The sequence below is a fragment of the Loxodonta africana genome, chromosome 18 (genome assembly GCF_030014295.1).
Source record: "Loxodonta africana isolate mLoxAfr1 chromosome 18, mLoxAfr1.hap2, whole genome shotgun sequence".
Lineage (NCBI taxonomy): Eukaryota > Metazoa > Chordata > Mammalia > Proboscidea > Elephantidae > Loxodonta > Loxodonta africana.
The window spans coordinates 33,608,983-33,676,892 of NC_087359.1; the positions used below are offsets into that span (position 1 = coordinate 33,608,983).

The 67,910-nt window shown below is 47.1% G+C and overlaps 5 protein-coding genes across 11 annotated transcripts; 2 read left to right on the forward strand and 3 right to left on the reverse strand.

Annotated features, from left to right (window-relative positions):
• The first annotated feature begins 6,842 nt into the window (after positions 1-6,842).
• On the forward strand, positions 6,843-17,289 carry BECN1 (beclin 1). 5 transcript variants are annotated; one of them, XM_003414259.4, is made up of 12 exons: positions 6,843-6,933; positions 7,275-7,403; positions 9,558-9,625; positions 10,534-10,592; positions 11,250-11,340; positions 11,437-11,573; positions 11,735-11,929; positions 12,845-12,991; positions 14,267-14,416; positions 15,090-15,150; positions 15,632-15,774; positions 16,494-17,289. In XM_003414259.4, exons 1-12 carry the CDS (start codon positions 6,921-6,923, stop codon positions 16,660-16,662), a joined length of 1,362 nt encoding a protein of 453 aa, XP_003414307.2. In that variant the 5' UTR covers positions 6,843-6,920; the 3' UTR covers positions 16,663-17,289. The 5 variants fall into 5 exon arrangements, with proteins under 5 accessions (XP_003414307.2, XP_010592783.1, XP_010592781.1 ...); XM_010594479.3 differs by having other exon boundaries at positions 6,876-7,101; XM_010594478.3 differs by having other exon boundaries at positions 6,876-7,014.
• Positions 17,290-17,819: 530 nt separating this feature from the next.
• Positions 17,820-25,558, reverse strand: CNTD1 (cyclin N-terminal domain containing 1). The gene is made up of 7 exons (XM_003414258.4): positions 24,970-25,558; positions 21,412-21,487; positions 21,026-21,197; positions 20,034-20,196; positions 19,395-19,539; positions 18,725-18,821; positions 17,820-18,131 (listed from the first exon to the last, which is right to left on the reverse strand). The coding sequence occupies exons 1-7, from the start codon at positions 25,136-25,138 to the stop codon at positions 17,961-17,963; spliced, it is 993 nt and encodes a 330-aa protein (XP_003414306.1). The 5' UTR covers positions 25,139-25,558; the 3' UTR covers positions 17,820-17,960.
• On the forward strand, positions 25,470-26,645 carry LOC100674533 (cytochrome c oxidase assembly factor 3 homolog, mitochondrial). The gene is made up of 2 exons (XM_003414257.4): positions 25,470-25,718; positions 26,134-26,645. The coding sequence occupies exons 1-2, from the start codon at positions 25,505-25,507 to the stop codon at positions 26,238-26,240; spliced, it is 321 nt and encodes a 106-aa protein (XP_003414305.1). The 5' UTR covers positions 25,470-25,504; the 3' UTR covers positions 26,241-26,645.
• Positions 26,638-41,260, reverse strand: WNK4 (WNK lysine deficient protein kinase 4). 2 transcript variants are annotated; one of them, XM_023553723.2, is made up of 18 exons: positions 40,649-41,260; positions 39,098-39,270; positions 38,023-38,243; positions 37,601-37,758; positions 37,021-37,109; positions 36,734-36,950; positions 34,730-34,994; positions 34,371-34,492; positions 34,101-34,159; positions 33,890-34,007; positions 33,509-33,625; positions 30,208-30,345; positions 29,570-29,624; positions 28,842-29,455; positions 28,703-28,763; positions 28,187-28,598; positions 27,906-28,105; positions 26,638-27,740 (listed from the first exon to the last, which is right to left on the reverse strand). In XM_023553723.2, the coding sequence occupies exons 1-18, from the start codon at positions 41,258-41,260 to the stop codon at positions 27,601-27,603; spliced, it is 3,771 nt and encodes a 1,256-aa protein (XP_023409491.2). In that variant the 3' UTR covers positions 26,638-27,600. The 2 variants fall into 2 exon arrangements, with proteins under 2 accessions (XP_023409491.2, XP_064126370.1); XM_064270300.1 differs by lacking the exons at positions 37,021-37,109; positions 39,098-39,270; positions 40,649-41,260 and having other exon boundaries at positions 38,023-38,201.
• A 1,114-nt stretch (positions 41,261-42,374) lies between these two features.
• Positions 42,375-52,933, reverse strand: LOC100674250 (vacuolar protein-sorting-associated protein 25). Of its 2 annotated transcripts, XM_003414256.4 has the most exons (9): positions 52,782-52,903; positions 52,261-52,326; positions 51,743-51,851; positions 46,822-47,028; positions 46,471-46,616; positions 45,702-45,755; positions 45,244-45,332; positions 44,395-44,470; positions 42,375-43,009 (listed from the first exon to the last, which is right to left on the reverse strand). In XM_003414256.4, the coding sequence occupies exons 1-9, from the start codon at positions 52,879-52,881 to the stop codon at positions 42,897-42,899; spliced, it is 960 nt and encodes a 319-aa protein (XP_003414304.2). In that variant the 5' UTR covers positions 52,882-52,903; the 3' UTR covers positions 42,375-42,896. The 2 variants fall into 2 exon arrangements, with proteins under 2 accessions (XP_003414304.2, XP_003414303.1); XM_003414255.4 differs by lacking the exons at positions 42,375-43,009; positions 44,395-44,470; positions 45,244-45,332; ... (1 more) ...; positions 46,471-46,616; positions 46,822-47,028 and adding an exon at positions 51,114-51,602 and having other exon boundaries at positions 52,782-52,933.
• Positions 52,934-67,910: the final 14,977 nt, after the last annotated feature.

The following is a 67,910-nucleotide window of genomic DNA, read 5'->3' on the forward strand; positions in this document are numbered from 1 at the left end:
AACGTACACTTAAAACGAGTGGATTTTATGGTATGTAAGTTATACCTCAATAAACTTGTTAAAAACAAACTAACAACAAAGTCAGTCAGATCATGTCACTCTGCTGAAAACCCTGGCTTCCTATCTCACTCAGAGTAAAAGCCAGAGCTCAGCAATCACCCATAAACCCTCAGGGTCCACACCCAACCCCCTATTACCTCCCTGATATATAGCCTATCACTCTTTTACTTGCTTCTCCTCTAACCACACCAGTCTCTTTGCAATTCCTCGAGCAGGCACCCACTGATCTCAGGGCCTTTGCTTTGCTATTCCCTTGGTGTAGAATACTGTTTCCTCAGACATATGCAGGACTCCCCTCCTCACCTTCAAGTCTCTATCCAAATATCCCTTTCTTAGTAAGACCTTCCATGACCACCTTTCTAAAATTACACTCTCCACCCTCTAACTCACACACATGTTTAAGTATCCTTTCCTTTATTTTTCTCCTTAGTAGTTATCAGTATGTTTTTGTTGTTATTAAATATACTTACCTGTCGCCTGGCTTTCCCACTAGAATAAAGTTCCATGGGAGTATAGATAGTTGTCTGGTATTTTTGTTGTTATTCTATTGTATCCCCAGTGCCTAGAACAATCCTCGACACATAGTAAGCTCTCAATAAATGTGTTAAATAAATCAGTGAACAATATTTCATAGATTTCTTTCCATATATGTTTACTTCATTCTTTTTAATGGGTGAATATTATTCCACTGAATGAACAATACCTTCATTTATTTAAACAATTCTCTATTATTGAAAGAAAATTAGCAGTGAACTTCTTGTATATATGTATTTGGACACTCATGTATCAGAAAAATTCCTAGAAAGGAAATTTATGAGCCAAAGAATATGAAAATATTAAATTTTGATAAATATTCCCAAATTGCCCTCCAAAAAGATTATACTAATTTATACTCCTAGCCAACAGTATTTGAGAGTTCCCCAAACCCTCATCAACAATGAATATTATTAACTGGTTCATCTTTACCAATCCCGTAAGTGAAAAATGCTATCTCATGGCAGTTTAATTTCTTAATTATGAGTGAAATGAAACATCTTTTCATTTCCTTATCAACTATTTGTATTTGTTTTTCTATGACTGCTTTTTCATATTCTTTGGCCATTTTATTACCGGCCTGTTGATATTTTTATTGCTTGAATGGAGTTCTGTATATTAAGGAAATTTGCCTTCTGTCTTATGAGCTGCAGCTATTTCCAAATTGTTTCTTTTTTTTAAGGAATTCAGAGCTTTAAAATAGTCTAGAAAGTATACCAAGTATGTTTTTAAGTATAGCCTCATGATGTTAACTGAATCACAGAAACAGAATAAGAATGCCTTGCTTTCTTTCTTTTTTAAAAATAATTTCATTTTTTGTTGCCTTTGAGAATGTACACAGCAAAAACATACACCAATTCAAGTTTCTACAGTACAATTCAGTGACATTGATTACATTTTTCGGGTTGAACAACCGTTCTCACCCTCCTTTTCTGAGTTGTTCGTCTTCCGTTAACATAAACTTACTGCCCCCTAAGGTTCCTACCTTCATGTGCCTGTTAGTTTGTCATACTATGGAGGCTTGCGTATTGCTGTGATGCTGGAAATTATGCCACCTGTATTCAAATACCAGCAGGGTCATCCACGGTGGACAGGCTTCAGCTGAGCTTCCAGACGAAGACAGACTAGGAAGAAGGACCCGGTGGTCTACTTCTGAAAAGAAATAGCCAGTGAAAACCTTATGAAAAGAAGCAGGGCATTGTTCGTTATAGTGCCAGAAGATGAGCCCCTCGGGTTGGAAGGCACCCAGAATATGACTGGGGAAGAGCTGCCTCCTCAAAATGTAGTCAGCCTTAATGACGTGGATGGAGTCAAGTTCTCAGGGCCTTCATTTGCTCATGCGGCACAACTCAAAGTGAGAAGAAATAGCTGCAAACATTCATTAATGATTGGAACATGGAATGTACGAAGTATGAATCTAGGAAAACTGGAAATCGTCAAAAATGAAATGGAACCCATAAACATCAATATCTTAGGCTTTAGTGAGCTGAAATGGACTGGTATTGGCCATTTTAAATGGGACAATCATATGGTCTATGCTGGGAATGACAACTTGAAGAGGAATGGTGTTGCATTCATCACCAAAAAGAACATTTCAAGACTTATCCTGAAGTACAATGCTGTCTGTGATAGGATAACATTCATACACCTACAAGGAAGACCACCTAATACGACAATTATTCAAATTTACGCACCAACCACTAAGGCCAAAGATGAAGAAATTGAAGATTTTTACCAACTTCTGCAGTCTGAAATTGATTGAACATGCAATCAGGATGCATCGATAATTACTGGTGATTGGAATGCAAAAGCTGGAAACAAAGAAGAAGGGTGGGTAGTTGGAAAACATGGCCTTGATGATAGAAACGATGCCAGAGGTCGAATGATAGAATTTTGTAAGACCGACGACTTCTTCATTACAAATACCTTTCTTCAACAACGTAAGTGGTGACTATACACATGGACCTCGCCAGATGGAATACACAGGAATCAAATCAACTTCATCTGTGGAAAGAGACGATGAAAAAGTTCAGTATCATCAGTCAGAACAAGGCCAGGGGCCAACTTCGGAAAAGACCATCAATTGCTCATAGGCAAGTTTAACTTGAAGCTGAAGAAAACTAGAACAAGTTGATGACAGCCAAAGTATGACCTTGAGTATATCCCACCTGAATTTAGAGACCATCTCAACAATAGATTTGACGTGTTGAACACTAATGACCGAAGACCAGAGAAGTTGTGGAATGACATCAAGGACATCATACGTGAAGAAAGCAAAAAGTCATTAAAAAGACAAGAAAGAAAAGACCAAAATGGATATCAGAAGAGACTCTGAAACTTGCTCTTGAATGTTGAGTAGCTAAAGGGAAAGGAAGAAATGACTAAGAGAGGAACAGATGATTTCAAAGGGCACCTCAAGAAGGCAAAGTAAATTATTATGACATGTGCAAAAACCTGGAGAAAGAAAACTAAAAGGCAGGAACATGTTCAACATTTCTCAAGCTGAAAAAACTGAAGAAAAAGTTCGAGCCTTGAGTTGCAATACTGAAGGATTCTACGGGGAAAATATGAAATGATGCAGGAAACATAAAAAGAAGATGGAAGGAATACACAGAATCACTATACCAAAAAAAAAAAAATTGGTCAATGTTCAACCATTTCAGGAGATAGCATATGATTAAGAACCAACAGTACTCAAGAAGTCCAAGCTGCACTGAAGGGATTGGTGAAAAACAAGGCTCCAGGAATTGATGGAATACCAACTGGGATGTTTCAACAAATGGATGCAGTGCTGGAAGTGCTCACTTGTCTATACCAAGAAATGAGGAAGACAGCTACCTGGCCAGCCAACTGATTGAGATCCATATTTATGCCTATTCCCAAGAAAGGTGATCCAACCGAAAGCAGAAATTATCGAACGATATAATTAATATCACACACAAGTAAAATTTTGCTGAAGATCATTCAAAAGAGGCTGCAGCAGTATATCGATAGGAAACTGCCAGAAATTCAAGCCAGATTCAGAAGAGGACATGGAACCAGAGATATTATTGCTGATGTCAGATGGATCCTGGCTGAAAGCAGAGAATACCAGAAAAAATGTTTACCTGTGTTTTATTTGACTATGCAAAGGCATTCAACTGTGTGGATCATAATAAATTATGGATAATATTGTGAAGAATGGGAATTCCAGAACACTTAATTGTGCTCATGAGGAACCTATATGTGAATCAAGAGGTAGTAGTTCAAATAGAACAAGGGGATACTGTGTGGTTTAAAGTCAAGAAAGGTGTGAGTCAGAGTTGTATCCTTTCACCGTACTGATTCAATCTGTATGCAGAGTGAATAATCTTAGAAACTGGACTATATGAAGAAGAATGAGGCATCAGGATACTAGGAAAACTCATTTACAACCTGTGTTATACAGATGACACAAACTTGCTTCCTTAGAGTGAAGAGGATTTGAAGCACTTACTAATGAAGATCAAAGACCACAGCCTTCAGTGTGGATTACACCTCAATATTAAGAAAACAAAAATCCTCACAACTGGACCAATAAGCAACATCATGATAAATAGAGAAAAGATTGAAGTTGTCAAGAATTTCATTTTACTTGGATCCACAATCAATACTCATGGAAGCAGCAGTCAAGAAATCAAAAGATGCATTGCATTGGGCAAATCTGCTGCAAAAGACCTCTTTAAAATGTTAAAAAGCAAAGATTTCACCTTGAAGACTAAGGTGGTCCTGACCCAAACCACAGTGTTTTCAATCACCCCATATGCATGTGAAAGCTGGACGATGAATAAGAAAGACTGAAGAAGAATTGAAGCCTTTGAATTGTGGTGTTGGTGAAGAATAGTGACTGTACCATGGACTGCCAAAAGAAAGAACAAATCTGTCCTGGAAGAAGCACAACCAGAATACTCCTTAGAAGCAAAGATGGCGCCCACACACATACTTTGGACATGTTGTCAGGAGAGATCAGTCTCTGGAGAAGGACATCATGCTTGGTAAAATCAAGGGTTAGTGAAAAAGAGGAAGACCCTCAATGAAATGGATTGACACAATGGCTGCAACAAGGGGCTCGAGCATAACAGCACGTGACCAGGCAGTGTTTCATTCTGTTGTACATAGGGTCACTATGAGTCGGAACAACTTGATGACTCCTAACAATAACAACAAGGTTCCTATCTAATCTTTCAAGTTGCTGTTGTCAATTTGATCCCATATAAATAGTTCTTAAAAGAGCACAATGCTCAAGGCAGACACTCCTTACTAATTAAGCTAAACTGTTGTTTGGTTTAAAGACTTCAAGGAGTATTTTTGGTTTAAGGTTTAAAGATTATCTCAGGGCAATAGCTTCAGGGGTTCATCCAGGCTCCATGGCTCCTGAAAGCCTGAGAATTTGAAATTCTGTTCTGCATTTTCTTCCTTTTGATCAAGGATTCTTCTACAAAATCTTTCATCAAAATGTTCAGTAATGGTAACTGGGCACTGTCCAGTTCTTCTTGTCTCATGGCAAGGGTGGTAGTTGTTCATGGAGGCAATTAGCTACACATTTCATTTTCCCCTCCTATTCCTGAGTTTCCTTCTTCCTCTGTTGCTCCAGGTGGATAGGGAGCAATTGTGCTTTGAAGGACCACTTGCAAGCTTTTAATATCCCAGGCGCTACACAACAAACTAGGAGGTGGGACAGAAGCGCTAACACATTATTGGGCCAATTAACTGAGGTGTCCCATGAAACCATGACCCTAAACCTCCAAACCAAGGAACCAAATCCCATGAGGTTTTTGGTTATACTTAAGCAGCCTCAGTAGCTACTGTCTCTCCCTCTCTCTCTCTCTTTTTTTTTTTTTTTTTTGATTATGGTTGTAAATACTCTCTCACACAACTTTTGCCAACTTTTTACAGGTGTACAACTTATTGACAGCAATCACATTAGTCAGCTGTGCAACCCTACCCTTAATCAATGCAATTTTTCCATTACCACAAACCAAAGCTCAATACTCCATAAACAATAACCCATCTCCACATTTTTCTTCCTAATTTTTTTTTTACAGTGTCTTTGATAGTTCAGAAAATTATAATTTTTAAGGAGTGGAATTCATCAATATTTTCCTTTTTGGCTTTATGCTCATTTCATGCTTAGACGGACCTTCCACACTCCAGGATTATAAAAAATATTCAGTCATGCTTTCATCTAGTATCTTTAGTTATTGTATTTGTGATGCTTAAATCTGTGACCAACTTGGAATCTCTTTTGGTGTAAAAAAGTAAAAGATGCAGCTCACTGCTGTCTACATGACTTTGTGGGCCTCTCATCATTTTTTAAATAGTTCATTTCCTGAATGAAATAAAATACATTTATCACATATGGTACTAAATTCCTCTATGTACTTGGTCTATTTCTTAACTGTATTATGTTCCATTGAGCTATTCCTGAACCAGGTCAAAAATGTTTTAGTTTTATAACTTTATTTTTAAATATTGAGTATACCATGGACTACCAGAAGGAGGAACAAGTCTGTCTTGGAAGAAGTTCAGCCAGAATGCTCATTAGAAGCAAGGATGGGGAGACTCCTCTCACGTACTTTGGACATATTATCAGGGGGGTCCAGTCCCTGGAGAAGGACATCTTGCTTGGTAGAGAGTCAGTGAAAAAGAGTAAGACCCTCAATGAGATGAATTGACACAGTGGCTGCAACAATGGGCTCAAGCATAACAATTGTTAGGATGGCGCAGCGCCGGGCAGTGTTTCCCTCTGCTGTACATACGGCCGCTATGAGTCAGAACCGATTGGATGGCACCTAACACAACAGCAACACAATATGTTAAATATGTGGGAGTCCTCAACCTTTCCTAATTAATAACTGAACTGTTAAAACCAGAACACAATAAACCTTCTCTCTTCACCCTCCCTCCCACTGCGTTCACCACTCCCTCAAGGGCGTTTGAAAGAGTTCGGCTCTCCTAAAGAGAATTTTTAAAAATTGATTCTGCAGGTAGAATTAAAGTTGCTCCATTCAGGAGTGACAAATCTTGAGAACGGACATCGAATTACAGAGCAGTGAAGCCTACTCCTTCTCCCCCGACTCGTCCCTTCCACTTCCCCTCTCAACCTTCGCGCTTCGGCGTGGGCGGGGGCGGGGCGGGGGGGGGAGCAGGCCGATGCCTGCTGCACTTCCCCAGTTTGGCCTTTGGGGGCCGCTGTGGGCCCGGATGCCCGCGGACCAGGTCGGACCGATGCAGCCGTCTTCCCGTCACGTCCTATCTTGGGCGGAAGTTCTCCGCTGAAGGACCGGGAAGCAGCTGAAGTCTGTGCGATGGCGGTTCTGGGTGCTTTATTCAGGGGGAGGCCCGAGGCTACGGTGCCACCGCGGTAGACTGGACCTGGGTGGCGGGCTCCGGGGCCCCGAGGTGAAGAGCATCAAGGGCTGAACTCAGACCTTAGAAGGGAACCTGGGAATTGTGACGGCTCCTCTTGCGCCCACTCTCTCACCCCAGGTTCTAAACTGCTTTTAGCCAGGCTGCCCGGAAGCAGGGCGGCCTAGTGTACCGCTCCTGGAGGGGACGGAGCGGGCGGGGATTTTCCCCTTCACCACTACCAGCAAGGCAGGTGGGAGCCCTGGGTCGGGGGTTCACGGGCCGACTTCATGGGCTCCTCTCCACCGCCACAGGAATGGAGGGGTCTAAGACATCCAGCAGCACCATGCAGGTAAGCTTCGTGTGCCAGCGCTGCAGCCAGCCCCTGAAACTGGACACGAGCTTCAAGATCCTGGACCGTGTCACCATCCAGGAGCTCACAGGTCAGCGAGACCCTTGGAATGAGGGTGGTCACGATCATGGCAAGTGGGCAGCTTTGGAGATACAGGCCTTAAGTTGGCTATCTGTGTAGTCTGCCACATACCCGCTATGGGAACCTAGGACTTAGGAATGGCTTTTCACTTCTCTGACTCCCTATATTCTCATCAGGAAGATAAAGGAGCTCTAACATTCTGTGCTTCTGGGGGCTTTCTCTAGCAAAGAAAGGTCCTTTTTTTCTCTGCTGCTTTCTCAGAATAAGGAGCATAACAAACGGCATTTGTTGACCTACCATATACCAATGTGTTACATGTATTATTTCATTTAGTCCCTGCAACAACTCCTCTGGAGTAGTACTATCATTATTATAATTTTACAGATTAGAAATTGAGGTTCAGAGAGGTTAAGTGATTTATCCAATGTCCAACAGCTGCTAAGTGGAAGAGCAGGTCTCAAATCTATTAACAGCTGATTCCAAGAATTAGGATGAAGTTGGGGGTGGGTGGGAGTAAAGAAGAGAAGGCTGAATAGGCAGCTTAAATAAGCTCCTGGGTCTGGAGTCAGCCTGCTTGGGTTTAAATCCTGGCTCTGTCATTTACAGCTGAATGACTTTTTGGAAGTTACTTAATCTCCCTAAAGCTTTGGTTTCTTTATCTGTAAAATGGAATTGATAACCTACATTGTAAGATAGTTGTAAGGATCAAATATGACAAAGCACATAAATACTTGGGAATATGCTTGGCATATCGTTGTTAGTTGCCATTGAGTCTGCTCTGACTCGTGGGGACCCCATGTACAACAGAACAAAACATTGCCCAGTCCTGCACCATCTTCATGGTCTTTGGTATGCTTGAATCCACTGTTCTGGCTACTGTGTATTTTGAGTGTCTTCCAACCTAGGGGGCTTATCTTCCAGCATTATAACAGAAGACATTCTGTTGTGATCTATAGGGTTTTCATTGCCTAATTTTGGGAAGTAGATTGCCAGGCCTTCTTAGTCTGTCTCAGTCTGGAAGCTCTGCTGAAACCTGTCTACAATGGGTGACCCTGCTGGTATTTAAAATACCAATGGTGTGGTTTCCAGCATCATAGCAACACGCAAGCCCCTGCTGTACAACAAACGGATGAGCGGTGGACTTGGCAAACAGTGCTCAATAAATGTTAGCTATTATTATCTGGTTCCTCTTTTTTGAAAGAAATTAACTCCTTTTAATATATATAAGTTTTTATAAAAACAAATTTAAACGTATACAAAGTCAAGAGAATAACATAATGAACTCTCTTGTATCCATTGTCCAGCTTCAACAGTTAGCAATGTTCTGCCATTCTAGTATTATCTATACCTCCACTCATTTTCCATTCCCCGCTTGATTATTATTTTTATAAGGTAAATTGCCATGCATTGAAATTTACAAATCTTGGCTGTACATTTCGACAAACAGATACAGCCGTTAATCCACGTCATGATGACATAGAACAGTCTCATTTCCCCAGAGTTGGCTGCCTTCCCAGCCATTCCAGGGGAAAGGGGACATTAACTTTTATTATCAAACATGTCAAAGAAGATAATGAACTCCCAGGTATACCCATCACCTAGCTTCAACAATTATCAGCACATATCAAATCATGTTTCATCTACATCCCTATCTATTCCCCCCACCCCAAATTATTTTGAAGAAAATAAGAAACATAAATACTATAAATATTTCAGTATCTTTGAAAGATAAGGACTTAAAAAAAAAAAATGACACCATTATCCTGCTGTAAAGAAATTTAACAATTCCTTAATCTGATTTAACAAGGTAGGAGAGGAGAAGATGAGAGATCCTTCTTTATGTAAATGGTACTTTAAGAAGAAGTTGGAGGTGGGAAGGATGATGAGGATGTTGCATTCTTTTCCTATACTGTCGTAAGCCCTCCTGTTTTGAGATAACGGTTGATGGTGCAGTGGTTAAAGAGATCGACTGCTAACCAAAAGGTCAGTGGTTCAAAACCACCAGCCACTCTGCAGAAAAAAGATGTGGCAATCTGCTTCCATAGAGACTTACAGCCCTGGAAGCCCTATGGGGTCACTATGAGTCAGAATTGACTCAATGGCAGTGGGTTTGTTTTTTTTGTTTGTTTGTTTGTTTCTAACATGGTATTTTCCTTCACTTTAGCTCCATTACTTGCCACAGCCCAGGTGAAACCAGGAGAGACCCAGGGGGAAGAGGCCAACTCAGGAGAGGTAATAGAAGTGCCTTCTCCCATTCAACAAATATTGTAAGTGGGAGATTTGATATGAAAACAGGAATACAAGCTGGGTTTTTTCAGGGTATTTGCTTCTTCTAGAGCCCCAGACGTTGGGGTCTCTGATTAACAAGAGACTTTTGACATGATTAGGCCATTATAGTTCATTAAAGGTAGAGAAGTGAACCTGAGGTTAGAGTTACTGAATGAAGCATCCATGCAAAAATGTGAACAGAGGCTCTTCATTTGAAGCAGAATTACAGGCCAGAACTATTGGTCATTATAGATTGGAGGTGAGGTGACCTATGTGTCCAGGTCTCCCCAGAGCGTTCTTAGGTTACTTCTATTATTCTCAAAAGCATCTTGATTTGGCCAATGAGTTACATGATTACCCTAGTCAGAAGGGATTGTCAGTATAAGAGAACATGTAATTTTTAAACTGCGTATGAACTGATAACGTCAGTGATAATTTTCTCTGTCAGAGATATATGTCATATGATTTAGATCACAAACTTATAAATTATCTACTTTGTCCTATACTATAGCAATCTTCATTGCAGTCTGATATGGCTTTTTCCTTGCATTGTAATTTAGGACATTCTTTCCCTAATCCCTGATGAGTGAGTGTTGACAAAAAATGCAAATATAAACATAATAGAATATAACATAGGTAAGAAATGCTGTTCCTACAGAAAATCAAGTGAGACTTGAGGTTTGTCTGTTCACGGATCCTTTCACAGTGCGTATATCCAAGGCTTGACTAGATAATACCCAGTTAGAAAGTGTCTGTGGTTTATCAAGTCTTGTGGTTATCAAGGGTAAAGCTGAATCATTCTGGGGCTGTTTGAGAAACAGACTCCACTTCTAAGCTGTCAGAACTCTAATGCCATCTTATTTCTTTCTTAGGAGCCATTTATAGAAACTCGCCAGGATGGTGTCTCTCGCAGATTCATCCCCCCAGCCAGGTGCCTACTATTCCTCAGCCCCCTGTTGCTTACCAAATGCCAGTAGAATTTTAGTTGAACCCAGGAGTTGATACCTGGAGCCAGGTGATAGCAGTGAATTATCCTAGCCTTCTGGCTCTTCCAGAAAAGATGTGCTCCCCCATACCTGCCCCATCACTATCCAGTACTGATTTTCCCTTTAGCCATTCACACCGTGGGAAGGGACAATAGCTCTAATGATGAAAAATGGAGAAAATGATGAAGACGTGAGGGAGTAATAATAAAAGAGATGCCTCTTGAGAAGAATTTTAAAATGGTGCATGCTGTTAGGTGTTCCCTTAGTTCTCATTGATGGAGATAGAGTTGACAAGGTATATAATATTAAAAAATGGTCTTTCTTGATTCTCCTTCCTTTTTTACTGTAGACACACATCAGTTTTTGATATCCCTCTCCCTTAGTCCATCCAGGCCAACCTTTGTGCTTCACGCCCCTGTGGAAGACCAGCATGGCCTTCCCTTGGGAGTGAGGTACCCTTGGGAGGTCAGCCAGGCTAGGAGTGGGTATGTTCTTTGAGGCCCCTCAGCCGGTTCTTGAGAGTCTCTGCCACTGGCACCTCAGTAGGTGGAGGAGGCCTCTCTGCTCCCTCACGTGGCCCGTGGGCGGGGGGCTGTCTGCAGGATGATGTCTACAGAAAGTGCCAACAGCTTCACTCTGATCGGGGAGGCATCTGATGGCGGCACCATGGAGAACCTCAGCCGAAGACTGAAGGCAAGTCTGCCTCATTCCAGTGTGAAGCAGTGGGCCTGGAGGGGGTGGTTGGGCAGGTAGCATAGAGGCCTCACCCTGACTCTCCCATCCTTCCAGGTCACTGGGGACCTTTTTGACATCATGTCAGGCCAGACCGATGTGGATCACCCACTGTGTGAGGAATGCACAGATACTCTTTTAGACCAGCTGGACACCCAGCTCAACGTCACTGAAAATGAGTGTCAGAACTACAAGTGAGTGCCTCCAGAGCCAGGGCCCAGAAACTGAGGTCTAGCTCTTGGAGCTGTTACTGCTCAGAGACTGCTTGGCTCTTAACCCAGGAGCTGTGCTCCACTCGGGCAAACGGAAGATCAGTTTCTCTCTGGTAAGTATGGCCTACCTGTGTCCTTGGCAGACGCTGTTTGGAAATCTTAGAACAAATGAATGAGGATGACAGTGAACAGCTACAGATGGAGCTGAAAGAGCTGGCACTGGAGGAGGAGAGGCTGATCCAGGAGCTGGAAGATGTGGAAAAGAACCGCAAGATAGTGGCAGAAAATCTCGAGAAGGTCCAGGCAGAGGCTGAGAGACTGGATCAGGAGGAAGCTCAGTGAGTGACCATCGTATTCTCCTGTCTACCCTCCCTTGAGGCTCCAGGAGAGGAAATAGCTGCCAGCTGAATGTGTCTGATTAGGCTGTAAGCTACAGTCAGCCATCAGTCAGCAGCATGTCTGCTCTGGATCCTGCCCATTGTTTCTAAGCTCTGTTTCTGGAGGTTTATTGGGAGGGTTATGTATGAAGAATCAGCATGTTAAGTGAAAAAGGGTGTTGATTAGACAGAGTGAAGAAACCAGGGCTCTAGTCATGGCTCTGTCCTTTAGGGGACTGGGCTCATTTGGGTAGGTCAGCCTCAGAACCCAGTGTCCTCATCTGAAAAGGTGAGGATTTAGCTTACAGTAGTTCCCATCCAGCTCAAAGTTTCATTGATGGTGGTGACTTGAGAGAACTGTCTGTCTTGTGGAGAAGACACAGTATCCATCCTTTAGTTGGACACTAACTGAGGTTGGGGAAGTAAAGGACAGAGAAGAAAAGTGAATTTTTTCAGAGTAGTGTAACAAGTTTAATTGGGTGGTGTATATGAACTACTTAAAGGACAGTGAGCATATAGGAGAGAAGTTATAGAAACTCAGTTATGGCCGATTCATGGAAGAAGCCACTCTTAGCCCACCTACCTCACTTTTGGAAAAGATTAGAAATACAAGAGGTACTTTGTTCTGGTTTGAGAGAGTCCTGTTTTCCTCCATCTTTTTGCATATGGGCAGCTGGAATTTGAGACATTTTTGTCCCTCCCAAGCAAAACGACCCAGGGCCTGTGTGTTCCTCTGATTAAGATCTATGCCAAATACAAAAGATGCTGTGACTAGGTGTAACTATCATCACTAGAATAAATCATTCCGAGTGCTGGTGAGAGGGAAACTTTAGCTCTAAAACTAATACCCTCAATGGCCACCTTCACTGCTTGCAGATATCAGAGGGAATACAGTGAATTTAAACGCCAGCAGCTGGAGTTGGATGATGAGCTGAAGAGTGTAGAAAACCAGATGCGTTATGCCCAGATGCAGCTGGACAAACTGAAGAAAACCAACGTCTTTAATGCAACCTTTCATATCTGGTAATGAGGGCTAGAGGGTGAGCAGCATCTGGGAGGTGCTGCTTATCTAGATGTTAACTGTTGACCCCTGAGCCAGGGCGCCCACTTCCCCACAAATAGGGACTGCATGTCATCTCTACCCTATCTAGGTTTCTTTATTCTTTGTGATAGGATAAGCGCTGTTAGGGATTAGAAGTCTAGAGCTTGGTAATATCTACCCCTCCAAAGAAAGCAGACCAAGCTACATGAAAACTTGGTTATGTGCCTGGTGCTGATTTTGTGTGCCCAAGGTCATTCATGTATTCATTCATTCAGTGTTTTATCCACTCAACTAACATCTGTGAGCTTCTGCTATGTAGTAGACACTACTGAGCACCAGGAGGGCAACATCAAACAGTATATAGTCTACCTTCTAATTGCTTATAATCTTGTGGAAGAGATGGATAAATAATAGGCAAGTGTAATACTGTGTGATAATGGTAAACTCAGGGCACTGTGGGAACACTTTAGGGCATTTTACCCAATTTGGGGAGGCCACATGGAAAGTTTCCCACAGAGGAGACTGATGTGTAAGCTGAAATCTGAAGAAGAAGTTGGTGGCAGAGGGGGTTGTTCCCAGCAGAGAGAACATCATGTTTAGAGAAACAAAGGAAAGAGGGAATGGCAAATTCAGAGAACTGAAAGGAGCTTATTATGACTGGAGATTGAGTGCAGAGGGGAGAGGGACAGAATATGAAACTGGAGAGTTACCAGTTTCTGAAGGATCTCGTAGACCTCATTAAGGGTGTTGGATTTCATCCAGATGGCTGTGGGAGCCATTGAAGCATTTTGGGCAGGGAAGTGACATAATTATGTTTGCATTTATGAATGATGGTTTTACCTGCAATGCGGGAAATGGGTTGGGGAATCAGAATGGTGCTGTTGGTAAGGAGACTTGTTAGCAGGAATCTAAACAGGAAAAGATGGGGTAGTGGCATTGATTGAATTTGGAGAGAAGTGGGCAGGTTTAAGAGATTTAAGAGGTAGAATCAACAGAGCTTAGTGGGTTTTGGAGGGAGCGGTCAGAGAGGAAAGATTCAAGGATGACACCCAGGTTTCTGCTTTGGCATCTGAGTGGTAGGGGGAAACATGACTTAAGTTTTGGACATGTGTTTGAAGTGCCAAGCAGAGCTTAGATATATGAGTCTGAAGATAAAGAGAGGTTTGTTAGGTTTGGGTTGAAAGTAGGAAATCGCAAAAGTTGCTAAGTGTTAAGTTCTCCCTGTATTTTTCCCTGCCCTCTGTCTTCCTCTGCAGGCACAGTGGACAATTTGGCACAATCAATAACTTCAGACTGGGTCGCCTGCCCAGTGTTCCTGTGGAATGGAATGAGATTAATGCTGCTTGGGGCCAGACGGTGTTGCTGCTCCATGCCCTGGCCAATAAGATGGGTCTGAAATTTCAGAGGTAGGAAATGTAGCTCTTTCCTGGGGTGTGGTGTGTCATTGGTATAATCTGCCTCCAACCTGGTCCTACTCTCCTCTATAACAGGACCCCTTGCTTCTAACAGGCTTGGAGTTGCCTGTGAGTGGAGTCTCTGCTTGTGGTTTTCCCCTTACCACAGGGCTCTTTCCACAGATGGAGCAATCAGTGAGCTACATGAACATAGCAGTGGTTCCCAATCTCGAGTTTCCAGAACCTTAGTGTTCCTCAAGCTATTTTCAGTTTCAGTCTAATCCGATTACATTTGTCCATGAAAGGCCCCAGGCAATTATATAATGAATGTAGTTTGGTAAACAAAATCTTTTAAAACATGATGCATATGGGGAGGTGGAGAGAAGGGTTAAAAAAACCAAACGCATTGCCGTCAAGTCAATTCTAACTCATAGCAATCTTGTAGGACAGAGTAGAACTACCCCATAAAATTTCCAAGGAGCTGCTGGTGGATTCGAACTGCTGACCTTTTGCTTAGCAACCAAACACTTAACCACTGCTCCACAAGGGCTCCAGGGAGAGAGGGGTAGAAATAATAAAAGAGGCCCCTGGGTAAGATGAAGATTGAAAGTCACTGGATTATAACTTTCCAATAATCACTTCAGGAGGACTCCTGCATCCATTTCTGTCTGCTTTTCCATTTTAGGTATCGACTTGTTCCCTATGGAAACCACTCATACCTGGAGTCTCTGACAGACAAATCTAAGGTACTCTGGGATGCTCCATTTTCAGTGATAGAGTTCTTATACCTACTAACGAAATGGCTGGTTTAGTTTTGATACTGGCATTATTCAGTTTATTTCTTAGACTGTGGTGACTCCCAAAGAGCCAATGGGTGTGGTAAGTTCAGGAGTAGGTCTATGAGGCCTCTATAGAAAAATTAGGTTTTTATAGTCTGTTGAAAAAGGATATGGTCATTACATGGGAGGATTTGTGTGCCAACATGGGGAGGGAGTGACCGTGAGGTTGATATTTTGTACATCTCCATTGACCAGGAAATAGTCCTGAGTGCACTGTTATTTGCCCAAGGTTATTGCAGTTGTTTGAGATTATAGAAAATATAATCCAACCACAGTTTTTGTTTCTAGTGGAATACAGTCAGAGCATGCCTTGATCGATAGAACTGGAACAGTCTCTGGTAGTTTGTCTTGGTGCCATGTGCATAGCCTTTTCTTTCTTCTTGGGCAGGAGCTGCCGTTATACTGTTCGGGGGGGTTGCGGTTTTTCTGGGACAACAAGTTTGACCATGCAATGGTGGCTTTCCTGGACTGTGTGCAGCAGTTCAAAGAAGAGGTTGAGAAAGGCGAGACACGTTTTTGTCTTCCTTATAGGTCAGTATTTTCCAAAGCTGCATGAGCCTTCAGTAGGGCCAAACTGAACAGAATTGAAGGGATAGTAAGAATGGGAGCAAAACATAGCATAGGTGGCAGGAAAGCAGAAAATGATGCAAAATCACACAACACTGATGGGCAAAGACCAATCCAACAACTGCGAGCAGGATGGAATGTGATAACCTGGCCCTGAAGAGAAAGAATGTTGTCTAAGATGGCTACAGGAGTTTTCTTGGCACAGAACTCAAGTTCAGGAAGGTTTTTCCCAAAACCTCTGGAAATACACAGGAATGCTTATTTTTTCAAATCTTGTAGGAGCTCAGTGATAGATAGAAATCTTAGTTCAAGGAATAAGACTGCCTGTTTCTATCACCCCAAACAAAGCATTTCCTTTCTTCTGTCTCCCTTCTCTCCCCATGAGTTCAGGGATGCACAGGAAAACAGTGAGGAGTACTGTAACCCTCACTCACCCCTAGCTCCTGGCTTCTCATCTGTTTGGGTGTGTGTTCTGTCCCTGTACTCCACAATGACAATGAGGCTCTTGTGACAGCCTTCTTGATTTTTGGCTTTCAAGCAAATCCAAAATACACTACCGTTCCTTGCCAAGAGTTCTTTAATAGAAAAAATGACGTGAATGGTCCCATGATCAAGTCCCTACCCCTTTGCCTGAGCTGACTTAGATCTCAGTTACTAATGAGCTCTGCTGTGTCCATCTGCAGGATGGATGTGGAGAAAGGCAAGATTGAAGACACAGGAGGCAGCGGCGGCTCCTATTCCATCAAAACCCAGTTTAACTCTGAGGAACAGTGGACAAAAGCTCTCAAATTCATGTTGACGAATCTTAAATGGGGTCTTGCTTGGGTGTCCTCACAGTTTTATAACAAATGACCCTTTTTTTTTTTTTAGGAGGATGTTTGCCTTAAAGGCTTTAATTTTTGTTTGCAAAAAAATGTTTTAAATTAAATTTGGATAATACTGAACAGCAAATGTTTACAATACCAAAAAAAAAAAAAATCATGAAAGCCACTTTATATATTTTAGAATATCAAATGACAGTTTCCAGAGCTACAACGTACCGTGGATAGCTACCAGTCCCTGTTGTAGTTTTGACTCTTAATCCCATGCCTTCCTTTCCTCCCTTCCCTAAAACTACTAATTTAAGTTTTTTGTTGGTTTTTTTAAAACTAAGAGTTAAATTGAGATGGATGTGCTTCCACTGGATTTTCTCTCTCCACTTCTTGCATCTACAACATGAAATAGAAACCTTGGTCTCCACTAAGATGAGCGAGATGTGCGAGGCACACAGTTGGGTAATGTGGGAAAATGACATACAAGCTTTGCCTGGTCACGATGTGCTGTGATTAGAAGCTTGGAACTTAACACTTCTCACTTGGCTCTAGTGAATGCCTCCTCCGCTCTGTGTTAGAGATATGAAATGGTGTTTGATACTGTTTGAGCATTATGGAAAGATTTAATTATTTGTAATAAAAGAGTTGCTGCAGTCTGATAACTGCCCAGAGGTGTGCTTTTGGTTTTTTCTTTAAAACAGAGTACTTTGTATTCTGGGAGAATTGGGTTCAGGTGCATCCATTAGATTCTTTTGGAACATGTTTAGAGATGGGTTAGTTTTTAGTTTTAAAAAGAAGATGATGAGTGAAAATAGGCAGCTGTAGAGGAAGCCCTATTGGTGTAGATCTCAGCAGAATGGAGGTGTTAAGCTAACTGTAAAGGGAAATAAAGGTTACTTCTTGAGGCTTAGCCAAGGTCACCCAGATAGTTTGAGTTTTTAGGCCCCTGGTTAATACTAATCTCCATGTCCAATGTTCTCTCTCTTTTTTTTTATTGTTGTAAAAGTGTATATAATACATTTGCTAATCGAATGTTCTCTCAATGAAATTAATAGTTAAAGAAAAAAGCCATAAATATCTTACGAAACAAAAATGAATCAGCTTCACGAATATCCTATCTCCTCCCAGCTCTGTGACATTTTCAGCTGAATACAATGAAAAGGACATGTTTTGTCCACCTTAACCCTCTCTGACACAGAAAAATAAGCCTGAACATAGAACACAAAATACAGTTCAAAAGATACTTGGAGCTTTTGCACCCTGAGTAATGAAAGTCAACAAGGGGAGGGATGGCTGCAGTGATGGAAGGTTGTTTATATTTGGCGGATTCAGCCTGCCTCATGTGTTGGAGGAAGCAGCAGCCCTCAGAGCCCTGGCCGCCAGGTGGGGAGGAACAGGCTGCTGTCGCCCTGGAGTGTTGGCTCCCACGCTGTGAGTCAGGATTGCATAAGAGAACTCAGCAATGCTCTCCAAGGCAATGCCAGTGATGCTTTGCAGATGCCCTACAACCTTCAGAAATCAGAGACAGATGTCTTCTTATTAAATCATCTCAACATGCTTTAGTGCGCACACGCGCACACGCACGCACACACACACACAGAGTTTGGATGCTGTCTCAAGCCAAATGTATATTTTTTAGTTTCTCTGAACTTTGGGGAAAGATTAAATCCAGATTCCAGCGTTTGCCAATGGCTAAATTACATTAGGATACTTTTGTCCTGATAGCGTTAGCATGGAAACATTCTGCTAGATATTCCCTCTGCTCAGATAAGTTTGGTGAAATATGAGAGGGGTACCTGGGTCTTGACATTTTCTCTCTTTGGGAGGAGACACTTACTAGACTGTAACGTTAACAGTGGGTCATCATCATAAAGGGAAACAAACAAGATGAACTTGGGCACCCATTTCCAATTTCACTTAGAGGAAAATTGGAGAAAACTTTTCAGTTCTACCCTAGTTTTCCCCTTCCCAAATCCTGCTCATTTATCCTCATCCTGGTTCTTGGCACTTATCTTTTGTAGGTTGTCTTCTGTTTACCTGTTGGGGGAATGCTGTCTATTACATTAATTCTGACCATGCTGGTCTTGTTCAGTGGTGCGTACCTGGCTCCAGCACTCGTGGTTTTGGATGAAAGCACTTGCTGCAATGATTCCTACTGCCAAAAGCATGAAGTCTTCCTTCACTGACATGAACTTTTCCCTGAGTGATTAAAACCGTATTAATTTTGGAGCTATAATGAGACTTGATCTTCCAAATTCTAGGGTCATGGAACTTCAACTATGAATTAATGTTGGTCATCTTCAATTTTTTAGACTGGGATTAAAACATTAGCCTTGTATCTGGATGGTTTACAGGCCTTTTGTTGTTCCATCTGCCTCCCTAACAATGTAAGACCTTACCAGTCCGACTTTATACTAATCAAACACATTTGTCCAAGTTGCAACCCTGTGACTGGCTTTTTTTTTTTTCCTAAGTGGCTATAAAAGCAGTCTAGTAATGGCGTAATGGCAAGTCATAAGCAGCTATAAAAGAAGAACTAGGAAAGAACATGTTAGTTACTTGAACTAATTTAAATTTAAAGGTAAAAGCCTTAAAGGTTTTGCTGATTGGGCTCAGTCATCTACATCCAAGAAACACATTGGAAATTAATGAACCAGGTAACCTATGCAGGTTATCTACGGACTGAATGGTTTGCCAGGTTAATTCCATTCTCCAAGGTCTTGTCCACCACTCTGTTTCTGAAAGGAGCCTACCCAATGGGAATTGCCTTACCCTTGTAGCTGACTGGGTGTGGAGTTCTCAATTGAAGCCCTCAACAGACTCTCATATATGGGTTCATGCAGAAGATAGACCAGGTCAAGCAATGTCAGGCAAGTTGCATGCAGCTGTGTGGCTGGGACCAAACAGCCATTGTATCCTAGATGGAGTATGGACATGGTAAGAAGCATTAAGTGGATCTTCTCTGATCATAACCACAGTTGTCATGTGACATAAAGCCGTTAAGATGGTATTGTATACTTTCTGCTTGCTACGTTCTACTACGTTACGTGCCATCAAGTCAATTCTGACTCATAGTGACCCTATAGGGTAAAGAAATCTCCATCTAAGTATATATACAATTATATTTGTTTGCTCCCCTCTTATCCTGTCCCTCTCCACAAAATGAACTCTTTGATCCTGCGATAAGGGAGTGTCTAGTTATTCCAGGTAGAAGCCAGCTGGTGAAACCTCAGCCTCTTTCCCTGACAAGTACCAGTGAACACCTCCCTCAGCCATCCGGAGATATCATCGGACTTTCCGCTGTTCCTCATTGGCAGGTTCTGCCCACTGCCACCAAGCCCCTAGGCACATTTTTTATTGCCGTCTATGGAAGATTCAAACCCATATCCCCTGACACACTTAATAAAGTACCTAAAACCTCTAGGAGCATCTCCACATATGCCAGCGGAGTGGGTAGATTGACTTGGAAGTTCAGGGACTTCAAGACATCAAGCTCTGACTCCAGGAGTTCTTCTTTTGTGTGTTGGTACCCTAGAGCCTGGAGGAAATTCAGGACTGTAACATTGCTGATTATCTGAGCAAAGAAAAACAAAAAAGATCACACATGTTGGCATTGTATACGCAGCCCATGCCGTCACTTCCAGTCTTTTGGTAATTCCCCCTTCCACTCTGCTTACCACATAGAATTATTTGCAGTTTCCCAAACCCCACCATGCTCTCCCTCTCCCAACCTTCACATTTGCTGTCTCCTATATGTGGATCTTCCTCCCTTTCCTCCCACTGCTCTTTGTTTTCCCTAACTCCTTTTTCTCTTAGGATCCACCCATCCCTTGCTTCATTTACACTCTTCGCCTGTGTGTCTTCTCCCATTAGATAATTCATTGAGACCACAGACAGTATTTTTCTGTTTGTAGCCATGGCATCTAGTGCAATATCTGACCATAGAAGACAATAAATACCTGTTGAATGAATGGTATTTTACCGTACAGCATTAGTAATGTGGAGACACTTTATCCTTTTTAAATGTAATAGTTTGCCTTTAATACTGATAGGTACGTCGGCAATTCAGGTACCTTATGTAAACTGTCCTTGAGCCCAAGGGGAGGGAAGGTTACTTGTATGAATGATGGCATCTGTCCAGCAATTATACTTTGGGAACAGAACTTCAGGCTATTTAATAAGTGCCTCTCTGTGACTTTGATTGTGTGTGTGTGCGTGTGTGTGTGCCTGTGCGCACGTGCACATGTTTTGGAGGCATGCTTAGGAAACATAATTGCACTCTGGAATTTCCACTAGAATAAAATCACCTAGCCTAGCCTAGGAGTAGATTTCTCACAGCCACCTTAGGATGGACTGGTTTCTTCCTAACACCTAGGTGCCCATGAGCAACCTGAGCTCCTTACTTTGTAGTGGAAGGAAAGTTTGCTGGCCAGCTGAACGCATGACACAAGGCGCAGGATAAACTTGTTGAAAAGCTGCTCTTTCAGAGCCCTCCAGTTCTGAGGCTCTGTCTTCTCATCTCTCAGCTGGAGTGTGGCTTGTCTGCAGATGTTCTCTGCCTGCTTGACCATAAACCTATAAGAAAGAGAAGGGGAGAGTAAACAGTCTACACTCAAACTAAAAGGAGGTTGTGCTTCAAACTCTGCTATAGCTTATCATCTCTAGTATCAATTGCTGGCTAAGAAATTTGCATGTAAAAAAAGGAGGATGCAAAACCAGAACTCCAGTTAAGGGGCAACTAGTACTTTCCCAAGATTTGGATACATTAGCCTTATGCTCAGGGCTTTACCTTTCTAGGATTTCTACAGCCTGGTAGCTGACAGATTTCTCCAGACACCATTGTTCAGACAGGAGAAAAACAAACTCTGCCAAAACAGGAAAGAAGAACCTAATTCACAAGATGCAACCAAAACCACTCTGCGAACTCTTGGCATTGTGTAAAAGCCATGGTGGGGCCAAAGGAAGAGGGTCAGGAGGTGAGAAAGATGAGACTGAAACAACCAAAACTGAGTTTAGTCCTCTTTGCTGCCAACAGGCAGATCAGAGACATGAAAAGGAGGCTGACTGAGTGGCAAAGATAAGGGCTTACCAAGCCCCTTCAGTGTCCCTTAGGCCTTCCTGTGGGTTTCAGCCGATAAAAGGCCTGGCCAGTTACACACAAACATACCTAGCTGGTCTAGTTGGCCTCTACACCATGCTGGGAGCCACCAGGTCCAAGGGGGATTCTTGGATGGATGAAAAACCTAACCCCTATATTCTGTTTTCAGTGGAATGTTGGCAGGAACGGAAAGGTCCCTCCTGGAGCTTCAGTATTCTTTATGACACTGTTTGTTTAGTAACCACCCTCTGGAGAACTCCCATTGCTTTACAAACACGATTCACCTTACAGCTGGACACCATCTCTCTACCACTAGTTTGTTGGGTAAATCTGTGGTCGCTGAGCCTCTCCCCAGGAGCAAGTTTGTTACTGTGAAGTGGCTTGTTTTGAAGAAACATCCCCAAAATCAGGGAACATAGCCTAATTTGGGGGAAAGAAATCATTGGGAAAGTGGGAAGGGCAAGATAACTTGGCAAGATTTTAGGTTGCCTCTGTTTCTCTTTGAAAGAACAGCCCCAGATAGAATTCTATTTAGCTTTCAATATCATTTTCATTAGAGCGTGGAAATAAGGGTAAATGTCAGTCCTCAACAAAGAAAGCTCCCGCAGACCTAGGAACTTTTAGCATTGATCAGCAAAGAATTATGTTTACAGTAGTCGAATTACCATATGTCTGCAGAGAAAATCTAACTTGCTTGGAAGAAAAAAAACTATAAAAATATCAAGCTAGCACTGAACAGTTTAACAATCTATTCAACACACATTACACATAGATATGTGTACAAAACCTAATTGCTACAGAGATCACAGCTCTGCTAGCAATGCCCGATGCCGAAGAGAATTAGTGTGAGCAATTCAGCAAAATACTCTAGATGACCTAACTAGCTCCATCTCTCTCCTTCCTTTCATTGTTCATTTCTTGAAAGCCTAGCTTACACTTACTTGCTGCTTGCACTTCATCATTCACTCCCTCATTTTCTGCACTTTGGTGTCTGCCTTTCTCAACTTGCTGAAATTATCTCAAAGGTCAATAAATACATCCAGATTGTTAAATAGCATGGCCTTTTTGCAATCCTCATTTCTGTTAATATCCTTGAAGCATTTGAAACTGCTGACCATCATCCATGAAACTCTCCCAAAGGTTTCGTGGTTCTGTTCCTCTCTCTTCAACCACTCCTTTTATTTCCTTCACCACTCTTTCCTACTCCGGTTCCTTGAACACAAAATGTTTCCCAAGGAACGGTTCTTGACCTGCTTCTCTCTTCTCCCTCCAGGAACTCATCATCTGCCACAGTTTCAGCAATCATTATGGTGATGAGTCCCAAACCTCTACTTCTAACCCACTTTTTAAACAGCCCACTGGAGACTTTCCTCTAGGTGTTCTGCCAGCACCTTAAACTCAGTAGCTCCCAAACCACAATGGCTATCTGTCCAAACGAAGATCAAGTTTCCTACCCAAATGTCCATCAATTAGTGAATATAGCAACATCGTGGTATATCCATATAATGGAATACTACTCAGCAATGAGAAGTAACTGTTGATACAGGCAATAATGTGGATTTCAAAGGAATTATGCTAAGTGAAAGAAAGAAGACAACAAAACAGTACATAGAGTATGATTCTACTTATACAAAATTCTAGAAAATGCAAACTAATTTATAGAGACAGAAAGCTGATCGTTGGTTGCTTGGGAGAAGGGTGGGGAAGAGTGGAATTGCAAAGAGGCACAAGGAAGCTCTAGGAATCATGAATATGTTCACTATCTTGATTGTGGTGATGGTTTTGTGGGTGTATACATATGTCAAGACATAAAATTATACACTATAAACACATACAGTTTATTGTATACCAATTATGCCTCAATACAGTTGTTAAAAGTAAAAAAAAAAATCAAGTTTCCTTTTATTTTTTCAATGTGTGCATATTGTGTTTCTCTTAATGACACCACTATACTCCCCATCTCGGCTCTACCCTTTGGCATAGTCATATTGGTTTTCTTCACTTCTTAAATTCATCTATTGTAGAACTATGGATTTTATCTTTGAAATGTTTTTAACACATCTTCCCTTGCCATTCCCTCTGCCCTGTCACCTAGATTACTGACACACACTCCACTGGTCTACCTACTTCCTTTCTCTCTCTAGTTTAATCCATCCTTTACATTGCTGCCAAAATAATTTTTCTTAAACAAAATTTACATTCATATCACTCTCTTATTCAAAAACCTTCAATCCCTTCTTGTTTCCCTACAAAACCAAGTATAAGTCCCTTACCCTGGCATTCACAGTTCCACACAGAATGTCCTCAAACTACTTTTCTGATCTTAATTTCAACTACTCTTCCACACACTCTGACCAACCTGGACTTCACTGTACCCATACTCACCCTAAGCTTCTCTATCGCCATAGCTTTACTCATGCTAGTCCCTTTTGGTTGCAATACTGTCCACCTCCTCCACCTTCACCAATCCAAATATCCTTCCTTCAAGGTCTACCTTAAAAGGATTCCTGGAGGACTCCATTAATTGGTTAATGTGCTTGGCTGCTAACTGAAAGCTTGGAAGTTCAAGTCCACCCAGAGGTACCTTGGAAGAAAGACCTGGCAATCCAGGTCTGAAAAATCAGCCACTGAAAAACTCTATGGGGTGCAATTCTACTCTGACACATATGGGGTGGCCATGAGTCAGGATTGCTACCTTATCCCATCCTTCTTTTAATCCCCGTAAAAGCTTGTTTTATCTCTTAGGCCACTTATATCACCATATTTGTACCTAGTCATTTGCTTATTTGTCCTAATATCCCCCCCCCAAAGGATTGCACGTACTTTGAAAACAAGGACTGTATTACGGTTTTCTACCTGAAAACAAACTGAACCTATCGCCATTGAGTCAATTCTGACTCTTAGTAACCCTATAGGACAGAGTAGAACTGCCCCATAAGGTTTCCAAAGAGCAGCTGATGGATTGGAACTGCCGACCTTTTGATTAGCAGCCAAAGGCTTAACCACTGAAGCAGTGCCAATTAGTACTCTACACATGTTGAAGAAATCAAGGGTAGGGTAATGCTGTGTCTTGTTCACTGTATCCCAGCACCTGGTATTTAGTAAGTACTAACAAAAATTCATTCAACTCGACGGCACTGGGTAACAAAAATTATTGAATGAATAAAGTAGACCGAATCTCAAGGTTGGTGCGTCAAGCCAGATGCCTCAGTCCCCCGTGAACCCGGTTCCCCGGTCCTGCATCCACACCCACGATCCGGGTCTCCCTGAAGCTGCCCCTCCGGCCCACAGCCGCCTGCACTGCTTGCTCATTCTGCTGGGCCAAGTGGAGCAGAGCGTCTTCGATGGTCTCTGTGGCAACAGCTCCAAAGTGAAAGTCGCTGAGAGAAACCAGGCTTCGCCTCACGGATCCATCCATTTTCAAGTGCCTTTTTGGGCTCCTGAACCGTTCACCGGATCCATAAGTTGGTCCCCTTAGCTTCTCTCCAGAGTCTTCTGCCACACCCTGGATTTCTCGTCCGCTTCCAGTGTGCTCGTCCTCGCCTCAAGTCTGAGGAAAACCCAACTTCCCACCACAGCCTCGAGCCCTCCACAGACTTTTCCCGCCCCAACGGCCGCGGACCGCTCGGCCAATCACAAAGCCACTTCTCACTGCCCCTCCCCTTATGGCTAAGGCAGAGAAAGGAAACGCAGACTACAAGTCCCAGAGGCCCCTGCGGCGCCCAAGGACTACTATTCCCAGAGATCCCCGCGGCTCAGGACTGTGTAAAGACACTGCAGCAAGATGGAGGCGTCCGGACCTGGTGACTCTCATGATGCTAAGAGTGGAAAGGGCCCGTTGGCTCAGCGCATCGACCCAACTCGGGAGAAGCTGACTCCCGCGCAGCTGCAATTCATGCATCAGGTGCAACTCGCCCAGTGGCAGAAGACGCTGCCACAGCGGCGGACCCGGAACATCGTGACAGGCCTGGGTATCGGGGCCCTGGTGCTTGCTATTTGTATCCAATCACCCTGTAGACTCCGGTAGACGGCGGTTGAGGGCAGGGGAAGGGGATCAGAAGCATGTAGGAGGGCAGCGTGAGGATGGTAGAAAGAGCTTGGGGTGTGAAGTTCTTGTCCACTTCTAAATGAACAACGGTGGGCCAAGCGTTTAATGTTTGGGTAAAATGGGATTAATACTTTGTGTGTGAATCAAATGAGATGGTGTGTGGTGTGTAGTTATCACTTTGCCATTTCTTATATGCTCTTTTAATACGATTTATTAATAACGGAGTTGGGTTTAGGGTTCAGAAGCAGCGGAGGCGGGCGGGAATCACTGATTCCGGAGAATGGGAGCGTTACAAGGGTGGGTGGAGCAAGTCTAGGAAAAGGGAGTGTGCATATTCCAAGTGGTTTCCTCAACCCATCTCCCAGATGGTTATACCTTCTACTCGGTGTCCCAAGAGGGTTTCCTAGATGAGCTAGAGGACGAGGCCAAAGCTGCCCGAGCCCGAGCCCTGGCAAGAGCATCAGGCCCCTGATCCAGATGGGCACTGCGCATCCCCAGCCAGTTGGAGCCCCTTCACGAGACAGATGATGCTCCATGATCCTGTAGAAAATGACGACTACTCACAGCACTGCTGGCCTTACTAACCTTGTACCATAATTGAGCCCAAGAAGCAAGGACTAATGCATTTGGCCATCATGAAAGACACATTGCCCACCCCATGCTCACTGTGTGCAGTGACCAAGCCCTTCTTGTAGTTTGTTCCCTTGTTGGACGAGTGAGCAATCCTGACTTAAGAGCTCTGACTTGTTTACCCCCTTTACACCTCAGGGGCGTGACTGTTATGGGAGTGGGAGGTGGCAGCTCTAGCAGTGCTGGACCCTGAAGTGGGAATGATGGGGTCAAGTTGAGAGTAATAAACTGAGTCATCTCTCCTGGAGCCAAGTGAGTGTGGTGGGGCTGAGAGACTGCATGGCACTTCATGAGCTGGAAAGCTCCACAGGCTGTAGCTGTGGCAGTAGCATTGCCCCAGGGAGCCGTAAATGTTTAACCAGAATTACTTTTTCCGTGAGATCTTTCCACCTGATTTAAGGGAGAGATCACGGCGGGTCACTGGGCTGTTTGAGACTGAACCATGTCTGGGGACAAGGAAGGTCACTCTCTGTCCTCCATGGCCAAAAACAACACATGCTTTACTTCATTTTTCCTCTCTACTGCCTTTCCCACACCTAGAGAGACAGGTGGATGAAGGACAAGCAGTCTTCATTCTTTTAACTTCTACTGGGGCCTGCCTATGCAGGCCTAGGGCGGAGTCTAGAGGTGATCTTGGCCTGGTCAAGTGGATCATGACCTTGTAGTTTCCTCATGAACTGCTAGCAGGCAGCCAGAAGGCTAAGCAGCTTCCACCCCCACCTCTCGTGAGAGGAAAGTTCCTTCTAATGTCTCCCCTGCCTCACCCCACAAGGCTTTGCCCCCAGCTCCTACAGCATGACAGATACAATTCAGAGTCATGGTTTCCAGCATTTTTATTGGCTGCTGCTGTGTGTGAGAACACCCAGTTGGGAGTAGGCCCTCTAGAAGCATCTGGGCTTTGGTGAGATTGCTTAGTGGTTGACCCCTGTCTTCTACACACAGCAAACAGCCTCCTGTCTGACTCTTCCCTAGAATGGGCCCACACTCTCCATGTCCCCTGGCCTTCCATCCCCTAAGTGCTGGGACTGGGATCTTCCTTGCTGAGTTGTGTCAGTCAGAAAAGCAGCAGGTTCTGTGAGCATGAGCTCCATGGTACGCCCTGGTGTAGAGGAGACATTTGGCTTCTGTTCTGAATTCACTGGAGGGAAAAGAAAAACACTGAAGAAACCTCCGGGGTGGGAGGAGGGTGAAGCTGCAGCCAGTTACCATTCCCTGGGCTCTCCCTCCCTTGGGCCCGCCCTCACCATCCTGCCAACATCCCCGGCGAATGTCACCCCCTTGCTTGCCCGCTGCTCCTGGGAGCCGGTGCTGCTGCCACTCAGAGAGTTCCTTCGCATGATGCCTGGGAGCAGGACAGGGGAGGGAGAGCACTAAATGAGGAAAGGGGCCATGGGGAGAGAGGGGCTAGTCCCCCAAACCAAGGGGCAGATCCCTGGGGCCTGGAAGAAAGCCAACTTGGTAGAGAGGGGCTGGGGGAAAGATGGGAGCTGAGCTGCTGCCATCTCACCAGGGCCTGGAGGTTCAGAGCGCTGCAGGCTGTTGCGACGCGAGGTGGGGAAGCTGCCCTTGGAGAGGCGCCGTTGGCGGCTGGACAGCATGGCGGCAGGGGCCACTATACCCGGTGGGGGCTGCTTCCCGAGCCGACTGTACAAGTCCTCAATTTCCTTTTTCTGCAGTGTCTGTAGAGCTTCCACCTCTGACAAGTGCCTGAGGATGGTCAGGGGCATGAGAAGGGAGCACACATCTTGTACTCAAGTCTGCCTCCTGCTCCAGCCTCCCCAGACTCACTTTTGCTGAAGACTCTGAAGCTCAGCCCAGAACTCCTCATCCTCCCCACTGCTCTCTGAGTCCTCACTGCTCAGACACAGGCTACTGTAGGAGTAGCTCATCCACACGGGGCTGGGATGGCTCAGGGGAGGGGGGCTGCCCCCTCCTTGGGGCTCCTTTCCATCGCCCCCTTCCTCCTCCTCAACTCCAGCCCCTAGGCCCTCAGTGGCACGGTCACTCTCAGCCAGAGCCTCCCTGGTCTCTGGCCCGCCTCCAGCACTGTCCTCTGTGTCTGAGCTCTCCAAGGCCAGCTGAGGGGTTGGAGGGTTCAGAGCACCAGAGAGTGTTGGGGATGTTGGCTGCAGGGGAGGAGGCTCAGCTGGCTCCTTGGATGAAGTCACTTGGAAACGCCCAACAAGCTGGGGTTTTCCCTCTGTAGAGAGAGACAGGAGGAGGCACGGAGGAAGAAAATCAGTGGCAGATATAAAATAGGGTGAGGACGATGGACAGAGGAACGTCAGTGGTCAGAAGCCTCACCTTCAGAGATGGGTGCCAGTCTGGCTTCACCCAGGAATGGCCGAGCAGGATTTGGGGAGGCCTACAAAGTATGGGTCAATGAGGAAGGAAATGTCCAGAATGGAGCCTCCCTAATCATCATCCTTGGCTTCTTACTCACCTCACTCTCCATCTCAGCTGTGAGGGGCAGAGGGCTCTTCTGGTCACACGGAGCAAGGGAAGGGGGAGAGGGCAGGCTGGGGAGGGTCCCAGGAGGGGCTGAAGGAGACTGGGAAATGAGCCCAGGTGAGGGGGATAGCAAGGACTGGGCCATGGTCATCACAGCCAGCGAGAAGGCACTAGCCAGAGAGAGGAGAGGGGCTGCTGTGGTGGATGGGAGAGGGGGAAGGGAGGGACTTGGAGGAAAGGAAGGGGGGTTAGGAGTGAGCTGGGAACAACTGGGAGAGGATGTGGGTGGAGAACTTGGGGGGAGAGAGCTCTGGGGAAACTGAGAGGATGGGATTGGAAACTGGGATGCACTTGAGGAGAGTGGAAGTGGAGAAGAGCTGGAGGGGTATGGAGGGGGATATGAGAAGACCTGGGAAGAAATGAGGGGGAATGGGGAGGGGCTGGGACGACATGGGAGAGAAGTGATGGGGAAGATGGGACCTGGGAAAAGAGGAGTTCCAGGGCAAAAAGGGTTTCCAGGAGGCAGGGAGGTTCCAGGAGAAGATGGGGAGGTGGAGAAGACTGCCCAGCTCCTCTGCTCCAGGGAGGTACTGCTCTGGGGCTCTGCTCAAAAGGAGGGCACACTGAAATTCCAGATCTCCATTCCTCATGCCTTTCCCAGGCAAACCCCTGAGAAAACCCCAAGGACTGGGGTGAGCAGGAGCAGAACTCAATACATACCACTAGAAAGGTCTGTGAGGGGCCCCGGAAGGACAGGCAGTGGTGCTGGCTCCTCCTGAGGGACAGAAACAGCCTACAGTCACAGTGGGGAAGAACAAGTCTCGGATGGGAGGTTTCCAGCTGGGGTTCTTAAGCTAGAACCCATGAACCTCTAGGAACCCATGGAGGAGTTTCAGCGCATTCATACATGTATGTGCTGAAGTATTTAGAGGTTAAGGGGCATGACGTCTGCTACTTACTCTCAGATGGTTCCGAAAAAAATAGTATGTATACATACATATAGAGAGAGGAGAGAAAAAGAATGATAAAGCTCATGTGGCAAAATAGCAGTTGGTGAATCTGGACAAAAGGTATCTAGGAATTCATTGTACAATTTTTGCAACTTTTTTGTAAATCTGAAATTATTTCCAAATAGTTAAAAGAAAAGCATGTATTGAACACATTTTTTTAGAACAAGAGTCTGTGGCGATCATCAGATTCTCAGATGGGGTCCATGACCCAAAAAAAAGCTTAAGAACTGTAGTTTTAGAGTCCCTGAGATGAAAAGGAGCTAGATCCAAGGGTGCTGTGGAGGGCAGAGAGTAGGTAACTCTGGAGCAGAGAGTCCATTACCCCTGGAGGTGCCCAGAGGGTCTGACCTGGGAGCCCAGAGTGTCCTCAACAGCCTCCACAGGACCAGTGTCTCTCCTCAACAGGGTCTCCACTCGCTGGATAATCTCCCGAATGCGGTTCAGGAATCCATCTCTCTCCGAGGGTAGAATGAACTCATTATACACCTGGCAAAGGTAAGTGGGACAGGAGGGAGTGCTCAGTTACCCCATTCAGCCCTCCCCCTACCTCTTGATCTTTAAAAACCAACCCTTCACACCACTGCTTCTGTCAACCACCAGCCTAAAACAAATATTTGTAAGTACCTACTGTGCCAGGCACTGTGTGGTGTAAGGAGAAATACAGCTTTGAGGAAAGGAGCTAACGTCCGTAGAAGGCATGTATGTGCCAGATGCTTTACATATACTACCACATTTAGCACCAACAACCTTCTGGGGTTGGCATTAAAATCCCCATTTTTACTAAGATAATTAGTCAAGGTGGTTAAATTTAATCTGCCCAAGATCACAGGATTTAAACTCGGGTCTCTGAGTCTAAAGCCAACCTGAGTTCTATCCACTATACTACTGTTGCCACACAAGCTTTTGAACACAATTCCTGCTTACAAATTATACGACACAGGCCCACATGTACACACAGCCCACAAAGTTAAGTAAAAACAAGACAATAAATGGTAAATGCCACATTTAATTCTACAAACACTAACTGAGCACCTACTATGTGCCAGGCATTGTGCTACATACTGTGGGTAATACAGGGAAGCATGGAATAAGGTCCTAGCTGTCAGGAAGCCCCAAATCTAGTAGAAGAGACAAGTAGATACATAACTCAACATACTGCAAGTCAGTCCATGATAGGTAAGGTGTTCATGAGGTATAGATAAAAATGTTATTCCAGAGAAGGAGCAAGTCATAGCACCCTGGGGAAATGGGGGAAGCTGGGACAGCTTCTCAAAGGAAGTCCTTGGAGCTGAGTTTTGGAGGATGAGTAAGAAAAGCAACCCTTTATTAAAGACATACCATGTGTGGACTCTTCTAATAAATTACCTCATTTCATCCTCAGGCCATCTTGCAAAATAAATATTATCACCTGCATTTTACTGATGAGCAACTGAGATTCGGAGGGGTTGAGAAACTTGTCCAAGTTCACTGAGTTAGTAAATAAGAGCTGGAATTTGAACTCAGGTCTTATGTGAAAGCCCACCTTTTCCTCTGTTTCACACTATTCATCAGGAAGAGAAGGGCAGTCTAAGCAGAGAGAAGAGCATGAGCAATAGCTTTGATATGTGAAAGGGCATGGCACATTCGTGAAATAGTGAGGACTTGAGTATAGCTGAGAGTGCTGTGAATTTTAAAGGCCACGCTCCAGAATGTGGACCTTTTTCCTAATCACAGGTAGCCACTGAAGACTTTGAGGCAAAAAGCTACAAGATAAGATCTAAGTCTCAGGAGAACTCTGCTGCAGAGGAGTAGAGGGTGGGCTGGTAAGGGGAGAGAAGAGGGCAATGGACCCTGGGTTCAGGGGTGGGGTCACTTGGGCTGCGTGGGATCTGAGGAGTCTTGAAAGCCCAGTAGAGAAGGCTCTTAGAGTGAGAGACCCCTGAGCTGATGGAGGCAGAGAGAGAAAAGCACCCAGCCTCTTGGGAGGACCATTCGGAAACCAGTGTGGCTGGAGTGAAGCTCTGGAAGGGTCAAGTGGCTTGGTGGAAGGTGATAAGCCTTGTGTAGCAGGTGATATTTTGTCTTTGTCCTGCATACAAGGTGAATGACATGATGAAGGAGATGCTCAGAGAGAGTTCCTGAAGCCTGCCTGACATCTTTCCCATATCCTTCCCTACTTTACACCAGAGGCTGCCATCCACGCCCCTAGTCCACTGAAACTGCTCTCACACAAAGACCTTCTTCTAACAAAAGCCAGTGTGGTCTTGCCTCAGGCTTTACCCTATGTCACCTCCTTGAAACTCTCTCCTCACTCAGTTTTTACTAACATCTTTCAGGGCTCCTCCTACATCTCTGGCACCATCTCTGTGTCCTTCAATGACCTACCCCCACCCCCTCCGCTTCCCACTCTGAGACAGGGGGTATCCATTGAGATGCACTCTCAGGCCCTCTATAGTCTGGCTTAGCAGGCCCAATCTGTGTGCTGACTACTCTTAAATCCACCTCTCAGCCATGCCTGACCCATCTCCCCCTCCCAGGAAGGATTTTATCTTGGCTGTCCCTCATCACTCAAGCTCATCATGACCCCTAAACAAACCTACTTTCGTTTCCAACTTTCTCACTCCTTTGGTAGCCTACTATTAGCCCAGTTCCTTCAAGCTGTCAGTTGCCCTTGACATCCCCTTTCCCTCACTCCCCATCATATCAATTTAGCAAATATTTATTGAGCATCTATTATGTGCATTGTACTATGTCAATAGGTTGCTGGATTACAGAGTAACTTATTTTCCCGGAACAACTCTCAGATTCACTCCTTCTCTTCCTCCTACCATAGTCTATTATCTCCTTGGACCACATATGGCTTTTTGAGTCTACCGCCCAGCTGGACTTCCTACCCCCCAACTCCTCCCACATCACATGGCAGAATGGTCTTCTTAAAATGTATTCTCACCGTGTTACACTCTGCTTGACTCTCAAGACCTTCTGTATTCTGGGCCCACTCTACCTGCCCAGCCTTGTTTCCCATGATTCTTGTATAGGAACACTTGCTTCCCGTGACATTTGTCTCCCCGTGAAACCCTCCCAGCCCCGTATTCTAAGTCATTCCCTACTTCCCATGCCTTTGCTTATGCTGTGCCTCCAGGAAGATATGTCCTCTCCACTGCCTTCCTTACCCATCTGTCCCACTCCTTTATCCTGCTGCCCCCAGCCCATCCTTTTCTTAGAGACATAGTACATGTTTAGCATGCACCTCACACATAGGGGAAACCCTGGTGGTATAGTGGTTAAGTGCTACGGCTGCTAACCAAGAGGTCGGCAGTTCAAATCCTCTAGGTGCTTCTTGGAAACTCTATGGGGCAGTTCTACTCTGTCCTACAGGGTCGCTATGAGTCGGAATCAACTCGACGGCAGTGGGTTTGGTTTTTTAGGTTTTCACACATAGCACTTGTGTATACCTGTCTGTGTTAGTCTCAAATTGCCAGCTGGGAGCCAAACCTCCCTAGATAAACAGAAATCTCACCAAGAAGAAGGGCAGCAGCTTCTTTAGTATCACTGTCCTGAGAGTCAACCACTGCTTCAAAAACTCTACTGTCTGGCTCGGGGGGTTTCAACACCAGGGGACATCAACATGGGACTTTTGTTCCAGACACAAACATTCTGTCCCCCTCACCATGGCAGCTGCGATCTCCTCTGGGCTGTCCCCATCCAGATCAAATCGGAAGGTCACCATCTTGCTGTTGTGTGTCTGTAGCTGGCACTCAACCACTCTGTCATTCTGGTCTAAGACCTTCAGATTCAAAGTGAGCAGAGGGGAGGAGGTCAAGTCCTTGTCCTCACCTCATGTCCCCGCCCCACTCCAGCCAAATGACAGTGGCCAGATTGGGATTGGAGAGAAGCAGACTCCATCCCCAAATTCTGGCATTAGAAACTGGCTCTTGGGTACCCATATCATACATTGCTCTTTTCCTTTTCCAGCTGACCTCCCCTATCCCCTGGCAGTTCCCTCCTGGACCTTCTAGGCTCCTCCTCATCTCCTGTACCCCTTCCTTACATTAGTGACCCGCAGCCGGGATCGGGGTCTGCGGCGGAGATTTCTCCCTGGAGGTCTCCTCATCCTTCCCGACCCTTCTCCCATGTCATTAAGGTCTGATGCTGCATCAGAGGCATAGCTGGAAAAGAGAAATGAGAGAAGGGTAATGTCAGAGAGGACAGTGGACCCCAGAAGCACCATCTCTAGCTCCCCAACTCATACCAGAACATACCTGTCCCCGGGGGCAAAGTCACTGCCAGGGCTAGAACGTGCAATGGATAGAGCAAAAGCCTGAAACAGGATAAGGGTTCATGAGGTCAGGGGAAGATAACTGTTGGGATTTAGGGAGATGGTTTCAAGGATGCTGGGTACTAGGGAAGATGAGGACAAAAGTGGTGGATTTTCAGGGATATGGGCCAGATCATGGGGTTGGGTTTTACAAGAAGGGAGAAAGGTCATAGACTTGGAATGGCTGGGAGACCCCCATGTGACCCGCTCTCACCGAGGGCAGGCGGAGATGGGACTCAGCGGGGCTGGATGGCACCCCCCCAGGGGGCTGAAGGGCAGGGTCTGAGGCATCCAGGAAGCCAGAGGAGCTGAGGTAGCCATCAGTCTCACAATCCGCTGGTGGGGGAGGGAGGAGGATCAAAAAAGGGGAAATAAAGGGAAATAGTGGCATAGGAGGGGGCTTGCCTGAGCAAGGAGGGGCCTGGAGTTGTGGGAGGATTCTTTCACAGAGGGAACTTCCAGGCTAAAGGTGGAAGGCAGGGTAAGTGACAAATGCTGCTGGGGTGAACTTCTGGGTGGAGGGTAGAGGTCAAGGGTTCTGGGACCCAGGTACTGAGGTCAAGGGTGACTTACAGGTGGTAGATGAGTAGCTGGCATGGCGAAGGAGGAAGGGCTGGTGCTGGTCTGCCTCAGGCTCCTCGGGCTCAGGGGGAAAGGCACTGGGGGGGCCAGGAACCATGGGGACAGTTGCTGGTGGGGGTCCTGGTGGGGGTGGGAGGGCCTCCAACCCTCGAGCTTTGCGAAGCTTCTCACGCTTCCGCTGTATTGCAGCAACCCGCTCACGTACTGCTCGGGCCACTGGTTGGTAATCAGCTTCGCAGACCAAGCCCAGAGCCACCTGGAGTTGGGGGGAGGGGTTTGAGGAGCACAGGTTGGGAACCCTCTCAGAGATCCATAAGGATACCTCCTTCGGGTCTCCAGGGTGGAAGGGAACCAACATTTATTGATTATCCACTGTGTCCATTAACTGGCAATTCTCTAAAAAAAAAAAAAAAAGCAATTCTCTACGTTATCATTATTGTTAAATTCTCCCAATAACCTTCTGAGGCAGGTCTTATCAGCACCGTTTTTGAGATAAGTAACAAAGCGACCTGTTCATGGTTATACAGTAGTAAGTCAGTGGTTCTTAATGGGGTGAGGGGAAGGGAGGGAAATTTTTTGCCCCCTAAGAGATATCTGGCAATATCTGGAGACATTTTTAGTTGCCGTAACTAGAGGGGGTTGCTAATGACATCTAGTAACTAGAGGCCAGGGTGCTGCTCAACATCCTACAATGCACAGGACAGTCCCCCAAAATTTACCAAAAATTACCCCACCCAAAATAATGCCAAGGCCGAGAATCCCTGCAGGATTTGATCTCAGGTCTGGTTTGATCTGGGCTATGGAGATCTGTTCTTATGCCACATTTCAAACATATTCTCAGGTTGATCTACCATAGATGATCTCCACCATTTCAACTGCCATTATTCTATGGAGAATCTCATACTCCCTCCCTTCCCTCCTCAGGCCTTCCCAAACCACCCCCAAGCTTCTCACCACCCCACCCCCCATCTTCTACCTCCCATGAATGGCTCTCCTGGTCTACCATCTTCCATTCATCCCCTCAATAATTTCAATACGAGCTTTACTGGGTGTGTAAAGGTGGTGGGACAGGGTGATCTCACTTGAAATCTGAATGACTTGAGTTCAAATCCAGCCCTAACACTTACTTGCTATGTAACCTTGGACAAGATGGTCAACCTCCCTGAACTTTCTTTCTTCATCAATAAATTGAGATAAAATTACCCACCATCCAGGCTGGTAACAATCAAATGTTTGCAAAAGTGCTTTAAGCCATGTACCCATGAGGGCTATTAATGAGCTCCTACCATGTGCCAAGCACTGTCAGAGAGAGATAAATTAAAACAAAACAAAACACAGTCTCTGCCTCAAGGAGTTTAAGGTCTAGTAGAGGAGAAAGACATGACTGTAGGGACAGATGATGGTGGATGCTGTAATGGAAGACCTGCTGAAGTGGAAAGAAGCATTTCATTTTGACTCTAGAGGGGAAACCCAAATCCGTTGCCCTGGAGTGTATTCCGTCTCACAACCACCCTGTAGGACAGAGTAGAATCGCCCCATATGGTTTCCAAGGAGCTGGTGAATTCAAACTGCAGACCTCTTGGTTAGCAGCTGATCTCTTAACCACTGGACCACAGGGGCTCCTGTAGAGGGGAAGGCTTCCTGAAATTGGTAGTTCTGAGCATGGAGAAGGAGAGAGATAAAGGCGAGAAAGAGAGAGAAAAATGGATGGCAGGGAAGAGTATTCCAGAAAAACGGATCAGGCAGAGCAAAAGCAGGCAGGTTGGAGGGGCCCAGACCTTGTTCTGGAAAAGGAGATCTTCAAGGTGTCGGGAACACTGGGTGTGTGTGCGGGGTGTGTTAAGGCGGGAGAGGCAGGGAGACACCTGCAGCAGATGCCCGGACAGGTGGGTTGGACCCCTCTTCCAACACCCTGTCTCACTGGCCCCTCCCGTAGGGGCCCACGTGCCCCGCCCCTCACACGCCCAGCCTCAGTACAGTCCGCTGTCTTCTCACCATCTCCTGCGCCACCTCCTCGGCCGCGTCCCGGCCCAGCTGGAAGAGGAACTCAATGGCCTGGTTGTCCCGCGGCCGACCCCCTCGCCGCGCGTCCTCCATGCGCAGCCAGAGCTTGAGGCCTGGCTTCTCGCCGTCGTCCTCCTCCGCCAGCTCCACGTGTACGCCGCGCTCCTCGCGGAAAAAGGCGTGAGCCAGGAGGTCCTGGATTGTGAACCTGAGGGCCGAGCCGGGTGAGCCGAGCCCCTCGCCGTGGCCCGCGACCTCGCCTCGCCCCTCCACCCTACCTCTCGTTCTTATCCGTGCGGATGCAGCCTTCAATGATCTCCTTCACCTCTGGCATCTTCACCTTGTAGAAGCTGTTGGGCTTTGTGCCCTGGGGGAGTGGAGCTGCGTGAAGCCTGCTGCCCCCTGCGCCCCACTTCTCTGCTAGACAGCCTACACCCGCCTGAGGCTGCAGCCCCTGCAGTGGTGACTGCTACTGGGAGACTGGATTTCAAATCCCAATCCCTCCACGTTTTGGCAGTGACCTTGAACGAGGCTCCCGCTGAGCCTGTTTTCTCATTTATGAAACGCAGGGCAAAACATTTGCCCTGCTCACCTCGCGGGGCAGCTGGAAAGATCTGTTGAGACTGGCTGTGAACCCATTCGTAAACTCCGGGAAATGCTACACGTATCGTTATTCTAAATAGCTTGTAGTGGAGAGGGGCGTGTGTGCACCTAATACCCTTCAGTGTTCAGCAGGGCATCTTTCTGTCTCGCCTGTTTTCACTAAGGGGAAAGGCATTTCACTAAGGGGAAGGGGTGGTACGGCAGGACAATGGGAAGGGGATCTGAAATTCCCTCTCCTCCCCCACCTCCTCTCACCGAAGTGACCTTGCGGTAGATTTGCGCGGCATTCTGGCACTCGGAGTACGGGTACTCCGAGGTAGCCATCTCCAGCATACACATGCCGAACGCGTACACGTCCACGGCCTCATCGTACTTTTCCTCGTACATCTCGGGGGCCATGAACTCCGGGGTCCCTGCAGGGTCCACAGCAGGGATCAGGCTGCAGGGCCTCCCTTCTGGTGTGTCCCTCCTCTTAGGCACATCTTTGGACTAAGTAGCCCGGGACACAAGTGACTCGCCCTCCCCCACAGAATGTGGGGGGGGGTGCCATGGCTCTCCCCCGCTTCCCCGTGGTCTCAGCTCCTCGGATCTGGAAGGACTGTGCGGGGGTGGGGTCCCTAGGCTCTCCTCTGGCGCGGGGGAGGTAGGAATGGCGAGAACCCTCCTAGAGGACGCACCAATGACGCTCTTGGCGAAGGAGGCACGCTTGAGCGTAGCCAGGCCCAGGTCCCCAATCTTGACCGAGCCCGAGGGGCCAGTGATAAAGACATTGTCACATTTGAGATCCCGGTGCAGTATGGGGGGAACCCGGGAGTGTAGGAAATGAAGCCCCCGCAGGATTTGACGGCTCCAGCGCTGAAGGACTCGTGGCTTCATCTCGCGGAACCTCCTCAGGTACCTGGGGGAGGGCGCATAGGCAGAGTCGAAGCAGGGATGTATATGCGGGGGAGGGGCCCTCACTGGCACCCCGCCCTCGCCCCACCCCCGCCGCCGCATCTTGGAGTTTTCTCTTAGCCCAGGTCCGCGTCAGCACCCGGAGAAACTGAGTCAGGAGTGTGGGATAGGTAGACACTAGGCTACCAAACCGGCAGGGAGGTAAGTTTGCAGAAAGGGCCGTGGCCAAGGTGCTATGCCGCCCGGAAGGGATGACTAAGTGCCCCGAGCGCGGGGGATCGCTTCGCAGAGGAAATAACTTTTGTGTTGCGCCTTGAAGGATGAGTAGGAGTTCAAGGGTGAAAGGGGGAAGGGATGGAGACTTTCCAGGCAGACGAGACACTGTGTTCAAAGTCACGGGGACAGCCAGTGAGTGGGGAGGGTGGGAGGACATGCCGGGAATTCGGGTTGTCTGGAACTGAGGCTGAAAATGACCAGGTTAGTTGAGTGTGGACTTTATCCCCAGAGCGGTGGTAAGGATAGGATGGCTGGAAGGAGGCAGAGTAGAGTAGGCACAAGCCCTTTAGGGGGCTGCTGCTGGGCTCCAGGCTAGCTAGGTGGGAGATGTTAAGGAGACGGACAGTGGGGGTGGGGGGATGCACAGCCTGGAAGGAGAGGAGTAGTCTGGGGAGAAGCCCAAGATTTTTGCTGGAGTGCTAAGTGGAAGTTACCATTCACTGAGGCAGGGGCACAGGAGGGGTAGGTGGAAGATGGTGAGCCCAGTTTGGACCTGGATGTGCAGAATTTGAGGAAGCTGGGAAGAGTTAGGAAGCAGTGGGGACACTTCCCAGGCCTCCCCCTGCCAGGCGCAGAGCTCACGTCTTGAGCGTGCCCGAGGTCATGAGTTCGGTGACCAGCACGATGCAAACCTGGCCCCTCAGCACTGACTTCCACGAGTCATAGAAGCGAACGATGTTGGGGTGCTGCAGTCCCTTGAGCATCTCCACCTCCTCCGAGAAACGCTGACGCTCAGCCCGAGACAGCTTCCGAGTCTGTGGGATGGGGGAGGGAGTCACCTCAGGCCCAGGACACCCACGGGGTCCCATGGGCCAGGGCTGGGAGAGAGGTGAGGATTGGAGCAGACAGATGCTTCTGGGTCAGTGGGATTGCTAGCCCAAAGGGTTCAGACCCCGAACTCTGGTTCAGCCCCATCTGGCGGCTACAGGGACACACCCACCCTGGACCCCCGCTGCACACAAGCACCTTTATGCAGCAGAGACCCGGAGGCCCAGAGCTCAATAGCGCCTTTGTGGCGGCTGGGGAGGCCGGGGGCGGGAGGGGGCGCCCAGGGGCTGGCAGCCGGCAGGCAGCAAGCCGGCAGCGGGCAGGCGGCAGGCAGGGAATTGGGGCCTGGAAGGGGGTTGGCCCCAGAACTTGGGAACTGCTAGATCCAGACAGGAGGTGGGAGGGCTCCGGAGGGAGGTATAAAGAAAAGGAGAAAGGATCCAGAACCAGGTGCCAGGAGACTCCTCCCCTAATGGCTGTCCTGTCCCCTCTCATCCTTAAGTTTGGCTGCCTCTCCAGGCTGGGCCTGGAGCCTGGGGTGTGGCACTGGCAGGCACAAGGGGTGAGCCCCATGCCAGGGCCAGTGAGGGGGGGGCCTTCCACTGTCTCCATCCCCCAATCCCAAGCAGGGCCCAGAATTGTCTGGGTTCTTCCCACTCATAGGCTGAGTGGTAGCCTGGGAGGAAGGTCCGGAAGATCAATATCTCCCCCAAAGCCCATGAGGCTAAGCACCTTTGGGTCTGGGAAAGGAGAGCCCAGGTAGGCAGTGGGATGAGGAGGACTAGACTCAGTCCAGGGCTGGGGCTCACTGCCCCCCCTCCCAGGTCTGACTGCCCCAGAAGGGGTCTGAGAGGGACCCATTTTGCCACAATTCCCCTAAATCTTCAAGAGGTGGAGAGGATGCTGCCCCAACTCCTGGCCAACCTCCCAGTCTCCTGATTTGCAAAGACCTGGGGGAATGAGCAGAAGGACCAGGGTCACACCGAAGGTCTCAGGACTTAAGGAAAAGGGGGAGGAAGAGATAGTGGGTTGGGCTGCAAGAAATTGGTGGAGCCAGGCCCCCAGATCGAACTGGCTCCTCCATTTCTCATCCTTTTCCCCCACCTCTCAGGGTTGAGTATGGAGACTTTCAAGTGGGAACGTTCATGCCCATGGGGAAGCCACAGCACACAACCTGCCTCAGTTGCTCCTTCTGCAGCCCAGAATCAGCCAGGTTCATAGATCATCAAAGCAAGGGGAGCCGGGATGTCTGGACATTTGACTGCAAAAATATATCCCTCCCTTGCGGCTGCCCCCGGGGTCTCCCATCCCAAGACGCGCAAAGGATCCCATCCCGAGGTGTACCGAGGGGGCACCCAGCCGCACCTGCAGCTCACACCAGGCCACCTCCACCGTGGTGTCCGTGTCCAGCCCTCGATACACAGTCTTGAAGGAGCCACGTCCAATCTCGATGTCAAACTTGAGGTATCGACCGTCTGGGGACGTCGCCACAGCCTGTGTCTCCGTGTCCTCCTTCTCCTCCAGCTCCCGCCGCCGCTCTCGGGCTGTGACTTCGGGGAGCCTCGGTGGCTCCCCAGACCCCAGGACTCCTGCGGAGCCCGCGAGTTCGGAAGCAGAGTCTGCAGCCTTCACCGGGGCTCCCCCGGTGCACATGCCCTCGGGGGGCTCTTCGGAGTTGGGCGCTGGGCTCCTCACCGGGCAGGCACCAGTAGAGTCCGGAGGACTTGGGGGCTCCGGAACAGATGAGGCTGGCTGGGACCAAGAGCTCAGCAGCCCCAAGTCGACTGAGCTGCGGCGGCTGAGGCGGGAAGAACGGGGCCGGGGCTCAGCCTTCCCGGAGAAGCGGCGCGCCCGGCGAGGAGGGGGCCCGAGGCGGGGCTGCCCCACGGCGGCGAGAGGCGGTGGGGGCTGCAGGGCCAGGTCGGCCTCGGTCTGGGACATCGGGACCGCTGTCTCCTGGGCCGACGGGGCCAGCATGGGGAAGGGCCAGGCGCCGCAGGGTGGCAAGCCGGGCGGCTGGCGAGGAGACGGCCTGACAGGAGGACTGCCCGGTGCGCAGGGATCGCGCTGAGCGGCTGGGGCCCCAGCCCCAGGCTCGACTGCCAGGCGGCCCCGCCCCCGCCCCGCCCCGCCCCCTGGAGCTCGGAGCCTCCGGCTCTCCCGCCCCAGCTTGGGGCAGACAGCTTGGCTCCCGCTGCGCAGCCCCTCACCTCTGCCGACGCCCCGCCCCGACCTCCGCCCCGCCTCTCGGCACCCGGCGGCGCACTGACTTCAGTCTCCTTCCGAGACCGGAGCTGGGTCAGGGAGTGATGGCCTCCCGCACTCTGAGTGCGCAAAAATGCTTTTGCGTTGGGGAGGCGGGACACTTGCGACAGGGAGGGGAAATGTGACTGCGGTCCCCCGGCCTTAGAGGGGGGTACTTAAGGGAAGGCTACCACATTCCTGCGCACCCCAGATAAGGCAGCACCTAATCGTCCGGAGAGGCCCCAGGCCGACCATACAGAGGTCAGTGGCGGTCTGCTTTCTCCAACGACGCCACTGTCCACCCAGGCTGCACAGGGACACGCCCCTCCCTCAAACGCAGAGCCGGGTGTCACGGACACACAGACACACACAGAGACACACACAAAACCTTGGCCGCAGCCTGGCGCTAGCCAAAGAAGCTGTTTTTGCTCTGTGGGCTCTCTTTCCTCCCCTTGTTTGCCAAAGTCTCCAATAAACCAAAGTCCACATCCGTTTTACCCCCTCTCAGCTCCCCTTGACCACAACTACCGCACCCAGACCAGATGGGTGGAGGGAGGGGCTTCAGAGTTCAGGACTTTCTTGGGGGAGATGGGGAGTCATTAAGTGACTCCAATTCCAGAACAGAAAGCCATCTGTCCCCAAGCTGTGTTCTATCAGCACTCCCCCACACGACCCACCAAACAGATGTAAACCACAGGATCACTGGAGCCAGTGGGCCCTGGAGAACCTTTTCATTCACCAAGGTCACAGGCCTTCTCTGCACTCTCCTTGGCTGGGATTCACTCAGGTGGTTAACACTTAACAGCCCTCCCCATCCCTAATCCAGTAGTAACTTGAAGGCAGGCAATGGGAGTTGAAATTTTTAATATCATAAATCAGTGTCTCGCCTGCCTCTCACTGCCAGGTCTCTTCTTGGGCCTCCTATCTTGATATTGCCTGGAAGGCTGCCTGCAGCCAGGGCTTCCCCTGCCCCCTAGGAAGGATCCAGCACCAGCCTGAGAGGGGAGGCAACAGCAGCTTAGGGAGTGGAAGGGGGAAGAGACAGAAGCTTGTGCAGGCGTGTGTGTATATGTGTGTGAACACATGTAAAGTGAGGTTTACAGACCCTGGCTCAGGGACATTCTAGGATGGGAGAGGAGGTAGGGCAACAAGAAGCACATCTTTTCTCTCTGACACCTCACTCTCACCCTATCCTGGGGACAGATGGATAGGGTTAGTGGGAAATCCATCCCTGGGTCCCAGCCTTCAGGACTGGAGTCCTTTTGAGTCTGGTGGAGTCACAGGCCCAGTCTGTGGGGACACTGGGTGTGTCTCCTTTTGAAAGCCCTGGAAGGGTGGGAGGTAAGAAGCAAAATGAGACAGGTCTCTGCTAGAAGAACTTGACACCTCGGCCATCGCTGACAGTGATGATCTCGGCTTTGTGCTCCTGCTGTAGGGCCTGCAGGGCCCGAAGTAGGGTGGCCTCATCCAGTCCATGGAACTCTAGATAGGGAGAGATGGGGCAGTCAGGGACACTCGGCTCCTTGGGGCCCAGAGTCTCTGAAGAGAGCGGTCTAGCTGGAACCTGAGATCTGGAGGGACCACATATGCACATGCTATCTATATTCTGCAGCCACCACTCACAATTCCTGGGCACTTCTTAAGAGTGAGGACTAGAAAAAAGCCTAAGTCAGCAAGAAATGAGCACTCATGCTTATTTCTCCCTTCCTGGTTCTCAACCCCCACGCTCTCCCCCCACCCTTGCCATTAATGTCTGCTGTACAAGGTGACACGATCTGCTTGCAGACCACAAAGAGGGGGGCCCTGACAATCAGGCCCAGGCAAAGTCAAGGCCCTTGTCACTGGACACAGACCGTAGTCGCGTATCTACACCCATCAGGAGGACCTGTCCTAACACAAAGAATAGCCAGTACCCCTGGCCAGAAGACTGTTAAGGTCCAGCATAGGTATCTGCCATTTCCTAGTAAAAAAGGACAGGGCCGACAGCCAAGGGCCAGCTGTGTACCTGGAGATATAGCAAGATACTGCAGGGAGGTATGAGAGGCAGGAGGCAAGCCCCAACAGGCTTGCACACCTCACCCCATGCAGGGCCAAGGTCTGAAGTCAGGGAGCTTACTTTCTGAGGGAGCCTCTAGCTTTGCCCAGCCTGAGTGGTGGGCCGGGCGAGGCTGCAGCGCTGAAGTCATGGGGTGATGGTGGGAGTAGCAAGCAGAGGCCTGCAGAGCAGGGGGGAATGGCCAAGAGCTGTAAACTCTGCTGGGGCAGCCAAGGCCTGGCAGAAAGGGGAGGTGGCCCCGTTACCCCTTCTAAGATTAAAACTATTCATGATCCTAGGGATCTGAACAGAATATGGAATTAGAGAGAAAAGAGCTAAGAGTGTTTACACTATGCAAAAATCAAACAGTATACAAATCCTTGCCTGGCCAGAAACCAAAGTATTTAAATGGGCTGGGGTACTGGTCCAATCCCTTCAGTTGACGCTCACAAATTATGAGCCCTCTTAAGAATAAAGGGTGAAAGAAAGCCTGAGTCAGCAAGGAATTAGATTTCAGGCTTAATCCCCCTACCTTGGTTCCTCATTTGTCATCTATACCAGTTCTTAACTTTTCATGTGTCGTAGATGCCCGCAGCAAACTTAAAATACGGACTCCATCCCTTGAAAAATAAACACCCGCACAAACAAAAATATATATATATTTTTTTTTTGCATGTGAATTCAGGTAGTTTACGGAATCCTTGGATGTGAGTTAAGAACCTGTAGTACTTGGAATTCAGAGCCATAGAAATGGGAAGTCTGAATGCCAGTTAAACCAAGGGTAGAGAGGATTCAGGTGACAAAACTGACAGAGGGAAGGGAAAGGCATTACCCTCATCCTCTGTGTCTTCCCCATTGGTCAGTTCATATAGGGTGAACACGGAGTTGTTTTGGCCACTTTTGGAAACCTGTGGACACAGAAAACGGGGATTGAATAGGGATCAGGAATCGTTTGGGAGAAGGTAACTTCACCAGCTCCAACTCTCTGATCCAGGAATGGTACCTATCCTCAAAGCAGGGCTCACTGTTGCCTCTGCAGAGGAGTAGCCTAAAAGCCACAACCCTTACGGGTGCTATATTTATATGTGTACACACACATTCAGAACCACTAAACCACAGGCCTTCACGTGTCTGAGTGACCTCTCATTCTGGTTGTTTTCCTGTTCAGGAATGGGTGGTGTATTTGTTGTGTTTGGATTGTTGATGCTTCTTCCCCTCCTCCCTCCCTTGGGAATGTTTGGGGCTTGTGGTGGCTGAGAATTTGGGGGAGAAAGCATTCTGCCCCCACACCCATACTGGTTCAGAATGTCTCATTCATGTTGTGGACAGTCCCAAAAGAGTGTAGTCGGGGAGGGGCCCCAGTGCTTTTTTTTTTTCCTTCCTTTCCCCATTTATCTCCTGTGGCCATAGGCTCCTGCCAATGATAGCACCCGTGGTTCCCAGTACTGCATTCTCCAAACATGGCCTCAAGTAGTCCCTGCCTCCTACAGGCAAAGAAAGGGAAGTTCTGTGCAGCCAAGGAAATTGAGTCATTGCAAAAAAGAGGTTTGCCTGGAAGGCCTACACGTCCTCTTTCTACCCATTCCCCACTGTGTTCAGTCTGGATCTGGGAACACCAGATATCTGCTAGGCACACATATTATTCTCCTTTACTGCGTACTCAGTGCCAGGATGATCTCACCCACTGATAGATGAGTTTCCCCCATTCTTCTGGCCTCCGCCACATGATCAGGAAGCTAGACTTGTTCTTATCCAACCACTCAAGGTTCCCTGTAAAACAGATACTTATGAAAGCATCATGCTCTAAGAAGGGACGAAGAGGGGAACAGCAAGGTGGGACAGAGTGGAAGAGACTCAGCTTTCAGAGAGATTCAATATTGGTTTTATTATCTACAAGGGAACCATTCTCCTACCTCTCTTCAGGTCTTAGGGCACAAATGGAGAAATTCTAATTTTGTTACACAAATGTTGGGGGGAAGACCTGGGGAACTGGACCATCTACTATACAAGTACACTCTGGGCTCCAAGCCAGGAGAGAGAAAAAAAAAAAAATTGTTAAAGGGGAAAGACTTGTCCTAATCTGCCCTCAGAAAAACCCAGCTAGAAAGATAAATTAGGAATCTGAAGAACTGAACCCACCTTTCTTCCTCAGTTCCTCTAATACAATCTGAATTGATTCCACAGGGAGCTTCCCTGGTTTACCGTTAAGTGAATGATATACTTGATATAAACTGATATGAAATAATATGAACTGGTAGTATAAAAATTCTCAGAACCAGTCCCATGCTGTGAACCACCTGCCCCCTTCTTCTCCCTTTCACATGCATATACATGTAATTCCCCAACAGGATATAAACTGGCCTTTTCTAGATACTGAGGGGAGGGAGATAAAGAGAAACTCCTACAATTAAGAGGAAGGGCTTTAGAAAATAAAACCTGCTACCATTCCTCACCCTCTGTCCTCTCCCCTCCCTTTAGCCTTTCTCCACAGATATTTTAAAGATGAATCAGGCACCAAAAATAAATGACCCTTACTTCCTGGATGGGGGATGGAGTGCATGGAGAAAGTTATTAAAGGCAATAAGAGGTTTGAGTCTCAGAGAGGAGAGGAAAGAAGACGCAAAAAAAAAAGAGGGAGAGAGCTCAGGTTGAGGTTGGGACTTGCATCAGAGGCAGAGTCCCTAAGACCTGAATGACACCTGGACGCTCATCACTGCCTAGGACAAGTGGCTACAGTTCTGTACTGCATTAAGGATAAAATGGATGTTAGCTTACACATGCTCCCTTTTTCCCAAGTCCAATTTAGGTGAGGATCTGCCTGAGTGAACGGGTGGGTATGAAGTCTCAGTTAGTGCGACAGTGTGGAAGTGCACGTGTGTGGGCTGTGGGAGAGCCTGAGGGAGGATACGTTGCAGCTTGACGTTGTTGAAGAGCGGGCTCTCCTGAGCTTCCATCACCGTCATGCTGGACTGTTTGTGCAGGCGGCAGAAGGACAAGACCAGCGAGCACCAGGCGGCCAGCTGCTTCTGCCGGGTGTCCACGTTCGGCTGTAACCTGCCGGGTGAAGGGTGAGGAGCAAAATTAGAGGGCTTGAGTGGGTAAGAAGCAGCAATTGTCCGGGCCACGTTCGGGGGAGCAAATTGGGGGCTGAGGGTAGTGGCGGCCGGGTCCATTCTCCCCATTCCCATGTGAAGCAGCAGGGCTAAGCCCAGGGTGGGGAAGGGAGGCACAGAAGGGCTTCTCGGGGTCTGAGCCTCACGTAAAGAAGGGCGGGAAGCGATACTGCCACGGCCACTCGAAACTCATCGCCATCGTAGTAGCCAAGGGAACCCGGAACCTCCCGGGAAGGACTTCCGGTCTCCGCTTCGGCACGTCCGGGCGAAAAGCACAGCACAAAGGTTCCGATCGCCTTTCAGGAGCGCGTTGGCCCAGCGCAGGAGTCAAACTCCGCTTCAGCCAGACTCTGCTATTAAGAATTTTTGACTTTTATAGTAGGAAGGGGCCTAAGAAGTCTTCTGGTTCAGCCCCAGAGAAGAGCAAGGACTTCCCCAAGACGTCACAGTTTGTTAGTAGAATTGCAGGTAGAACCCAGGTCTCCAAACTCCACCCTAAGCTTATTTCTACGATGCCAGGCTTTTTGAAGTATTAACATTCGTATCAATTAGCATTTAATTTAAACGCCTCATAATTCCTCGATCTCCTCAACTTCTTTGTCCTTTGGTTCCATCACTTCTCCCACAGCACCAGTGAGTGCACACCCTGTAGTTTGTATTACTAGAGATGGCCCTGCTTCCATCTTTCAGAGCTGCCTTCTTTGACCACAGCTATGTATCTCCTCCTTTTCCCACCACCTCACTATTCTAGTCCCAAGTCCTAGGACCCCTTTTGGTCATATCGAACTCTTTACCCAGCCTAGACTACTCAGTTCTCTCCTTGCCTGCCTATTTGGTTGTCTGTCCCCAAACCAAAGTTGTTGCTACCTGCCCTCCTACCCCAGTCCTATTTTTTAAACTCCTGGATTGCTGAGTACTACTGAAAATAAGCCACCAGAACTTGTCGGCCGAGCCCCAGATTCCTTGACTAACTTCATTGCTGGGCTCTCAATGCAGCCCAGTAACCATTTATTTGTCTTTTATTGACTCCTTGTGACATATGTCAGACAGCTGTTCAAATTTTCCAAGCTCATCAAGCCACTCTACTTGTTCCCATCTCTACCCTGTCTGCAAAATACTTTTCCTTCCCATTTTATGAGATTGAGGCCATGCATGTGAACCCCTTAATCCTTCTGTCTTTGCCTGTTACCACACTTGACTGACTCATCCTTCAAAAATTATTCTCCACTCCCTCTTCCTTTTGGACTCAAAGAAAAAGTTTCACTCTTCCTTTTCAAGCCCAACCCTTTGGCGTATCTTCTCTTAAAAAAAAAACTTTTTGTTGTTGTGTTTTCAGTGAAGTTTTACACAGCAGTTTAGGTTCTCATTCAACAATTTCTACAAAAATTGTTCACTGACATCAGTTACATTCTTCACAATGTGTGAATGTTCTTTATCACTGTTTTGGTTGTTCCATTTCCTGGCATATCTTCTTGAGCCCCTCTCTAACTTCCTCCAGGACTTCTCTATGATCTTCCCTCTCTTTTTCCACTGGCACCATTCCTCCAGTGTACAAACATGTTCAGGTCCTCCCTATTTGAAAATGTGTCCAGTTTCCTTGACCCTGCCACTCTCTTGACTTCGTACCTGATCTCTAACCTTTCCACCATCCAAGTCTGTCCTTTATTGTGCACAGTCCCTGGCCCAAGAAGTGTCCAACATATATTTGTTGAATGAATGAAAGAACCAATCAATTGATAATGCATTCTCAAAGGTCAGCATCTCCTTTGCCTCCATGGAATGGCTTTATCCTTTTCCTGCTACTTCTCTAATCTTTCTCTCTGTCTCCTTTTTTTCCCCTCATTCACTAAATGTGGCTGTTTCTTAACCTCAGCCCTTCTTCTTGTCAGTACACCATCTCTCTAAGAGCTCTCATCCCTCCTATGGCATCACATAACATTTCTGTGCAGGGGACTTCCAAACCTATATTTCCAGCTCTGGTCTCTTTTCTTACCATACCCCGTTTCTAACTTTCTACATATGGAGAAGAACTTGAATGTTTCACTGTTGACTCACATTCTGGCTCCTTCTCTCCAGGCCAGTTCCTCGTCCTAATGGTCCTTTCTATTATTACTGCCATCCCCAACCCCACCCCCAGTGCCATCGAGTCGATTCTGACTCATAGTGACCCTACATGACAGAGTAGAACTGCCCCATAGAGTTTCCAAGGAGCACCTGGTGGATTTGAACTGCCGACCCTTTGGTTAGCAGCCGTAGCACTTAACCACTATGCCATCATTCTCCTAGTAACTCAGGTTCAAAGTCTGAGTCAGCCTTAAGCCCCCCTCCCCACCATTCTGCTCTTTCACCCTTTCATATCCAAATCCTGCTAATCCCCCACTCCCCACTTTTTAATCATCTCTCCTGCTTTTAGTTCTTTTTTATATCCCCATTCACCACTCCTCTGGTTTATGACCTCACTTTCTCAAGCCTAGATTATTGTGATAATTTTCTAATCCATCTCCTTTTCTACTCTCTTTCCTAGAATATTCCCTCTAAGGCCTAGCTCATGTAACAACTCTACAATCACCCTCCTGTGATCACACCTCCTGTGATCATCCCAGGCATATGTGACCCCTCCGTCTTTTACACTCAGATAACATTTGGCTTGTACTTCTTGTATTACTCTCATTACACTCCATTCTTTTTGCTTATTTGTGCACATTGTCAACTCCCCTACTAGATGAAAGCTATTGATGGCAGAAACCAGGCCTTATCTAGTTCGTGTTTCCTACAAAATAAACCACACAGTGTGTTATACCACTAGGGCCCTTGATGTATATTAGTAAAATCCATGAAGGCAAAAACATGCCAACAAGAGGGCAGATACACCCTTGGGGAAGATATATGTGTTCATGGAACTAGAACAAAGGTTTACCTCAGGAGAAAACTTGAAATATCCTTGGGAATAGGTGTGTCTCTAGAGAGAAAGATGTGTCCTGAGAGAAGTGTGTCTCAGAGCATGAAGAGAAACATTCCAGAAAGCATACAGGCATACATGCATGGAATAGAAGGCATTTCCTAGGAAACAGACATGCATGTATTCAGGAAAGCAGATATTTCAACCAGGAGGAAAGGAGAGTTCATAAAGAAGCTCAGGGTGTCTATGGAAACAAAGCTGTCTTCTAGATATTTTCAATGACCTGGCAGGTATGCCCCAGGAAGGGCTGGAGGTAGAGGTTCCCCAGTGAAAACTGGGCCTTGCTATCCAGGGAACATATAAGCAGTTACTGTTGAGTCAATTCTGACTCATGGCGACCCCATGTGTCTGAGTAGAGCTGTGCTCTATGAGGTTTTTAGTGACTGACTTTTTGAAAGTAGATCACCAGACTTTTCTTCTGCGGTACCAGTGGTGGGCTTGAACCTCCAACCTTTCAGTTAGCAGCTGAGTGTTTGTTTGCACCACCCAGGGACTCCATATGTTGCTGTTGTGTACCGTTGAGTCGCTTCCGACTCATAGTGATCCTGTAGGACAGACTAGAACTGCCCGATAGGATTTTCAAGGCTTGGTCTTTTCTCCTGCAGAGTGACTGGTGGATTCAAACTGGAGATCTTTCAGTTAGCAGCTGAGCACTTAACCATTGTGCCACCAGAACTCCTTGGACTCCATAGAAGGGTGTCCATATGCAGAAATGGTGACTCGCAGAGAGTGGCTAGGTATAACCAAGTTGTCTTTAGGGAATATAGACGTTCCTCAGAAAGCTGATATAAGGGTGTGTGTGGCGGGGAGAACTAGTGGTTGCTATGGAGATGACAAGCTTTTGACCCCCGAGTCCAGTGCTCTTCAGCTTTGAGCTTCCTCCAGGTTACATCCATCTTCTGGTTGTTGGCTTTAGTGGACACCAGGGGGCAGTGTGCGGCCAGGCTGTAGGCCACACCCCGGGGTTCAGGACAATGTAGGATGAGGGCCGGGATCTAGAAGAGGAGTCTGTGATGAACCTAGGAGAAGAAGCCTCTGCCCTCAATTCTAAAGTGTTTATGGATGGACTCCTGTTGGTCAGGTCAGGATTCCTACTTACAGGCCTCAGGAGTAAACCGAGGCATGAAGAAGGGGAGAAGTCAGAGCTCCTGGGTAGCCCCCCTTCCTTCTTGCAGGAGTCAGAGCAGAGATTCTGCCCTCCCCCCATACCTCCCCAATCGCAGGCCCCCCAGCTGCTGTCCAGACCGGAAGGGAGTCTCTTCCTGCACGTTTCCTGGAGCTGGGTTTGGATAGGGGCAGGAAGGGCCCCACCCTGGGAGGAAGGAGTGTAGGGGTGTGGCCTTCAGGTGGGAGGGGCCAGTGGGGGGAGCAGGTGAAAAAAAGCAGTGGGATCATCCAGATTCTTCCAGTTCTGTTGACAAAAGCTGAGGGCCTGTGGGAGAGGCAGGGACTCTGGGAAGGATGCAGGCTACACTGGGATGGGGAAGGGGACAGTGCACACACAAAAAAGGTTTATTTTGAAGACCGCATTACAGAGTTTGTGCCTTGACCCCACCCAGCTTCCATTTTCACCAATTCCAGGACCTGCGGTTGGGGTGAGAGTGAGAGAAGGGGGTGGAGAGGGGAAGAAAGGGGGAAAGGCATTAAGGTCTGAGGTGGGGCTGTGGGGGCAGGGGAGAGGAGTAATATAGCCACTGAGAAGCTTGTGGACCCTAGGCCTGGGCCTCATTGTCTTTACTCTGCCACACCACAAGGGTGACAAGGAAGGGGATGAGGCAGATGGGTGCTATGATCATGGCCAGGAGCACATCCTCTGGGGGGTCGCAGAAGGTGGGCTTAAGCAGGGAGCAGTTGGCAAAGTGCATCTGGTGAGTCTTAAAGATGGCCCTCTCTGCCCAGGGGTTGGGGAAGCCCAGGCCAGACTCCTCGGCATAGTGCTCCAAGCAGTAACGAAGTAAGCTATAAGGACTGGGGTGAGAGAGAACTCCAGTGAGGAAGGGTTGGACCCACAGAGAGGTGTGCCCCACACTCACCCCAGGCCCATCTGAAGAACCAGACCAGGGAGCAGGCCCACCCTGGGCCAAGACACCCTCCAGCACTGCCCCTACCTTCTAATCATGGCCCAGTCACACCAATCCTTTTCGAGAGGGTCCATAAGCTTCTTATACTCTAGCCAGCAGTTTTGGACATATGTCTCATACTTCTGCACCATCTTCCCTGTGGACACAGATGCTGCATATTTACCACACCCTTACCCCCTCCCCCCCCCCCAACTCTGCTCAGGACAGCCTTGGAAAGTTTCCCAAGCAAGACACTTCTGGCTGAGGAGGCAGTTCAGGCTCAGGAATCATTTAATGCCTTCCACATGTGCAGCACTTCCCACCTGACAAGAGCTTCCCCATACACATTTTCATGGGGTCTTTTCACCCACCTGTGAGGTGGGCCAGCTCAGAGCTCGGCAGGGGCTTTGTGCGATGAGAGGGAGAAAGACAACAGGAAACTCCAAGAGAACAGAAGGGAGTTTAGTGGGGCACCAATTGGGGTTGGGGCCTGCCTTGCGGGAAAGAGATCCTTCTGATTCTCCTCCTTGCTCTAGGCCACCCTCCCACAGCATCTGGGCACCCACCTTCTGACCCCAAGCTGCCTGGGGTGGTTACAGGCTGTGCCAGGGACTCCTGGGGCTTCAAGACAGCTGTGGGCAGAAATGGGAGAGGGAGGTGGGATGGCGGGGATCTGGGCAGTGGAGCCTGGAGGGGAGGGGTTAGAGACTGAGCCCCTGGGAACTCAGGGCTACTCTCAGAAGACAAAGAAGGCTAATCCGGGCTCCTAATGAATGCCTCGGTGCCCAGGAGAGAAGAGGCCGGTACCAGCTCCTTCCCACTCACATCCAGGCTGCCAAAGCCCACTCCCTCCTTGCCAACCCCAAACCTCCCTTGAGACTTCTCCGCGGGGGCCCCGGAACCCCAGCTTTCTCCAAGTGGGAAGCATCCCGCGCTGTGCCCGCGCGGAGGTGGGCCCACGGACTGTTCGAAGGACAGCGCTTGCCGGTCTGTCTGTCTGCCCCCGCCCCCGGGGCCCCTTCCGGACTCGGCCGTCCAGCCCCCCACTCTCCCGGGCCTCCCGCCTGGGCCCGGGGCGCGCGCTCACCGCCCAGCAGGAGGAGGAGGCGGAGCGCGGCCGGCCGCCTGGCGCGGGTCGCTGGGAGCCGCGGGCAGCCGGCGGCGCTCTCCGTTCGAAGCGAGACCATGGCGCGACGAGAAGGCGAGGAGCGGCAGCGGCGCTGGACCGGCCCGGGCGGGGGCGCCTATATCCCCGGCCCGAGCCGCAGGAAGCCGCGCCGCTTCCTCGGAGGGGCTGGGACGGCCGCGGCCACGTGGGGGGCGGTGGCGAGGCCCGGGGCCGCGGGCTGGAGGGGGAGTCGTTGCGGCACCCCGCCCCTGGCGCCCGAGCTCCCTCCGCCTTGCCGGCGTCGCCCCCCTTTCTTCTAGTTACGCCGCAGGGCTGGACAGCTCCACGCGTAACTTCAGAACGCGGACCCTTTTCCTGGACTCTTCCGCTTGGAGACTTGGGCTCGCCAGGGTTTCCCAGCATCCGCTCCCCTGACTCTAATCGCCCTCTTTCTTTTGGGGCGAGGAGGTAGGGGGGCGCAAGCTGCCCTCCAGGACCTGAAGAAGAGGAAAGGGGGCTGGGAGCTCGGAGGGCCTCTCGACGTCGCATGGGCCGTGGGGGAAGGGTCGCCTGGAGCTCAAGAGTGGCTTTGCCCTGGGAACACCCACTGATGTCAGCCCGCCTGCTAACGCTGGGTAGAAGAGGGAGCCGGCCCTCCCGAATAGTGAGAAGGCCTGGGAATAGGGGGAGAGGGGAAACCGAAGTCCAAATACCCTCCCCTCAGGGCATCTCCTGGGACCTAGATCACAAACTGGGTTGGGGGGGTGGGAGGGGCAAAAGTAAGAGTCCTACATTCCCAGCAAAAAGGTGGTCGCAACTCTGCAAGACCAAGGTTGTGAGAAAGAAAGGGGGGAGGGGTTTAGACCTCATTTATGAGAAACTGAAACTCAGGGAAGGAGCACAGAACTTGAGGTCAGAAGCTCTGGGTCCTAATCCTACCTACCTACCCACTCCCCAGCTCTATTACCTTGATGATTCATTTATCTTTGGATCCTCAGTTTCCTCTAATGTAAAACAGGGACATTACCCTCCCCACCAAACTTTGATGAGGATGAAATATGTGAAAGGGTATTGCACTCACTCAACAGATGCTAATTTCATTTTCTAAGTGATTTGCCTAAAGTCACACTACTAGTAAGCAGCAAAGTTGAGCTTGGGGCTTGGGGCCCCAGTGGGCCTGACTTCTGCTACACCACAGCTGCCTTTGTGTCCTGGGCCGGGGCTTCATTAGCCTGGAGCATCAGAGGAGCCCAGGAGCTGGGATGGCCATGGTGTTCAATTCCCAGACACAGCTGTCAGCACCCAACTTTACTAAATTACTTCCAGACACTCACCCTTGGACTCAGCTGCTGCTGTTGTCGCAGTTTGCTGATTCCTCCTCACCACAAATTATCTTTCTTCATCTCTCTGTCTTAAAATCTTCGTCTCAGGGTCTCAGGCTCTTGAAATGTGGCTGCTGAAAACCTGTTGTCTTCCTCCATAGCTGAGGTCAAGAGGATGCTTTAGTAAGGCATCCAGAAAGAGTGAGAATGTGGTCCACTTAGCATTAACCCCAAGCCCTCCTGTTGAGGGCCATCTACTGCAATGGTGCAGGAAAGAGGCAGTCAACTTTCAGGCTAGGGATCAAATGATACCCCTTCCCTCCCACCCATGACTGTGGTTAAGAGGGAGATTTCTGGGTGATAAGATGGGAAGGGGCAGCAAGGAGGGGTCCAAAGCAAAACCAGCCTTTTCCACTGGGCTAGGGCCAGAATGAGTTGGAATTGACTCTACAGCAACGGCCTTTTATTTATTTGGTTTAGGGCCAGAAGCAGAGCCCTGGTGGCATAGTGGTTAAGTGCTACAGCTGTTAACCCAGAGGCTGGCAGTTCAAATCTGCCAGGCTCTCCTTGGAAACACTGTTGGGCAGTTCTACTCTGTCTTACAGCATCACTATGAGTTGGAATCAACTCGATGGCAGCGGATTTGGTTTTGGTTTTAGTATCTTCCAAGTCCAAATTCAGGGCATTTGCTCCAGGGGAAGGCTTTCTCTCTGTGTCGGCTCTGGAGGAAGTTCCTTGTCCTCAATCTTCCCCTGGTCAAGAAGGTTCTCAGGCGCAGGGACCCCATGTCCAAAGAACACACTCTGCTCTTGGTGCTGCTTTCTTGGTGGTATGAGGTCCCCTATTCTCTGCTTGCTTCCCTTTCTTTGCTTCCCAGGCCACACCCCAGGGAAACTCCCTTTACCTTAGATCGGGGGGTGACCTGTGTAAGGGTGGTATTACAATCCCATCCTAATCCTCTCAGAGTAAAATTACAATCACAAAATGGAGGACAATCACACAATACTGGGAATCATGGCCTAACCAAGTTGACACATTTTGGGGAGAGACACAATTCAATCCATGACAGCAGTTATCTCTGAACTTGGGAGGACAAAGCCTCTAGTTGGAGAATCAGGGAATTTCCTCTCTTCTGATTTTTCTATTCCCCCTTTTTCATACCAATTGGATGTTTTCATTGACTGCTGGCCATGATGGTCATGGGGATCTCTTATAGGGGTCCTTTGGGGCTGAACAGATGACTGGAGACCTCACCTTCCTCTTCCTGGTTGCAATAGAAAATTAGCCCATGATCTGCAGCAGTGGGAGCGGAAGGATTTCTTTAGGGTCTGGGGGTGGTCCATGGGAAGTTCCCTGTTTTCTACCCTGGGGGCCCTCTCTAAACCTGTTTCTAATTTTGATATTAAAAATATCCCCTATTTTTAAATTAGAAGTAATGCACGAATATATACTAGTTGTAAACTATTTAACCAGCAGAGAAAGCTTTATACCTCCATTCCTGCCTCACTCTCCTCCCCACATATTTTGGATTAAAAAAATATATAGGATCTAATATACCTATTGTTCAGTGACTTTTCTTTTTTCTTTTTCTCTTAATAATATGTCTTGAGTATCATTCCATGATATTATATATAGACGTGCCTCTTTCAACTAATATGCTTTTGTTGTTGTTGTTGTTAGTTGCCAGTGAGTTGTCTACTGCCTTTAGTCTTTTTTTCTTGTATCCAAACCAAACCCAGTGTCGTCAAGTCGATTCCGACTCATAGCGGCCCTATAGGGCAGAGTAGAACTGCCCCATAGTTTCCAAGGAGCGCCGGGTGGATTTGAACTGCCAACCCTTTCGTTAGCAGCGTTAGCACTTAACCACTAATCCAGTGGCATCTATAAGGTCCTTTCATATCCCCATTTTCCTCTACTGCCCTCCCACTTTCAGTGCTTAGGAAGAGAGGAATCTGGTTCTGGATATTGTCCTGAGATTTCTGACCCAACCTAGATTGATTCCCCCTGGACAAGGATCCTACTGCCATGAAAATTTCCTTTCTTCTTGCAGGCCAAGGGCCATCCTGCCTGGACCAGGGGGAGAAATGACTCGACCCTTAGAAGGAGTGCTATTTCTAATTCTCAGCCATCCCTCCTTTTGTAGATTGAATTATGTCCCTGTTTTTGTCCTCTAGTGCTGCCATAACAGAAATACCACAAGCAGATGGCTTTAACAAAGAGAAATTTATTTCCTCACAGTAAAGTAGGCTAAAAGTCTAAATTCAAAGTGGCAGCTTCAAGGGAAGGCTTTCTCTTTCTGTGGGCTCTGGAAGAAGATACTTGTCCTCAGTCTTCCCACAGTTGAGGAGCTTCTCAGGTGCAGGGATTCCGGGTCCAAAGGACATGCTCTGCTCTTGGTGCTGCTTTCTTGGTGGTATGAAGCCCCCAACTCTCTGCTTGCTTCCCTTTCCTTTTATCTCTTGAGAGATAAGAGGTGGTGCAGAAGAAGTTCCCTGAATAAACTGAATGCTTTTAAGGCCAGCATAGCAGGGGCAGAGGTGTGGGGACCATGGTTTCAGGGAACATCTAGGTCAACTGGCATAATAAAATCTATTAAGAAAACATTCAGCATTCTACTTCGGGGAGTGGCATCTGGGGTCTTAAACACTAGCAAGCGGCCATCTCAGATGCATCAGTTGGTCTCAACCTACCTGGAGCAACGAAGAATGAAGAACAACTAAGACACAAGGTAATTAGGAGCCCAAGGGACAGAAAGGGCCACATAAATCAGAAACTACGTCAGCCTGAGACCGGAAAAACTAGATGGTGCCTGGCTACAACCGATGACTGTCCTGACTGGGAACACAAGACAGAACCCCTGAGGGAGAAGGAGAGCAGTGGGATGCAGACCTAAAATTCTCATAAAAAGACCAGACTTAATGATCTGACTGAGACTAGAAGGACCCCGGTGGCCATGGTCCCCAGACCTTCTGTTAGCCCAAGACAGGAACCATTCCCAAAGCCAACTCTTCAGACAGGCATTAGATTGGACTATAAAATAGAAAATGATACTCATGAGGAGTGAGCTTCTTGGCTCAAGTAGACACATGAAACTATGTGGGCAGCTTCTGTCTGGAGGGGAGATGAGAAGGCAGAGGGGGACAGAAGCTGGCTGAATGGACGCAAAAATACAGAGTGGAGAGAAGGAGTGTGCTGTCCCATTAGGGTGAGAGCAAATAAATTTTAGTATGAGAGACTGACATGATTTGTAAATGTTCACTTAAAGCACAATTTAAAAAAAGATGGTGCAGGCCACACCCCAAGGAAACTCCCTTTACCTTGATTCAGGGAGATGATCTGAGTAAGAGTGGTTTTACAATCCCACCCTAATCCTCTCAAAATAAAATTACAATCACAAAATGGAGAACAACCAAACAATACTGGGAATCATGGCCTAACCAAGTTGATACACAGATTTTTGGGGGAACATAATTCAATCCATGACAGTCCCCCCCAAAATATGTGTGGTAGGTCCTAACCTCTAAACCTGTGGTTACAATCTCATTTGGGAATGGGTTGTCTTTGTTATGTTAATGTGGCAGGATTAGTGTAGGGTGTATCTTGAGTCAATCTCTTTTGAGATATAAAAAGAGATTAAACAAAGGAGTAGAACAGAGATGGGGGAAGACATGCCAAGCCACATGAAGATGGCCCAGGAGCACAAAGATACAAGGACCTTCCTCCAGAGCTGACAGAGAGAGAAAATCTTCCCCTAGAGCATACACTCTGAATTTAGACTTCTAGCCTCCTAAACTGTGAGAAAATAAATTTCTGTTTGTTACAGCCATCCACTTGTGATATTTCTGTTATATCAGCACTAGATAACTACGACACCCCCCAAACCTAAGACAACACGAGGGGAAAAAAGCACTGGAGTGAGGGGGTGTCTCCTATACCATGGAAATTATGCAGAACATACTGCAATTAGTGTCTTTACCAAGTAGAGACATTCACACATGCTGGCCTCTTCCCCACCTGTCTGCAAAATGACGAGCAATGTGAGGGATAGGCAGGGTCAGGGAAGCCAGAAGTCTTGACTGGGAAAGGCTGATCCTTCCAAACATGAGAGAGACAGATTTATTCAGAGGGAAAGAAGGCAGCAGGGAGAATCAGAGGAGCTGCAGTTAGAGAGCCAGCTGGCTAAGGGAGGGAAGGCAAAAGTGTAGGGACACAACTACTCCATTGCTCCCCAGGCCCTGGATCTCCAGAATGATAGGAGGACCCTGACTGCTCCCAGAGTGAAGAATGGTTATTGGAGAAAACTTTGGCCCTTAAGTTGGTTAAAAGCAGAGAAAATAGTCCAGTCATATTCCTCTTCAACTGCTAGCTATCATTTATTGAACACTTATTGTGAGCCGCACAGTGTGTTCTCTGACTCGTGCGCCAAGTGGTTCGCATATATTTTTTAAAGCACCCCCACAAGATCAGAATTGTCTTTTCCATGGGTCAAATGGGGAAACAGGATCAGAGAGTTTAAGTGAGTGGCCCAAGGTCCCAGAGCTAGTCATTGGCATAGCCAGGATTTGAACCTAGATCTGCTTGATGCTAAGGTTCACATTTTAGCCATTCCAATTTATCATCTCCCCCTCACTTCAGATTGATTCCTTACTGAGTCTTGAAAAAGGAGAGAATGATAGAGAGCTTCTTTCAGGACCAGACTGACTTCCTCCTTCCCCGAACTAGGCTGGACCATGACATCACATAACGTAGGCTGTTTTTCTGAGAAGAACCAAGGCTAGATTCACAAGAACGACACGCAGACTGCGTGACTGAGGAGGACCACAGCCAAACAACCACAGCACACGCCCAGCACTGCTGAGAACACAACTGGTCCCTTGGCACCTGGGGCTGACTCATAGTTGCAGTCAGGACCCAACGCCAGATGCCGGGATTGCTTCATGCTTCCCGCCCCCCACCAATATTTCTCAGGAGGAGGTGTGCTTTCTGTGTCTGTCCTATGAAACCATCCCCAAGAACCCTTCTACCGGCTCCCAGTACCCCAGGAGGATGAATGTTGTATAACATGGGATGCTCATGTTCATTGACCAAGCGTATACTCAGTGCTGCACATAAATTCTGTTTAAAACTCACAACTCTATTAAATTACATACCACAGCAGTCCATTTCACAGATGAGGAAACTGAGGCTCAGAAAAGTTAAGTAGCTTGTTTAAGGTCATATAACTAATATTGGCAGAGCCTGGATTTTGAACCCAGGTTTGCTTGATGTTGAAGCCTGATCACTTAACCTCTGCTCTACACATATTTTGTAGAAGCCAGCTTGCTAGACAGAATCAAATAGGATGGACTGAGGATGACTGGACAAATGGGCAGCCAGACAGAGCTCCTTGTGGCATAGAGGGCCTTCTCGCTGGAGTACTGCCTCTCCTCTGACTATGCTTGCTTCACCTATAAAAAAAAAATTTTTTTTTTTTTTTACAGGTAGACAGCATCTTTTCATACCCTTTCCCCCAGTACCTTAATGCATTAGATGGACAATGAAACCAAACCATGACATTATGAAATAAATAATTTTCTAGATCTTAACAAATATCCAACACATGTTAAGCAAATATAATACTAATAACATATGTGTATTTAAAATGTGTGCTGTCTATAATTACAGCTTATTGTTGTTGCTAATTGCTGTCGATTCCAACTCATGGTGAGCCCGTGTGTACAGAGTACAAGTGCTCCATAGGGTTTCCAAGGCTGTGACCTTTTGGAAGCAGATCAGCAGTCCTGTCTTCTGAGGCACCTCTAGGTGGGTTTGAACCACCAAGCTTTTGGCTAGTAGTTCAGCTTAAGTAATACTATAAAAAGCAATTATTTTAATCATTTGTAAAATCAGGATAATAATAGTATCTAAAAGTTATAAGACATAAAGCACTTAGAACAGTACTTGGCCCATGTTGTTGTTGTTAGGTGCCTTCAAGTTGGTTCCAACTCATAACGACCCTATGTACAACAGAAGGAAACACTTCCCAGTCCTGTGCCATCCTCATAATCATTGTTACGTTTGAGCCCATTGTTGCAGCCACTGTGTCAATCCATCTTGTTAAGGGTCTTCCTCTTTTTTGCTAAACCTCTACTTTACCAAGCATAATGTTCTTCTCTAGGCACTGATCCTTCTTGATAACATGTCCAAAGTATGTGAGACATAGCCTCGCCATCCTTGCTTCTAAGGAATATTCTGGTTGTACTTCTTCCAAGACAGATTTGTTTGTTCTTTTGGCAGTCCATGGTATATTCAATATTCTTTGCCAATACCACAATCCAAAGATGTCAATTCTTCAGTCTTCCTTATTCATTGACCAGCTTTTGCATACACGTGAGGTGACTGAAAACATCATAGCTTGGGTCAGGCACACATTAGTCTTCAAAGTGACATCTTTGCTTTTCAACACTTTAAGGAGGTCCTTTGCAGCAGATTTGCCCAATGCAATGTGTCTTTTGATTTCTTGACTGCTGCTTCCGTGGGTATTGATTGTGGATCCAAATAAAATGAAATCCTTGACAACTTCAGTCTTTTCTCCATTTATCATGATGTTGCTTATTGGTCCAGTTGTGAGGATTTTTGTTTTCTTGATGTTGAGGTATAATCCATACTGAAGGCTATGGTCTTTGATCTTCATCAGTAAGTGCTTCAAGTCCTCTTCACTTTCAGCAAGCAAGGTTGTATCGTCCACATAACTCAGGTTGTTAATTCTTCTTCCTCCAATTCTGATGCCCCGTTCTTCTTCATAGAGTCCAGCTTCTCAGATTATTTGCTCAGCGTACAGATTGAATAGGAATGGTGAAAGAATACAACCCTGATGCACACCTTTACTGACTTTAAATCACGACGTTCTGTTCGTACTGCCTCTGGATTCATCCATGTACAGGTTCTTCATGAGCACAATTAAGTGTTCTGGAATTCCCATTCTTTACAATGTTATCCATAATTTGTTGTGTTCTACACAGTCAAATGCCTTTGCAGAGCCAATAAAACACAGGTAAACATCTTTCTGGTATTCTCTGGTTTCAGCCAGGATTTACCTGACATCAGCAATGATATGCCTGGTTCCACATCCTCTTCTGGATCCAGCTTGAATTTCTGGCAGTTCTTGGCCCATAGTCAATGTCTATTATTATTATTATTGCCTTAATGGTCAAGAACACACAGTTTGAGATCAGGCAGACCAGGGATTGAATCCCAGCTCCATCACTTATTTAGCAGTATGTGACCTTGTGCAAATTACTTAACTCCTCTGGGCTTTTTTCCTTATCTGCAAAATGTGGTTAATAGGGTGTATCTCACTGAGTAGAACAGATAATGTATGTAAAGCACTTGGAGCAATGCCTGGCACTAGTAAGCATGCAATAAATGATAGTTACTATCATCATGTATGACACATATAGTTATGACAACTGTATTTCCAAGGTATTCTGGGATCTTTCCTGTTTCATAACTTTGTTATTTTCTTTACATAACACTCCTTTTATTGTAAAGAAAACAGACTTTGGAATCAGACAGATCTAACCTGGATTTGAATTCCAGTTCTGATGGCCATGGACAATGTCATTTTTTCTGAGCCTCAATGTCCTTCTCTGTAAAATGAGGATAAAAATACCTACCTACCAACCATTTCAGGAGGATTATATGAGACATACCCAGTGCAATGTCAAGTGATTATGTAAATGCTAAAAGTAATTTGTTAAATATAAAAATAAGTATGACTTATTTTTGTTCCTTTACATAAAGCATCCTGGACGTAATCTGTAGATGGTATACATTGGGGGTAGAATGGCCACTTGCTTCAAAAGGATTTCTGTAGCCTAGTGCCCCATCCTAGCACACTGGGTTCAAAATGCCATAGCATCAGCAATGTGGGGCCCTGTTGATAAGCTAGGGAAGAAAGGAGGGGAAGTCATGGACGGAACCAAAGAAACTCCCCTTTCCTATCTGGATAAGATTTGTTTGTCTTTCACGCAAGCTGTTCCTTGCTGATATCGGGGTCTGTCAAGGGTCCAGCTTTGACTGGCCTCTCCAGTACAAAGGAAATAAGGAGCCCCTTGGCTTTCAGAAACTGTTTTCCCCTAGACTTACAGACTAGAGTCCCAAACATGTTTCTCTCATTGGCGCCACTGATGACAGCAAAAAGCCATGGAGAGACTCCAGAATCATGATGCCAGAGCTAGGAGGCCTCAGAGAATGGAGGAGGTAGAGTGGAGTGGTTCAGAGTATGAGTCTGGGGGTCAGACTGACTGGACCCAAATCCTGGCCATGGCACTTACCAGCTGGGTGACCTTGGACAAGTGCCAGAATCTCTTTAAGCACTAGTTTCCTCAGCTGTAAAATGTGTGTAAGAATATTACTGACTTCATGTGAAACAAAATGGTCTATGTGAAGCCCTTAGCACAGTGCCAGGCACATAATGAACGGTCAATATGTGAAGGCTGTCATTCTTATTTTCCTAATTCTGCCGTTTTGTTTTTACAGTTGGGGCCCTGATAGCCAGAAAGGAAGCACAGATCATTAGTTGTCCACTCAATTAGGGTTACTTCCCAGGCAGGGCGGTGCCAAAGGTGTGTCCTATGGGATCAAGGCTGTACAGGCAACACCACCCTAGCTGTAAGGTTGGAGCTTTTAGAGTATGTACAAATCAAGGCGTGGATCCCACACAAGTAATTCCCCCCAAATGGGAAGTCCCTTCCAGCTGGAATTACTTATTTTGTAATTAAAAAAGGCTAAAGAGGCCTTTTCTGATATTGTGGCTTGGAAGCTCAGAGTTTAAACTTATAATAGCAATGGATGAGAGTTTATTGTGGGCCTGTTCTTACTTGCTGAATGCGTTATTATGATCCCAAAGCAACTAGGGGTCAGGAGCTAAATACCTAGGGTAGAAAGTTGGGTGTTTTGAGATCAGAGGACAAAGTGTCTAAGAGTGGAGAGGCTTCAAAATCAAGCCATATTTCCAGGCTCACCCATGTCCAGACCTCAAATATTTTTGGAGCTGCCTTCACTGCTAAGTGTTCAGGGAGGGGTCTGGCACTTCAGCTGCCCCACCAAGGCCTGGGCAGCAGCCCCAGTTTTTAGTGACCTTTGTGCAGGCTTTAAGGTTGTGCTTTTCTTTGTTTTGTTGTTTTCTCATGACAGGGTGGCCTTTCCCTGCTTCTGGGTGGGAACTGAGTGGGGTGGCGGGGTTGGAGGGAGGATGGGTTCCTCTACTCCCATCTCCACAGCTGTGTTTACACTTCCCTGTCAGGGACTGTCTGGGGCCCAACCTTTCCTCAGTCCTCTGTGTCCCCTTGGAGAATTGCTATTTGATATCCCTTCGGGTTTTACCAGGGGAGGGGCAGAATAGGCCACAGGGTCACAATTCAATGGGGGTTCAAGTTGGAAAGGTGGAAGGAATAGTGCAGAAAACTCTGAATTCTGGGAAGCAGAGGCATAACTAAGGTATAGCAGGTAGGGCATGTGCAGTTTCTATTAGTCACTGCCGTTTCCATAGCCAGCTGTGAGAGATCATTCAGCAATTTAAAACTAATTGCCATAGGTGCTGTTTTTCCTGGGTAGGCCCCTGCTGGGAAACATCACCTCCTTGCCTTTCTCCCAGTGGCCTGGAGACCAGCAGTAGACAAAAGTCCTCTTAGAAGCCGCCCATCCCAGAAGGAACAGAACATGTGACCTGTCGGTGTGAATCACTGGATTGAAAAAAAATCCTGTTTGTGATGGGGCTGTGAGTGCTCACAGCAGAGAAGTCTTCACTGGGGCCAGTGGCTAGAGATATATCATGTTAAAGCCAATAAGATTACTGGTAAAATACACACAAATTAAAAAAGACTTAAGAAAAATGGTCGAGTAAATAATGCTCTCCTCTTTCAGGGAGCAAGTTGAGCTGATATTAATCAGTGACTGTACTAGTGTTGCTGGACTCTCAGCCAAGCCCTGGAGAATGGCTGCCAAGGCAAATCAAGCATTGGGTTTCAGAAATTAAACACATAATTTTATTTTTCCGCAACAGGGAACTTTCAGAGAAAGAACCAGTCCTATTAGGCTACTCAGCACACTTTGTCCAGTTTCTTTTGGCCCCAGAGGCCTCCAATTTAAGAGCAAGATGAGCAACTGGAAGCCAGGAGTGACACAGTTATTCCCTTTTTCCATTAACTGCCTAGGGGTGGGGTGCAAAGGAGTGGGGCAGGGGTGATGGTACTGTTTTTCAAAGGTCCAGTTGTTGACATCTGGCCAACAGCTTTTCTACGAATTTACAGGACAAAGACCTGAAGGGCTGAAAAACAAAAAGAATTGTAGGGAAGAGGTAGCCAAACAAAGATTGGCTGCTAGTGCCACATGGAACTCAGTCAACTAAGAAAGAGTCTGGTCTCAAGAAAAACGTTCTCCCATCACAATGTGAAGGAAGCAACAGGCAAACAAATTTTCCCCAAGAACCCTAAGCTTATTGGTAATGCAGAAGGTTGTTTTCATAAACCTTTAGTGAATAAGAATTACTGAGCCCTGTGTTCAGTCCTGTGCCAGATATGAAAGGATACAGATGTAAAGTGGGACTGAAGTGGAAGCACCCAGGAGATCCATGAGGGCTGTGAGGCTTAATGAAGTGGTGGAGCTGGAGCTGGGCTGTAAGAATGACCTAAATAAATCCAAATCTCACTTTCCTTCTTTTCTACCTCCAAATATTTCCATAACAATTGTTGTCCAGGTGACTCTGGCTCATGGAAACTGGAATAGAGTAGACCTCTATGTGCAGAGTAGAACTGTTCCATGGGGTTTTCAAGGCTGTGACCTTTTGGAAGCAGATCACCAGGCCTGTCTTCTGAGTCACCTCTGGGTAGGTTTAAACTGCTAACCTTTTGACTAGTAGCCGAGCGCTTAACTGTACCACTCGGGGACTTCTATAAGCATACTTTCCTTGTTATCTCAAAACTTCTTAGTGTCTCTCCTCTTATTGCCTGACATACTCTTTTAAGGCAATGTTGTCTGCTTCCATGGCTTCAGTTACCATCAAAATACTGATGATTCCCAAATTTCTCATCAGCCTGTCTCCTGACATCCAGATCTCCTGAATATCTCTTCTTAAATAACCCACATTCTTCCTTTCTTTTAACAATTATTTATGCAGTACATACAATAGTTCTAAAACTTGGCTACACATTAAACTCACCTGGAAAGCTTTTAAAACTCTTGAAGCCCAGGCTATCCCCCAGATCAATTAATCAGACTCTCTGGGTGTGGGAATTGGGCATCGGTATTTATTAAGATGTTTACCTGTGTTTTATTGACTATGCAAAGGCATTTGACTGTGTGGATCATAACAAATTATGGATCACATTGTGAAGAACAGGAATTCCAGAACACTTAATTGTGCTCATCAGGGACCTGTACACAGATCAAGACGCAGTCATTTGAACAGAACAAGGGTGTCTTAGTTACCTAGTGCTGCCGTAACAGAAATACCACAAGTGGATGGCTTTAACAAAGAGAAATTTATTTCCTCACAGTAAAAAAGGCTAAAAGTCTAAATTCAGGGTGCCAGCTCCAGGGGAAGGCTTTCTCTCTCTGTCGGCTCTGGAAGACGGTCCTTGTCCTCAATCTTCCCCTGGTCAAGGAACTTGTCAGGCGCAGGGACCCCAGGTCCAAAGAATGTGCTCTGCTCCTCGTGCTACTTTCTTGGTGGTATGAGGTCCCAACTCTCTGCTTGCTTCCCTTTCCTTTTATTTCTTGAGATAAAAGGTGGTGCAGGCCACACCCCAGGGAAACTCCCTTTACACTGGAACAGGCAGGTGACCTGAGTAAGTGTGGTGTTACAATCCCACCCTAATCCTCTTAACATAAAATTACAATCACAAAATGGAGGACAACCACACAATACTGGGAATCATGGCCTAACCAAGCTGACACATATTTTTGGGTGGACACAATTCAATCCATGACAAAGGGGATAGAGCATGTTTAAAGTCAGGAAAATTGTGCACCAGCCTTGTATCTTTTCACCATGCCTATTCAATCTGTATGCTGAGCAAACAACCTGAGAAGCTGGACTCTATGAAGAAGAACGGGGCATCAGGATTGGAGGAAGATAAAGTAACACCTGCATTATGCAGATGACACAACCTTCCTTGCTGAAAATGAAGAGGACTTGAAGCACTTACTAATGAAGATCAAAGCTCACAGCCTTCACTGTGGATTACACCTCGACATTAAGAAAACAAAAATCCTCACAACTGGACCAATAAGCAACATCATGATAAATGGAGAAAAGATTGAAGTTGTCATGGATTTCATTTTACTTGGGTCCACAATCAACACCCACGGAAGCAGCAGTCAAGAAATCAAAAGACGCATTGCATTGGGTAAATCTGCTGCAAAAGACCTCTTTAAAGTGTTGAAAAGCGAAGACTAAGTTGTGCCTGACCCAAGCTATGTTTTTTTCAATTGCCTCATATGTATGCGAAAGCTGGACAATGAATAAGAAGACTGAAGAATTGACATCTTTGGATTGTGGTGTTGGGGAAGAATATTGAATATACCATGGACTGCCAAAAGAATGAACAAACCTGTCTTGGAAGAAGTACAACCAGAATGTTCCTTAGAAGCAAGGATGGCGAGACTCTGTCTCACATACTTTGGATGTGCTATCAAGAGGGTCAGTCCCTGGAGAAGGACATCATGCTTGATAGAGGGTCAGAGAAAAAGAGGAAGACCCTCAATGAGATGGATTGACACAGTGGCTGCAACAATGGGCTCAAGCATAACAATGATTGTGAGGATGGTGCAGGACCGGGCAGTGTTTCCTTCTGTTGTACATGGGGTCACTACGAGTCAGAACCAGCTCAACCGGCACCTAACAACAGCAACAACAGGTGATTTCAGTGTAAGCCAAGTTTGAGAACCATTGATTTAAAAAGCAGTGGGGATGGAAACTGCAAATATGAAGGAATATTTGCCATAATTTGGTAGTTAATCAGATGGGAGTGAGGGAAAAACAGCAAGATCAAAGTTTCTGATACAAGTGAAGGAACACTGAATCTGGAATTCAAAGACCCGAGTTTAAGATTCTGTGTAAGGCAGGTCTTTTAACTCTCTTGTGCCAGAATAATCTCATGTGTAAAACTGAAATGCGTTCATCTCCTTCATAGGGCTGTGGTGAAGATTATTTGAAAATAAATGGACATGAAAGGTTTTGTAATTGTACAGTTGGAAGCAAATGCAAGATATTATTTTGTATTTTAATTTTTTAACTTGATATTTTGAAATAATTTCAGACTTACAAAAGAGTTGCAAATATAGTACAGAAAGTGTCTCTATATCCTTCACCTAAATTCCTCAATCGTTAGCATCTTACATAACCATAGTACAGTTATCAAAACCAGGAATTAACATTGATGATACTTTTTTTTTTTTACTGTACTTTAGATGAAGGTTTACAGAACTAGCATCTTATTAAACAGCACACATATTGTTTTATGTCATTGGTTTTCAACCCCATGACATGTCAACACTCTCCCTTCTCTACCTTGGGTTCCCTATTAGCAACTTTCCTGTCCCCTCCTGTCTTCTAGTCCTTGCCCCTGGTCTGGCGTGTCCCTTCAGTCTCATTTTGTTTTATGTGCCTGTCTAATTTTTGGATGAAGGGTGAACCTCAAGAATGACTTCATTACTGAGCTAAAACGGTGTCTGGGGGCCATACACTTGGGTTTCTCCAGTCTCTGTCAGGCCAGTAAGTCTGGTCTTTTTTTTGCGAGTTAGA

What these genes read in the sequence shown, in the direction of transcription:
- BECN1 (XM_003414259.4), top strand. An exon ending in AAGAGGCCAACTCAGGAGAG is followed by an intron (nt 9,626 to 10,533) that starts GTAATAGAAGTG and finishes TTTCTTTCTTAG; the next exon opens with GAGCCATTTATAGAAACTCG. An exon ending in AATGAGTGTCAGAACTACAA is followed by an intron (nt 11,574 to 11,734) that starts GTGAGTGCCTCC and finishes TGTCCTTGGCAG; the next exon opens with ACGCTGTTTGGAAATCTTAG.
- WNK4 (XM_023553723.2), bottom strand. Translation starts at nt 41,260, where the DNA reads ATGCTGGCCCCGTCGGCCCAGGAGACAGCGGTCCCGATGTCCCAGACC. An exon ending in ACCTCGGGCACGCTCAAGAC is followed by an intron (nt 38,244 to 39,097) that starts GTGAGCTCTGCG and finishes GCCCTCCCCCAG; the next exon opens with GTACCTGAGGAGGTTCCGCG. An exon ending in AGGAGGTGGCGCAGGAGATG is followed by an intron (nt 34,995 to 36,733) that starts GTGAGAAGACAG and finishes CCCCAACTCCAG; the next exon opens with GTGGCTCTGGGCTTGGTCTG.
- CNTD1 (XM_003414258.4), bottom strand. Translation starts at nt 25,138, where the DNA reads ATGGATGGATCCGTGAGGCGAAGCCTGGTTTCTCTCAGCGACTTTCAC. An exon ending in GATGCTCCTAGAGGTTTTAG is followed by an intron (nt 19,540 to 20,033) that starts GTACTTTATTAA and finishes TACTCCATCTAG; the next exon opens with GATACAATGGCTGTTTGGTC. An exon ending in ACCACGAGTGCTGGAGCCAG is followed by an intron (nt 18,132 to 18,724) that starts GTACGCACCACT and finishes TGATTTCTGAAG; the next exon opens with GTTGTAGGGCATCTGCAAAG.
- LOC100674533 (XM_003414257.4), top strand. Translation starts at nt 25,505, where the DNA reads ATGGAGGCGTCCGGACCTGGTGACTCTCATGATGCTAAGAGTGGAAAG. An exon ending in GGCCCTGGTGCTTGCTATTT is followed by an intron (nt 25,719 to 26,133) that starts GTATCCAATCAC and finishes CCCATCTCCCAG; the next exon opens with ATGGTTATACCTTCTACTCG.
- LOC100674250 (XM_003414256.4), bottom strand. Translation starts at nt 52,881, where the DNA reads ATGGTCTCGCTTCGAACGGAGAGCGCCGCCGGCTGCCCGCGGCTCCCA. An exon ending in CGCTTCCCGCCCTTCTTTAC is followed by an intron (nt 46,617 to 46,821) that starts GTGAGGCTCAGA and finishes TTCACCCGGCAG; the next exon opens with GTTACAGCCGAACGTGGACA. An exon ending in AGAGGAACTGAGGAAGAAAG is followed by an intron (nt 45,333 to 45,701) that starts GTGGGTTCAGTT and finishes TCTGTTTTACAG; the next exon opens with GGAACCTTGAGTGGTTGGAT.